This window comes from Homo sapiens, chromosome 1, assembly GCF_000001405.40.
Source record: "Homo sapiens chromosome 1, GRCh38.p14 Primary Assembly".
NCBI classification, from domain to species: Eukaryota; Metazoa; Chordata; class Mammalia; order Primates; family Hominidae; genus Homo; species Homo sapiens.
In genome coordinates this window covers 104,122,800-104,194,888 of record NC_000001.11, presented here as the reverse complement: position 1 = coordinate 104,194,888, position 72,089 = coordinate 104,122,800, and the positions used below count along the sequence as shown (strand labels likewise).

General features: G+C 35.8%; 1 long non-coding RNA gene and 1 pseudogene across 1 annotated transcript, besides 1 other annotated feature; one reads left to right on the top strand and one right to left on the bottom strand.

Moving 5' to 3' along the window:
* On the top strand, positions 40,852–41,560 carry FTLP17 (ferritin light chain pseudogene 17; annotated as a pseudogene).
* A 2,603-nt stretch (positions 41,561–44,163) lies between these two features.
* Positions 44,164–62,684, bottom strand: LOC105378879 (uncharacterized). Its single transcript, XR_947656.3, has 3 exons — positions 62,536–62,684; positions 45,104–45,264; positions 44,164–44,385 (listed from the first exon to the last, which is right to left on the bottom strand). It is a non-coding gene; the product is annotated as an uncharacterized LOC105378879 (long non-coding RNA).
* Positions 59,296–60,017: an enhancer, noted in NCBI's record as "OCT4-NANOG-H3K27ac hESC enhancer chr1:104677494-104678215 (GRCh37/hg19 assembly coordinates)". NCBI's record gives its function as "activates a minimal SCP1, AML or CMV promoter by ChIP-STARR-seq in naive H9 embryonic stem cells {active_cell/tissue: H9 hESC(naive)}" and the evidence as "EXISTENCE:reporter gene assay evidence [ECO:0000049][PMID:30033119]".
* Positions 62,685–72,089: the final 9,405 nt, after the last annotated feature.

The window sequence follows — 72,089 nt, the reverse complement described above, 5'->3', positions numbered from 1 at the left end:
CCTGAAAAAAAAAAAAAAAAAGAAAGAATAAAACTGGGAATAAGAGTGAGTGGGAACAAGATGGTTCTTCAGTTTCTCAGTCTTTCAAATTGTCTTACATCAATCGTATATTGATATCCCATTGCATAACAACAGATATTCTGCATACTCTACCATTTTTACGTATCAATCCTAATCAACTATACTTGCCAAGATCACAAACAAGCTCTTTACCACTAAATCAAACTGATCGATTTTGTCCTTATCTTGCATGATCTCCTGGTGTTTGCTTCACATCTATCCCTTACTAATTTTTTTTAATGATATGGTTTTCTGGCGTCTCACACTCAGATTTTTTTTTTCCTTTTCCTCTAACTGCTTCTTCTCAGGTGGGTTGCTTGTATGGTTGTCCAGATAGGCTTCATTGATAAGATAAAAATTGAGCAAAACCATTAACAAGGTGAGAATGATAGCTAAGCAGGACTGACAGGAAGATAATTCTAGGAGGAGGAAGTAATTTAAACACAGCAATGCCCCTAAGATGGGATTGTGTTCATATTTTCAAGGAACAGAAAATATGCAAGTATTACTGGGGCTGAGTTAGGGAAGGGAAGAATTTTTGATGAAGACAGGAAGGTGCTAGAGTTACCAAAATATGCAAAGCTTTACTTGCTATGTAAGGTCTTTCACTTTATTCTGAGTGAAATAAGGAGATATTGAAGAGTTTTGATCAGAGGAGTTATGACTGAATTTTGTTGTTAAGGTTTACTTTTGCTTTTGTGTAAGAACAAATTTTATAGGAGCAAAGTAAAAGCAGGAATTCCAGTTGGGATGTCATTACAACAATGCAGATGAAAAATGATGATCTTTCTACCAAATATGCAGCAGTAGAGGCAGTGAAAAAAATAAAATTCTAGAAATACCTTGAATGTAGAAAGGATTATCTGATGACTTGGATATGAGGTGTGAGAGCCAAAAGGATTCAAGAATGGCTTTATACCTTTGGTGTGGAAAACTGAAAAGTTTAATTAATTTCAACTGAAATGGGATGGCCTATAATTGAAGTAGATTGCAGTGGTAGTGGATGGTAGGGGAGAGAACAGATCAGAAGTTACATTTGGGATATATTGAATTCACAATGGTTATTAGAAATCCACGTGAAGATGTGGAAGAAGCGGTTGACTATATGTCTAAAATTCAGAAAAGAAGTTTGGATTGGAAATTTTAATTAGAAGTAAGTAGCATGTGAATTATACTTAAAACCATGAGCCTGGATGAAGTAATTAGGAATGTGAATATAAATTGAGAAGAGAAAAGGATCAAAAACAGAGCCTTTAGCAACACCAACATTAGAAGGTGGAAGAAAATAATAAAATAAATGAGAAAGAATAATCAATGTGATAAGAGAAAACAAGAGAAAATGGATTTCTGGAAGCCAAATGAAGAAATGGTAGTAATCAACTATGTCAAATGCTGCTGATTGGCCAAGTAAAATAAATAGTGGAATTTGATAATTCAATGTAGTAACATGGAAATTATTAGTGACATTGATGAGAGTAGTTTCAGTGGAGTTGTATCATGATAGTTTGATGGGAGAAAAGAAAATTGGAGACAAAGCATAGACCATTCTTTTCCGAAGTTTTGATGAAAAGGGGGGAAGAAAAAAGTGGTATCTGGTTGATGAACTGCTGGACACGTTGTTTGTTTGCAATGTGAGAGAGATTAACATCCATATAACAATGTTGTCATATCACAGACTGGCTCCACCCCCTGTTATATTGTCCTTGCCTACTTCCTCACCACTTTACAGATCCTACCAATTACTAAACCCTCATGCTTCTACTTCCTTCATATCAATCAAATCAACTAACTTCTCTCAAGCCCCCTAATCCACTATGGTTTGTTTGTTGCCATTTCTCTAACAGGCCATAAATATAATTCCTCCTTACATTTTCCACTATTGCCTTCCCCTGATTTAATCTCTAAACTACATTGGAGTAAATTATTTTGCAATAAATATGTGATTATGTTAACCTTTTATTCAAAATACTAAAATGACTGTTCATCACCTTCCAGCTAGTTATAAAATTATATATTTTTCAAAGGAAAATGTATATTACTTCTTGTGAAAAAGCCTGCAATGATTATTCATCATCTGCTACATAAAAACTAATCTTTTTAAGTAAGCACGATAGGTCTTTTTAAATCTGGCCCCTGTTCATCACTCAGATCACCTTCTACTTCATCTTTTTTTTGTAAGAAATTTGAGGGCAGGGATTTTTCCACTTTGTTCAGGACTGTACCTTGAGAACTTCAAATAGTGTCTGGTCTGAATTAATCAGTTAAAAATAAATAAAAGAATGTCTGGATGAATGAACACATGCCTTTTGCAATATCTAATGGATAGTGAGTGTGCAATTGTGAATAACTTTAATGAAATGGAAAGGACTTCTTATATGTCCAAGAGGTCTTCAGTGTTCTATGAACTAATTGCACTAGTTTTTGTCTCTATGTCTTATCTTATCCAACACCCACACACACAAATCTGAGAGATTGTCTTTATGTTCACTTTTATTGGATGTATCATCTATATTGGATAATAGAATGTTCTTTAAGCAAGAGATGGAAATTAGTTGTAGTGATTCTACCTTCTATACTGCTAGCTGTAAATATAAATATGCAATGCTTGTATACTTTTTGACATTGAAGATAAGGTCAAGTTTATTGGCTTTAAACTTTTGAAATCATATGAGTTAAAAAATCTGTACAATACAAATCAGGACTGAGACTAACCTCAGTTTCATAGCTGTATTAGTTTGTTCTCATGTTGCTAATACAGACTTATCAAAGACTGGGTAATTTATAAACACAAAGAGGTTTAATGGACTCATAGTTCCACGTGGCCGGGGAGGCCTCATAATCATGGCAGAAGGTGAAAGGCACATCTTACATGGTGGCAGGCAAGAGAGAATGAAAGCCAGTGACAGGGGAAACCCCTTATAGAACCATCAGTTCTCATGAGACTTATTCACTACCATGAAAACAGTATAGGGGAAACTGGCTCTATGATTCAATTATTTCCCACTGGGTCCCTCCCACAACATGTGAGAATTATGGGAGCTACTATTCAAAATGAGATTTGGGTTGAGACACAGCCAAACCATATCCATAGTCTATTAATTTGTAGTAGCACAAAACTTCATCATCACCATGTGTTTTATCAACTTTAGTTTTACTGAGTGAATTTTTTTTTAAGATGGAGTTTTGCTCTTATTGCCCAAGCTGTAGTGCAACAGCTGGATCTCGGCTAACTGCAACCTCTGCCTCCTAGGTTCAAGCGATTCCTCTGCCTCAACCACCTGAGTAGCTGGGATTATAGGTGTGTGCCACCATGCCCAGCTAATTTTTTGTATTTTTAGTAGAAACAGGGTTTCATCATGTTAGCCAGGCTGGTCTCAAACTCCTGACCTCAGGTGAACCGCCAGCCTCAGCCTCCCAAAGTGTTGGCATTACAGGCATGAGCCACCGTGCCCAGCTCCTGGGTGAAAATTTTATATGGTATGATATTGCAAATGAATTTTATTATTATTTTATTTTAAGAATAGGGAAATTATAAAGAAAGAAGCAAGTGTTATGATCACAATGCCTCAGGAGTTACAGGTCTGCAGATAAGGAAGAGGACTTGGGGCTTAAACACTGAAGATGTCTGACAATAGCTATCCATTTCCATAAAAGATTAAGTCAGCTGAAGTATGCACACTACTTTGATTAACATATGAGGTAAACTCTGGTGGATTTAAAAGCAAGTGGACATTTTCTACATAATAAATACATTCATTCTTTTTCCAAAGTACGTTTTCATAGTCATATGGCAATCTGAAAACCATTGGCTTTTTTCCTCTCAGATAATGCACCCTTTGTTAAGGGATAATTGCAAAGATTTCTCAACACATTTCAAATTTCAGGTCCCTGAGGAGAGAAATATAAATTTACCACTACATTATATTAAGAAAGGTTATCAATAGTATTTTATAATGATATTCTCAATAGCCCATTGTGAAATTCAATCACAAAAAAAAAATAAAACCTCTCTTGTATAACTTAAGAATTAATCACTTGTGGTTTATCTGACATAGAGTTATAACTTACAACTAGAGCAAATGGCTCTATTACACTTTCAGAGCAGTGGTGGTTCAGCTTGCTGCTAGGGCAGAATCACAGCAGGCAATTAAATGAGATTTCATGGAATTGAAAAGATTTGCTTTTACAGATTTAAAATCCAGTAAAATAAAGAAAGTTTTAGGACTACAAAGTATTTTATTGAATAAAACTTGTTTATAAAAAGGTAAGCCTGTAGGGGAATATATGTGCAACATTATGTTTTTTATTTTTAAAGGAAATGAGATTTCCGTGGCTAAAAACAGCAAAAGCAAAACAACTAGTTACAATTTTTTAGTGACCTAGATAGTCGATGTAGCTTTAATCATTTAAATTTCTTTGCTATTGCATTGGGTATATTTTCAGACTTTTTAAAATAAATAAATAAGATTGTATTTTGCAAATAATATTAAGTGAATGTAAACAAATAAAGTAGTATTCTTAGATTTCAAAGTTTTAAAATAATTCAGACTCGTGACAGAAAATGCTCGTTCATTGAGGCTGCAACTTTTGGTGTAAAGCCATCAAAAACAAAAATGTATGGTACATATTATGTTCTTGTAGAATTATTTTTATTTTTAAATGAGGTAGTGCTTTATCTTCTTAGTATCTCTGTCAAAACTTAATAATTATTAGGTGGATGGATAAATGAATGAATACATGTATAAAAGACAAACTGTCTTGTAGAATTTAGATATTTTGAGAACAATATTTTATTTGCATCTCAAATATTCAGGTCTCCCAATATTATCTTTTATAGTGGCCATTAGTTAGTACTTTTTACTGAAATGTTAATTTATCTTTTGAAATGACACTGAATCTCACTTTAGAAAGTTATTACAATAACTATTTCCCAGTCCTCCTTTAAAGTTATTCAATGTATCCTAACATCAGTTTCTATAAAATTGTTCCCTTTGTCTTTTCATACACATTTTATCAGCATATCTCCAGAGATTACAGGCATATTAAAATGTATTTAGGTTATTTTATTATATTACTGACAAACTACCCTTTTTAATGAGCAATATCCAGAAATGTCTAATATAAAGTATGCCTCTGGTATGTAATTTTTGAATAAATAAATAAATGAATAAAGGCAAAGAATTTTTATTCCAGTTAAAATATGGACACTGCAATAATTTTCTCAGGTAAAATCCTTTAATTGGAAGCAAGACCACAAATGGCACAACCCAAACCAACCTAAAATTATGACTTACTTATTTTGGAGCAGAAAGAGTTCTTAATTAGCATTTATATCAACCTCTTTATTTTATGATGAGGAAACTGAGCTGCACATGTACTAAGTTACCAGTTCAGAGTCACATGACTTGACACAGTAAGGATTATAATTGATTTCCTCTCACTCTCACTTTTGTGCTTCTTCCATCCAGTCATGTGAACTCTTACTCAGATTACAAAATCAAATCTGATTGTTGGCTGCCCTGTCTCCTTGTCCCTCTCGAGAAATTAAGGTTGCAATTAATATGTTTATGCATCTAGGAAAGAGACAGAAAGAATCCCACTGAATAAGCAGACATTAAGCAGATTTCTGGTAGAATTCATCAGCAGTTTTGGGAAAGAAGTTGTTTTCTGAGTGATAATAGATGAGGAGATATATTTTAGGAGAAATGGGAAATTTGGTAGGCCAGAGACATAACTGATCTAAGGCAAAACATAGAAAGCAAGCTAGACCGTATATCTATTGGAGACAGCAAAGAGAATAATATTTTAAACAGCTGGGAAATTGAAAAAAAATACAAGATAAGTGTCTTACTTTTGGTTTCAGACCTTTGTATAACGGCAAAGTTGAAAAGAGGGATCATGAGACAAAAACTCAAGTTCTTGTTCACTTGGTTGAAATCTGCTAATTGAGGATTTGACTTATGAGGCTTAGGGGAAAGGTAGTAAGTGAAAGAAAGACATTAGAATCCAAGTTATAAAGCAGAGACTTAAGCTAATTTAATTGATTGTTCATAACATGCTTAGTAATGGTACTAAATTGGGGCAACAAAGTACAGCATGAGCTAAATCTCACCCATCGCCCGTTTTTGTAATTAAAAAGTTTGATAAAAAAATAGACACACCAGTTCATTCACTGTATCTACAGCTGCTTCATATACTAGCAAAATTGAATCATTGCAATACAGACTATATGGATCTCAAAGCCTAAAATATTTACTAACTGAATGTTTACAGAAAAAGTTTTCCAATCTCTGAATGAAATAATGCTTCATATTCTTTTACTAATTTAATTTTTTCAAGTTCTCAAAATGATAAAATATTCACTATTATATTCCCCATTTATAGAGGAATATCTGGCACTTAATAAGTATTCAAAAATAGTAGACATATGAGGGAATGAATCAACTTACTGCTATTATGATCAACATTTTCAGGTAGACTATGGGGAGGAATGACCTCATGGCAGAAAATTTTGGCTTCATTTTTCTTTTCATTGATTCTCAGGTATTTATGCCTTTGATTACTCAATATGATATTCTTCACTTTTCTCTCTCTAATTATCCTTATATTTCCCCTATTTGTGCTTTTTTCTATTATCATTCTTCCCTAAAAGAGAATAATACATGTCGGATAAATAAGTCATTTTGGTTCAAACAATTTTTGTGTTTTTAATATTTATGTTAAAAATATAAATCAAGTCTATTTTTTGTTTTCCAAAACCTAAACATATATTTACTGATTTATAGCACTTATAATTTTTTCTCTTTTTATTAAGGAACATTGATCATAAAAGAAGAAAATATGCCTGATTTATAATATTCTATAGAAATTCTGATATTTTATTGTTTTAACTCTCTGCCATTGACGACAACCCTGGAGGCTGACATTCTCTAAAGTTATTTATCTCAAAATAGATCAAAATGCAGGTATTTATTGTATTGCTAGATGCTGTTTTGTATCTTGAGGTTTCACCTATGATGAGAAAAGTGAATGTTAAGTATATCTTAAAACAAATAATAATTGTCATATACTCAATAGTATTATGAAAAATTCCCTATAGATTATTACAAAACAACTTTTAAAAATTATGACATTAATTCTTTTTTCCAAAGACAGAGAACAAATTGAGTTACATTATGAGGTCTCAAGTAATACTCATAAGTAAGTTTATACATGTTTGTGTATACATAAATATAAAGAGAGCAACATCCATTTTATTTGCAAAAATAAATCCCAGAAATAATAATAACAATACCATAAACTGTCAAGGCTAAATTAATGTTGATTTTCAATGGATTTTCCCAGGTAAATGTTAAGAAACTTTATTGCTTTATTTGGCTATTTTAGTACAGCATATTGTTTTCTGTATTTGTGCTATATTATAGTGGCTCATAACAACATACAACACATACGTATCATTTACTAAAAAAAAATCGGAGAGCAGATTCTAGTAGTTTAGCAGAAAGCAAAATAGAACAGTTAATAATCATTAACTTAGACTGCTGAAGGCACCTGAACTTAGAGTAAAGCATGAAGTGCTTGTCTTTGCCAGCAGCTCTCTGATTTCATGTCCTCATGGCAACTTGTCTCTTCTAGCTTACATATGGTAGCCACTCCAAAATCCTAGAACTACTTACACATTTCCCAAGATGAAGCTTCAAGAATTACTTTTCTTTCTTATTTCCATTCTATTTAGCTAATGAATGAAGAGTAAATCATACATGAATTTTCTTAGTAAAGAATGAAAATGTGAGAACTAATTGGAAAAATAGCAAAACACACACAGAATCAGTTTTCTGTAAGTATACACTACACTTACTGAAATCATCAAAATATATTGGCATTTCTCTACTAAAGTATTTATTATTATACCATGCAGTATTTAATTTTATATTGAATTGTTCTCCATTTACAATCAGGTCCTTTCAATTTGAGCACAAGTTGATGAAAAATAGGATTTAAATTTTATACCTCCTTTGTGTTTTTTATTGGTGCCTAATACATTAATAGAGTAGTCAATTTATTATCTCTGACTGCCTCTTATGCACAAAGCCTTCTGAGTTTATTAACATATAAATTCTAAGGAAGTATAATCAAGTTGTAGAGTCAGCTAATCATACAAAAGACTATTAATGTATAAAAAAAAGCGCAAACTATAAGGTCTCATGAAAGGTACAGATAAAACATTCCTGAATGTATACAGTTGATATGAAAAAATACATTAAGACACGTAAAAATAAGAGTACATTATGGTAATAATCCAGAGGTGATCTGGTTCACAGTTTTCATTTCATAGGTGAGGAAACTAAATTAAATATGGTGTAATATTAGCACAATTTGCACAGCCAAAAATAGTAAGCTGGGGCTACAATTCAATTTGGCAAATTGTATTCACTGCACTCATTAGCAATATGTATTGGGCTTTACTGAAACATCACTGTAATAATGTTCCAGTTATCTATCAATGTGTAATAACCACCCACAACCCACATTGGTGTCATGAAACAACAATCATTGTCATGAAACAACAGTCATTGTATTATGATCTGGGATTCTGTGAGTCAGACTCCAAGAAGGTACAGTGGGTATGATTTATTTCCATTCTACATCTGAAAAACTTGAATGTCGGAGTGACTTAAAGAGCTAGATGGTGGAATCATCTAAAGGTTTCTTTACACACGTGAGACAGAGGGTAAAGATATGATTGTTGGTTTCCATTTGGCTTGTGCATCTTCACAGCATGGCAAACTTGAGGTAACTGGAATTCTTACAAGTAACTCAGGGCTCCAAGAGTGAACGTGCTATTGAATAAGACAGTATGATATTTGGTGACCTTGCCTTGGAAGTCACATAGCATCACTCCTACCATACTCTATGGTCGAAACAGTCACAAGCTACCCAGATTCAAGGGAAAGAATTCTCTACAGGGGAAGTGCCAAAATCCGTATTTTAAAGACAGCATACTTTATTTTTCCTTTCCTGGACTGACCTTTATAGAAAACATTTTTCCTCATTATTTTAATCTGAGTGTTCTGATAGTGGCAGTCAGTCTCTGTAGAACTGTTGTTACTTGCATGCTATAGTTAGAATAATTATTTAAAAAATTGTTTGTCACATAGAATGTTTTTCTACAGAATTCAACTTAAAAATGGCTCTATATCTGATAGAAGTATGAATACCGTAAGGTGGTTGTCCTAAAAAAGAACATTAAATGTCCCACCTTCCTTCATTTTCACTTATTCCAATACTTTAAGTAAATAAATAGAACTCGAGAGTATATCAGGAAGATTATACATTTAATTAGTGTGCAACGGGATGTTATCTACATTGAAGATGTATGATATGGCACTATATCATTTATCATTTCACTGGATAGAAAGGTGGCTTCATTAAGAAAGAACATATGTAAGTCAAGGATCATTGTATTAGACAAGAAAAAAACAACCTGTTTGGGTTCTTTCACACCACTCAACACAGAACACTTCTGACACCAGATAGTTTAGAGGGTTTTCCCCATAGACAAAACAATTCTTCAGTGGACACAAACTGAATGTCTTACAATTTAACTCAATTCTGACACTCTCTACCTGGAGATAGCATCAGATCCCACAGGTTAAGGTCTTAATCCAATAAGACCCAGCCCCAAATTCAGGTGTCAATTGCAAGCCCTAGGTTGTTCATCTTCCTAAACCTACCTAACAAGTTATAAAACGGCATTGCTACGACCCTTTCCTCGGGTTTGATGAACCTGCTACACAACTCACAGATCTCAGGAAAATACTTAGATTTACTAGTTTATTATATTAATAAAGGACATGACAAAGGATATAGATGAATATCCACATGAAGAAATACATAGGCTAACATAAACGGGAATACGTGTGGATTTTCCATGACCTCTTCAGGTGTGCCATTCTTCTAGCACCTCCATCTGGTTGGCAACCAAGAAACTCTCTGAAGCCTGTAGTTCAGGCATTTTCTTTTTATGGAGGCTTCATCATGTAGTCATGATTAATTACTAACTCAATCTCCAACCCCACTCCCCCTCCCACAGGCTGAGGAGTGAGGATGAAAGAAAGTTCTAAGCCTCTAATTATGGCTTGGTCTTTCTGGTGACCAGCCCCATCCTGAAACCCAACAAAAGTCATTAGAACAAAAGACATGCCTATCACCTAGGAAATTTCAAGAGATTTACAGCCTGTGTCAGAACCTGGAGTCAAAGACCAAATATTTGAACAAAAGATGCCTCTAGCACCATGATAACCAAGAAATTACAAGCATTTTACCAGGGATAGAGAAAAAATATGGACTTATTATATTACAATATAACAATCATGTTATTCAGTTGATGGTGAAATTGCTTAAAATACTAAAGAATCTTGAGATCAAGTCTTCAAAGACTGAAAGTAAAACTTACATGGATAGTCTCAGACTTTTATTGCCTAAAGCAGAAGAGCTTTCCATTTTCACCTTCGTTTTAAACTTTCCTCAGAAAAATCCATAGGAACTTTTCACATACTGTTTTCTCAATATGGAATATACCCCCACTTCTTTATAATTTATCTAACTTTTCATTCAGTAAAATCAACCAGAATGTTCCTGCTTCATTCTTCCAAACTTTCCATTTCAAAATAGGCCCCCAACAAAACAGGGCTGTTTTTGGTTTCTTTGTTTTTTCCTCACTACAGATACCCGATATCTAGCATAATGTTAGATATCTTGCTATTAATTAAATATTTATTATGTAAGGAATACATGGATGATTACTCCATTTGGTGATATATCAAAATCAGAACATGTAGTCATCTGACTCCCAATTCCAGACACTAATAATTGAAATTCACAATATGATCCTAATGCGTTAAATATAACTTTTGTTTGTTGTCTCATTCATGATTCATTTAGTAGAAAAAAATAATTCTTGTAGAGATTTTGTTTTGGTGCCAATAAATTAAAATTTTCAGCATTCTTTCTTTCTTTCTTTCTTTTTTCTGAGATGGAGTCTCCCGCTGTTGCCCAGACTGTAGTGCAGTGGTGCCATCTCGGTTCACTGCCACCACCACCTCCCAGGTTCAAGCGATTCTCCTTCCTCAGCCTCCTGAGTAGCTAGGATTACAGGTGCGTGCCACCATGCCTGGCTAATTTTTGTATTTTCAATAGAGATGGTTTTTCACCATGTTGCTCAGGCTGATCTCAAACTCCTGACCTCATGATCTGCCTGCCTCAGCCTCCCAAAGTGTTGGGATTACAGGCATGAATATTATTTCATAAAACTGAACTCAAAAACAAGTAAACCAAGCATAAAACATGAGAAATAGAATTTAGACCCTGTGTTTGCCTTAAATTATGAATAACTTTTAGTGGAATACAAGGGTACATTTGATTTAGAATTTTCATTTCAACAGGAAAAAAGAAGAAATACTTATGTTTTGACAAAGAAAGATTTTAAAATACCAGACATTAGACAAAGGAATTCTTGAATTCTTCAGGGAAATATTTTTATCTGGATAACATACTTTTTTATTATATCTTGAAATTGTAATATGAACAGGTGGCTCTGGAGACTATGTTCACATCAGAAAATAAGACTTTTCAAAGAATAATGTCCTCTTCATAGCTGCCACAAAGAGCCACAGATGAGATATCAATGAATAGAGAAGTCAAAAATGTCATAGACATCTCAATTGCCAGACTCTCCTATGCCCAGCATGCCTGACTCTGTTTGAAACATGGGGCATGTCCATCAAATTTAAGAGTTGAAAATAGCTATATCAGGTCAAAAAGAAAAAGACTTTTTTTAATGTAGGAAATTTACACCACAGTTAAAGAGTCACTTTTATTGTATTCTTCTTCTATTTTGATAACATTCAGCAATTTTTTTAAAAAGTAAAAATTTTTTACTTGTTTGAGGTTTTCTCCCAGTGTCAAGAAACTAGAATCGTTTTATTATAGGGGGAAAGAAAGATCAGTAAAAAAACATAAAACACTGCTTGATCATGTATAAGTGATCAACATGGTTCTCAACTGCTACTTTATTTTAGCTTTGCATTTCTTTTTCTCCAAATATAAATTTTGGGATATTTGGTGGTAATTAATCAAATGTAGTTTTACATTAATTATTAGTCCCTTCTCATACTGCTATAAAGAACTGCCCAAGACTGGATAATTTATAAAAAAACGAGGTTTAATTGACTCAAAGTTCTACAGGGCTGGAGAGGCCTCGGGAAACTTACAATCATGGCAGGAGAGAAAGCAAACATTTCCTTCTTCACGTGGTGGCAGGAAGGGGAAGTGCTGAGTGAAGCAGGGAGAAAGCCCCTTATAAAACCATCAGATCTCATGAGAACCCATTCACTGTCATGCAAACAGAATGAGGGCAACCACCCCCATGATTCAATTACCTCCCACAGGGCCCCTCCCAGGACATGTGGGGATTATGGAAATGACAATTCAAGATAAGATGTGGGTGGGGGAACAGCCAAACCATATCATCATCTAAGTTTGAAAAAAAAAAAGTTATATTTGTTAAATGTAAGTGCTGTAAGCTGCAGTCATTCTGAGCAATATTGTTAAGCACAGAAGCCAAGACATAGTAAAGTGAAATTAATGGAAATACTTTATAAGGGCTTTAAAGTTAGACACCTCAAACATTCATTAATGTTTTCCTTAAGTTATTTTATTTTTTTCTCTGTGGAATAAAAACAAGTAATTTATCTGTTCTACCTACAAAAAATTTCGATCATTTTAATTTTAGTATTCTATATCCCAGTATCTGATACCTCCTTATTTTACATTCCTTTGGTGCTCAGAGAAGTGGAAATGGTTATGAAGGTATCTATTTTATCCTTTGCATGGCCCTAAAAACTGTGACCACCAAAAAATCTGAGACAGATCTCAGTCAATTTAGGATGTTTATTTTGCCAAAATTAAGGTTGCATGCGAGTGACACAGCCTCAGGAGGTCCTGATGACATGTGCCCAAGGTAGTCGGAGCACATCTTGGTTTTATACATTTTAGGGAGACATGAGACATCAATTATACATGTAAGATGAACATTGGTTAGGTCCAGAGAGGCAGGAAAATTCAAAATGGGGAGAGAACTTCTAGGTCATAGGTAGAGAAGAGACAAATGGTTGTATTCTTTTGAGTTTCTGATTAGCCTTTCCAAAGGAGGCAATCAAATATGTGTTTATCTCAGTAAGCAGAGGGATGACTTTGAATAGATTATTAGGCAGGTTTGCCCAAGCAGTTCCCAGCTTGACTTTTCCCTTTAGCTGAGTGATTTTGGGGCCCCAAGATTTATTTTCCTTTCACAAAGCTTAAAATGAGATCAAAATTTAAAATGTAGATTTCCTGTAGTCTACCACTGTACACTACAGCTGGAGAAACTGGAATTTTTAGGGTACAACAGTGGAGGGCAGAAGAGTCCAAACAGCAGGTTGTCACTATTGCTGAGATTGTAGGCATTTACAAAGCACAGTGAAAGTGAGCATCCACCTTTCCTATTCTGGTTTCCTTAGTTTCCATAACAGTTAGTGAGGTCAGAAACAGGATCAGATAGGCAAATCTGGTGTAGGATGTATTTTTCTACACTTATGTGGCAGAATGAAAAAAAAAATCTGTGGTACTCAGAGCTCTGACACAGGCGTTATTATTTATCTCAATAATCTCTTCTTTGTCTTTCCATATGTCTTTATAGATTTTCCTTGAAAATAGAATATGGTAAAGTAACCCAAGTGAGGTCCCCACTTTATTTTGTTTCCCTGTGGTTTTCTCATGATAATATCATTAACTTCAAGAAGAAATGTATTTCCCATAGCACACACAGTTTGCTCTACCCTTCATACAGCTACATTCCATCCCTTGTTCTAAGTACCCTCCTTAGGGGCAATGAGAATGAAAATTTCTGCAGTATTTCCCTTTGTATGTTGGTTGCAGCTCCATAATGACTTTTTGACCTGTGGAGACACATCTCTGAATCACTGACTTTAGAAATTTATCTCTTCCAAGTAACCCAGATAAATTTTGACTTTGCAATAAAAATTATTATTTTTCTGATCAACATTGCTGAGTAAATGTATTTAATCATAAGGTTATATAAGTTCATATCTATCTTAATTTGCTGAATATGAGTCATATTTTACATAAAATAATGTTATGCAATACTGTACATATATTTATATTTATTATCTAATTATATAACACATATAATTTTATTCTGTGTAATTATATGTGTAGATTACATTTATTATCTAATTATATTACACATATATTGTATTCTAATTATTTCTAATGAAGTTAAACATTTGTGCAGATATTTATGGCTTAGAAAGCTTTCAGCATATATGAGAGTATTTTATTTTTACAACATTTTGAAGAATTGCGGCCAAGCCCCTAAAGAACTGAATTTAAGATGGGCTTTATAAGTTTCTGATTTCTCAAAATTATTTAAGCAGTATATTCACAGCTTTCACTACTGTTTCTTGTGATATATCTCATTCTTTTTTGTTGTTGTTGTAGAGATGGAGACTAGCTCTGTCACCCAGGCTGGAGTGCAGTGGCCAGATCTCGATTCACTGCAACCTCTGCCTCCTGGGTTCAAGCGATTCTCCTGCCTCAGTCTCCTGAGTAGCTGGGACTATGGGTGCACACCAAAACGCCCAGCTAATTTTTGTATTTTTAGTAGAGATAGGGTTTCACTGTGTTGGTCTGGCTGATCTCAAACACCTGACCTCGTGATCCACCCACCTTGGCCTCCCAAAGTGCTGGGATTACAAGCGTGAGCCACTGTGCCCAGCCGGTATACCTCATTGTTTTCTACTGTACCATATTACAGCATTTCTGATGACTGAAGAGCAATGGGAACTGAGGGTCATACATTATTATTAACTTTGCTTACCTCATGTGTGATGGCATGATACCTAGATTTTACATAAAATTATATTATAAAATGAAGAAGAATTAAGATATTTTTTCCTACAGTAATATTTTAATACTCTTAAATATATTAGGTCTAGTAGACTAATTAGAAATTCAGTCTTCTTTATAGTTAATTGCAATATTAAATTAAAAGCATGTCTTCCGTTCTCATTAAATATGTTAAATTGAACTATTATTACTGTCATGATTTCTTTTTATTAGTATTATTATGACAAATCATAAATTGTATACATTTATGGGGTACAAGGTAATATTTTGATCTATGTATGAAATGTGGACTAAGTCTAACTGATTAACATAGCCATCATTTTGCTTACATATGATTTTTATGTTGAGACATTTCAAATATGCTCTCTTAGTTATTTTGGAATGTACAATACATTATTATTGACTATAGTCACCCTGCTGTGCAACATATCTCAACACTTATGCCTCCTGTCTATCAGAAATTCTGTACTCTTTGATCAACAACCTCTCATTCCCTCCCTCCCCACTCCACTCCCAGCCTCTGGCATACATACAGTGACACTGATAAATGGAATATTTAGTATGTCAGAAGGTGATAATGTGACAAAATGGACAATATGTAAAGGTTTAAAAACAAAGCAAAACAAAACATGAACACATATTAGTGGTTGGAAACACTAAAACAAAGCAAAACAAAACATGAACACAGATTAGTGGTTGGAGAGGTAAAGATTAAATAGTGATTTAATGGAGAATATCACTTAGAAGGTAATATTTGAGACAAAAATTTGAAAAAAATTACTAAATTGTTATATTTCCTGAGATACTTAATTGTGGCATTAAAAAGATTTTGATATATCTGCAATTAATATTAACTGGCAAAAATAATGAATATAGACATCTCCATGTTTAAACGGAATCAAAAAAATACAAAATACAGATTCTCATTTTAATGTATTCCTTCTATTCTTAATCCTTTCTTAAAATGGTAGAATAACAATAATAAAAACTATAATTTCATGAATGGCTACTATATCAGGCATAGTTAAAGTCAGTCACAGAGACTGACTCAGTCTAATTTCAGCAACAAAACAAAAAACTTTGTAAAGGACACTAAGATTCACATAATTTGATTTATTTAATAAAGCATCCATCACTACACCATGCTTGGCTAATTTTTTTCTTTTTTTTTTTTTTTTTTTGTATTTTTAGTAGAGACGGGGTTTCACCATGTTAGCCAGGATGGTTTTGAACTCCTGACCTCGTGATCCGCCTGCCTCAGGCTCCCAAAGTGCTGGGATTACAGGCATGAGCCACCGCGCCTGGCCAAGGATTTTTATGTCTTCGTGCTTGACCCTGTGTTTCCACAACTGTGTCTAAGGCATAATAGGAACCCAATAAGTATTTATTGAACAAATAAATGAATGGACAAATCTAACTGATGGCTGGAGAATCATACCTGGCAAGGGATCATAATGAAGTGGCTTTGGAAGCTGGGTAGATGGAACAGTCAGATCATGACATCACCAGTAGGAAGAATGTTTTTTCAAATGTTAATATAGAGTCCTTGTCTTGCTGTTCAATATTCAAATTTAATGAAGAAAAAATTCAGCCTGGAATGGCAGTGTGAAGAGTTTGGTAAATCCACTCTTCAGGAAAACAATCATGAAACTATTGAAATTTGTAAAACAGAACAATTTGAATTCTCTGGAAATTGACCTAAGTGCACAAAGCAAACTAAGAACCACTTACTCAAGAATATATTCTGAATATTCACAAGAACAATGGGAGTCTAAGGCATTTGAATAAGAATCTGATATTACCACCCACCACCCTCCAGTTACATGTTTCAAAAACTTTACTCCAAAGGTGTGCATCCAAGACGATGGAGGCTATCTTTCCTTTCAGTTCACAGTTGTGTGATGATGCTGCCTAGGAGGGACACACTGCTGCATTTTCCCATTTTTACCCCCATCCTAGCTACATGTTCTGGAAGCTCTATTCTGGATTGGTGTGTTTAAGGAAACTAATTCTCTTCTCCCACCTTGCTTCCATTCACAGGGAAGAATCTTTACCCAGGCAGGGTGTTCTCAAGAACACTGGGATCTCAATTGCCCATACTCCCCAGCTCCTACTTGTCTGGCAGTGGTTCTGTTACAAGAAAGGGGTCCTGATCCAGACCCCAAGAGAGGGCTCTTGGATCTCGCACAAGAAAGAATTCAGGGCTAGTGTGCAGTGCAAAGTGAAAGCAAGTTTATTAAGAAAGTAAAGAAATAAAAGAATGGCTACTCCATAGACTCCCTCGGGGCTGCTAGTTGCCCATTTTTATGGTTATTTCTTTCTTTCTTTTTTTTTTTTTGAGACGGAGTCTCGCTCTGTCGCCCAGGCTGGAGTGCAGTGGCGCGATCTCGGCTCACTGCAAGCTCCGCCTCCCGGGTTCACGCCATTCTCCTGCCTCAGCCTCCCGAGTAGCTGGGACTACAGGCGCCCGCCACCACGCCCGGCTAATTTTTTGTATTTTTAGTAGAGACGGGGTTTCACCGTGTTAGCCAGGATGGTCTCGATCTCCTGACCTCGTGATCCGCCCGCCTCGGCCTCCCAAAGTGCTGGGATTACAGGCGTGAGCCACCGCGCCCGTCCTTTTATGGTTATTTCTTGATGATATGCTAAACAAGGGGTGGACTATCTATGCCTCTTCTTTTTAGACCATATAGGGTAACTTCCTGATGTTGCTATGCAATTGTAAACTGTCATGGTGCTGGTGGGAGTGTAGCAGTGAGGACAACCAGAGGTCACTCTTGTGGCCATTTTGGTTTTGGTGGGTTTTGGCCGGCTCCTTCACTGCAACCAGTTTTATCAGCAAGGTTTTTATGACCTGTATTTTGTGCTGACCTCCTATCTCATTGTGTGACTTAGAATGCCCTGTCTGGGAATGTAGCCCAGTAGGTTTCAACCTCATTTTACCCAGCTCCTAGTCAAGATAGAGTTGTTCTGGTTCACATGCCTCTGACTGTTCTATGATGAGAGAGGTGAAAATTCAGGGCTTTTCCTCCTCATTTCTCCTCAGCTTCTGGTTATAGGACAGAGATGTAATTCCAGAGAAACAGGCTGCCACCCCTTCCTCCAGTGGGATACAACAGAGGTTCTGCCTAGGTGAGAGGCAAAACAAAGACAGGTAGGTGTGTTAATCTGTTGAAGGGGGTGACTTCATTTGGAAAAGAGGATGGAAATCACATGCCTTAAGGTTTTCTCAAAAAGTATAGTTCTAGTAGTGAGCAATTAATAATAGAAGAATAGAGAATTAAGAGTAGAAGGCTAATAGTTCCATGAATATAGCTGTAACAAGAAGTAACACATAAGGATAACTTTTGACTAGCCACTAGATGAACAGTAAAATATGTTAACCCAGAGGAGACTGCTAGACAAGCAAGCTTAAAATTTAAAAGTGAGGGGGGGAAAATGTGTCATCTGAGACTTCACATTACAAGGGAAATAGATTTCATTAATTAATTTAGCCAAGTCATTAAGCAAATAACACTAAACACCAACATCAACCCCTGGTGGGTAGTGGTGGAATGGTTGCTAACTTATACTCTCTAAAATGTCCAATTTTTGACCAAAAAAATTATGAAAGTCAAAGAAATAAGGTAATGTGTACCTTACTCAAAGAGGATTTTAAAAAGCAAGGAATATAAACTGTTTTTGAGGGTACCCAGATGTTAGAATTAGCAAAGACTTCAACAGGACTATTATAAATATGTTCAACAAACTAAAGAAAATTGATGAGAATGACATCAAATAGATTATAAATAAAGAGGTAGATATTTAAAAAAATACATATTTTGGAGTGGAAAAGTACCATAATGAAAAATAAAAAATACCTAAAGGGATTTAGCAGTAGCTTTGAGCTGGCAGAAGAATGAATCAGCAAACTTGAAGATAGATTATTAGAGAGTATGGAATCTGAAGAACAGGGAAAAAAAATTCAGGAAAATGAACAAAGCCTCAGAGATCTGTAGGATACTATTAAGTGCACAAACATATGCCCAGTGGAATGTAAAGGAAAAAAGAGAAAAGGGCATACAATACACAAAGATATAATGCCTGAAAACTTCCCAGATATAATGAAAACCATTAATCTACATGTACATGAAGCTCAACAAATTCCTAGTAAACTTTTAAAATATATATCTAGATATAGTCAAAATGTTGAAAGCTAATGACAAAGAAAAAATTTTTAAAGCGGCAAGAGAAAAATAACTTACCGTATACCAGCAAACACAAATAAGATAAACAGCTGATTTCTCCTAAGAAACAGTAGAGTCCAGAAAGCAGTGAGGTGACTTACTCAAGGTGCTTAAAGAAAAGAGCTGTCAACCAAGAGTCCTATATGCAGCACAGCTATTTAAAATGAAGGCATAATAAAACATTGAAAACCAAGACTGAAAGGATTTGTTGCTGGCAGATGTACCTTATAAGAAATACTAAAGAAATTTATCCATGCTAAAATAAAGTAATATCAGACAGTAATTCTAATTGACATAAAAAAGTGCTAGTAAAGATAACAACCTAGTAATTATAAAAGACACTTACATATTTCTTTTCTTTTCTTGATTGATTTAAAATAATACTATAAATAATATCTATAAAATTGAAATACTGGTACTATAGCATATAAACATATAACATATTTGACAAAAACAGCCCAAAGTAGTGAGGGAAAGAAGATTACAGTGGAGTAAGAAAGTGACATTGAGTTATTAACTCTACTCCACCGGAAGACTATCAAGAGTGATAAGTTTGATCAAAAACACTATAAACGTATTTTTGTCCTTTCTTTAGTGACCTAACTTTATATATAGCAATGATTATAACACTGCATTGTGGTGTTTGTAAGATATACAGATATAATACATTTGACAATAATAGCACAAAGAGGGGTAGTGAAGAAAACTAAAATAGTACCCCCTTTTCTGCATGGGATATATTCCAAGATTCCCCAATGAATGCCTGAAACCAGCACATAGTAACGATACCTATATACACAATGTTTTTCCTATGCATAATAATAAAGTTTGAGGTATGACAGCAAAACTAGTATAAATTTCCTTTTCCTTCTTCACAATTTGAAGGATAAAAGTTTTGCTCTTACCCTAGATCTTAGCAGCCAAAGTATATGATTTTTTTTCTTTTCTTATTAAGTTTTGATCCTTTATCTTTTAATGTAAAGAAAGTATTTTATGGCTTCATTTTGGCATATTCAGATTGTCATCACCAATACTATTGTGTTTGGGGCCATTATTAAGTAAAATAAGGGTTACTTTTGCACAAGCACTGTAATATCATGAAAGCCAATCTGATAAATGAGATGGCTACTAAGTGACAAAAGGGCAGGTAGCATATACAGCATGGATATGCTGAACCAACAGATGACTCATGTCTTGGGCAGGATGCAGTAGAATGGCATGAGGTTTCATCGCACTACTCAGAATGACACATTTTAAAATTTATAAATTTTTTGTTTCTGGTATTTTTCATTTAATGCTTTCAGTCTGTGGTTGACCACAGCTAATTGAAACCATGAAAAGTAAAACAGTGTGATATAGTTTGGCTGTGTCCCCACCCAAATCTCATCTTGGATTGTAACTTCCCATAATTCCCTCATGTTGTGGGAGGAACCCAGTGGAAGATAATTGAATTAATGGGAGCCTTTTCTCCCATACTGCTCTCATGGTAGTCCATATGTCTCACAAGATCTGATAGTTTTATAAGAGGAAACCCCTTTCTCTTGGCTCTCACTCTCTTTTCTTGTCTGCCACCATGTGAGACATGTCTTTCACCTTCTGCCATGATCGTGAGGCCTCCCCAGCCACATGGAACTGTGAGGCCATTAAACCTTTCTTTTGTAAATTCCCCAGTCTTGTATGTCTTTATCAGCAGCATGAATACAGAATAACACACAGTGAATAAAAATGACCGTATAGTGAAACAAATTGTATATGTATCACTACATTTAAGTTGGTAGAAATCTGAGATAGATGTGGCTAATTTGAGATGCAAGCTGTAATCCCAAGATTAACCACTAAGAAAATAACTCCAATAAACATAAAATTAAAAATAAATTAGTATCCACTTCATCAACACTGGGTCAAGTGCTGATATCTGACCCAGTAGATGCTCAATGTCTTTAGCTAGCATAACTAATTATTACATTTGTCTTCCATTTCCATAGTACATAAAACTTTAGGTGAGAAACTAGCTGAGACGTCTATTTTTCAGATTCTCTTTGGTATCACGTGTACAGAATTGGTGGGTTCTTGGTCTTACTGACTTCAAGAATGAAGCCACAGACCCTCATGGTGACTGTTACAGTTCTTAAAGACTATGTGTCTGGAGTTTGTTCCTTCAGATGTTCAGATGTGTCCAGAATTTCTCCCTTCTGGTGGGTTCGTGGTCTCTCTCACTTCAGGAGTGAAGCTGCAGACATTCACAGTGAGTATTACAGTTCTCAAAGGCGGCACATCTGGAGTTGTTCAACCCTTCTGATGGGTTTGGTTTGTGGTCTCGCTGGCCTCAGGAGTGAAGCTACAAACCTTCACAGTGAGTGTTACAGCTCATAAAGGCAGTGCAAACCCAAAGAGTGAGCAGCAACAAGATTTATTACGAAGAGTGAAAGAACAAACTTTCCACAGTGTGAAAGGGGACGGGAGCAGGTTGCCGCTGCTGGCTCAGGCAGCCTGCTTTTATTCCCTTATTTGACCCTGCCCACATTCTGCTGATTGGCTCATTTTACAGAGAGCTGATTGGTCCATTTTACAGAGAGCTGATTGGTCCATTTTACAGAGAGCTGATTGGTCTGTTTTGACAGGGTGCCGATTGGTGCGTTTATAATCCCTGAGCTAGACAGAGTGCTGATTGGTGTATTTACAATCCTCTAGCTAGACCTAAAGGTTCTCCAAGTCCCCACCAGATTAGCTAGATACAGAGTGCTGATTGGTGCATATACAATCCTTGAGCTAGACACAGTGCTGACTGGTGCATATACAATCCTCCAGCTAGACATAAAAGTTCTTCAAGTCCCCACCCAACTCAGAAGCCCAGCTGGCTTCCCCTAGTGGATCCCACACCAGGGTGGCAGGGCAGAGCTGCCCGCCAGTCCCCACGCCACACACACCTGCACTCCTCAGGCAGTGGATGGGACCTGGTGCTACAGAGCAGGGGGGGTGTTGCTCATCCAGGAGGCTCGGGCTGCGCGGGAGCCCACCACGGGGTGGGAGGGCTCTGGCATGGCGGGCTGCAGGTCCCGAGCCCTGCCCCACGGGGAGGTGGGTGAGGCCCGGCCGAGAATTCGAGTGCTGCATGGGTGGGCCGGCAGTGCTGGGGGACCCGGTGCCCCCTCCGCAGCTGCTGGCCCAGGTGCTAAGCCACTCACTGCCTGGGGCTGGCGGCACTGGCTGGCTGCTCCAAGTGCAGGGCCTGCCAAGCCTGTGCCCACCCTGAACGTGCGCTGGCCGGCCAGTTCCGCGTGCGGAGCCCAGGTTCCCGCCCTGGTCTCTCCCTCCACACCTCCCTGCAAGCAGAGGGAGCCGGCTCCGGCCTCGGCCAGCCCAGACAGGGGATCCCACGATGCAGGGGTGGGCTGAAGCGCTCCTCAAGCACAGCCAGAGTGGACACGGAGGTGCTGAGAGCGAGCAAAAGCTGCTAGCACGTTGTCACCTCTCCGTCAGGTGTGACAATATGACAAGTATTGAACTATACTCAGAAAGCTCATCTGTTTGGAAGTAGACATAATTCCTCCATGTTCTATTAATCCTTCAGTTTGCTAAATATAGATATTCAACAAGCCCTAGAGGTTGATACAGTCAGAAAATGAGAAAAAAGTGTGGATCTCCAAATCACTATGGAGGCAAAATTCCCACCATCTTGCAATGTTTACCCTTGATTTATATGTAATTAATAGATGCACTTTTACTGAATGGGAGCTAATGATATTTTCATGTTTTTTATAGCATTTTAGCCAGTCTTAACTGATATAATTCCTAACTGTAGTCAACTATAATCTCAACAGATCGTATGAAGTAAAATGATTCATCCTCCAAAAGAAAATTTGGATTTAATTTCATAAGAAAACTGAATGTTGGCTGTGTTCACATTCTGGATCTTAAGTACTGTGGTAAGTTTTTAATATATATGTGTGTGTGTGTATATATATGAATATATATGTGTATATTTTACACATAATTATAAGCAATATTATTGAAATTATTTTCATAGTCATCATATACCAAATCCTATAAGGTGATTATTATTATCCCATTCGTTGAGAAGAGAAGAAAGAAACTAAGATTAGCTAAGTATATTAAATATTTGAATTTTAACCAAAGTCTTTCTAGCTCCAAAAAAATAAAAGTTTTTAACCAGTACTTTACCCACTATGGCCAAAAATTTCTTTGATAATCTGAAAGACTCTGGTTTAAGTATTAATTGACTTTAAAAGTTACTAATTATTTTTTGATATTCTGTTTCACTCATTTGATACAATACCTTCCAAAACACACTTTTTATTATATTAAAATAACCTCCTTAAAATTTTATTTTTGTGGCAAGCAATTCACCTTTTCCAATACATTTAATGCCTCCCTTAAAACCTATCCATTTAATGAAAAGCTAAATATCAAGATTAATATTGAAAAAATGATCCTTTTCTCTTAAATTCATGTGGCAGAATTTCATTCAATATGAGCTATCTATACTTTGTTCTAAGTATGTCTAAAGATGTTGGTCTCCCTAAGCTTTTCATTGTTGGTTTATTAATAGTCTGTTGATACCAGAAATGCAATGCTGCAACATAGGCCAAAATGAATTATGAAAACTGTGGTGACTTCCTACCTAAATTAGTACAAATACATCTGTCTTTTATGTTATGCTTTTATTCAATAAGGAAAAGGGTATTTGACTTGGGTAGATTGTTTTATCAAAACTGAGTTTCTCATTCCACCCACTCTCTTCAAAGAAAGAAAGAAACTGTTCCTCCTATGGCTTTTCCCATGTTTATAGCAGATCATTCTTTCTGTCACTCATAGGAAAAAAAAAAATCATGGGTCATCTGTGACACCTCACTTTCTCTCATAACAGACATAAAACCCACAAGGAAATCTTACTGGTTCTACTTTCAGAATGAAATCTGAGCCTGACCCCTTGCCCACCACCCAACCTGCTGGCACTCTCTTGGGAGCCACGGCCTTCTCTCCCTCTCATCACTGCAACAGCCTTCTCGCTCCTCTCCCCACTTCCATCCTTGTCTTGTTTATTCTCAACACAGTAGCCAGAGTGTTCCTTTTAAAATACAAACCAAAACAATTTGGTTTACTTCACAAATTCCACCCATGGCTCTTGCTAATCCATTTAGAATGTAATTAAAAGTTTTAAAAAATAGGCTTATTTGCCTTCCACAATCACCCTCCTTCCCCCATGTCCTTCCATTCTCTCCTTGCTTACTTTGCTTGCAGGAAACTGTGCTCCTTAACCGCTTGATGGACACTCCTGTTCTCGGGCTTCCACACTGCCACTGCCTTGGCTTCAAACGTTTTCCCTGCTCATGCACAGCACTCACTCTCGCACCTTCAAGTCTTGGTTCATGTGTTACACGTTCACCGAGGCCTTCCCTCACAATTTATCTGAAATTAAACCCACATGCAAGGGATGCCTTCCACTGCTGATTCACCTAACCCTGCTCTGCATTTTCTTTTTTTCTGTATTACTTCCCACTATTATATAATTTACTTATTCATTCTTTTTTTTAATTGCCTCTCTCTAAACTCTGAACATGAACTTCATGAGCACAGGAGTGTTTCATTTATTCTTGATGGAAATAGTGCCTAGTACATAGTTGACTCTCAGTACCAATTTGATAAAGAATGGATGTGGTAATTTAATTAAATTCATGCCTATATATGGCATTGTAAGAATTTATGTATTTTTTGTAATACTTTTCGAACTGTTTGGAGAAGACTCTACAATAACATTCTAATATAATGGCATCTAATTCCCATGCAACCCACAATTTCCTTGTGGTTTGTATGTGGGATATGAGAGGAAGTGAGGAGTTATACATGTTATTCCCCATATGTTCCTTACTCTGGAATAATTAATAAAAATATCTTAATTTAAAAAGTCATCATTCTGATAATTTTCAGTGTTTCATGGAGATTAGAAGGAAGAAAATTCAATCAGATGCTTTAAATTAACTCTAAATGAATACTAAGCACTTAGACATACATCATGTTATTTCCTTCTTGTAAAAACTTGGGATGTTCATTTGTTAATTCCTTTTTGGAATACATTTACCCCACGACTCATAGCTGACACCTTCATGAAGCTTCTGCGGTTCACAATTCTATATTCTTTTCAAAACTCCTTTTTATAAGAAAATAAAATAAAATTTCCATGTAAGGTAAGTTCATCAGACTTCTATTGCATAAAATATGTATGAACCAAAATTTTGAAATATTATAGTAATAATAAAGCACTAAATATTGTAAATATATCAAAAAGATGAACAGTCACGAAATAAGAAGGCTTACATATTATTTTACAAACCAGGTTAGTTAAAATGTTCAGGTAGTATTATTTCTTTTTGCAATATCTAGCCTCACCAGGATATCCTCTAGAAGAGAGCAAGCTTTGAAGTTCACAAAATTTGATTCAACATCGGCATATCAACCTGACTTCAAAGGGATTTACACTGCTGAAGAATTTCACTGAGTTCAAGAAAGAAAGGAGAATCTAAACTTTCTGTGAAATCTAACTTCAGAGTGCCTGGTAACTTCAACGAAATCAGATACATTTGGGTATCAAAAACAGCTCAATTCACACAGAATATTTCTTTTTAATTGTCTGTTTGTTTAATATTTATTGCAATGTAACAATAGAAAAACAAAAAGTTAGGAGTTTAGTGTTTGGGGGGATAAAGCTTTCCTAAACATATATTTAATTTTAAGTAAGAAATAATATTGATATAAATGTTTTCTTTCCTGCCCATTCATATGTGCACTGGTTTATCAATCTCATTTTTACTTTCCCTACAAAACTTTCCCTAAAATTCCACTTATTTTTTATGAGCATGCTTGATTTCATTTAGCATTTATTGCATTTAATGTTTATTTCATTTCTTTCACTTAAGTTTAACACTTACATTTCCAGAGTCAAAATTACTTTCAGGTTTCCATCAGTGTGTCCTGCACTTTAATTCTACTCTTTTTTGTGGTCATGGCATTCTCTTCCCATTCCTACCTTCCTCCAACCCAACCCATTATAGTATTTTCAAAATTTATAGCTATGGAAGTGCTACTTATTCTATAAGGCCCATTTGAATATTCCGTCTATTTTCAGTGTCTCTTGCTATGTCCAAGACTACATGTTTTATTACCTTCACATTTATCTGTGTGAATGAATGACTATAATTCATTTCTACCTCCCATTACTTCTTCTCTCTGGTTTAATTGAAGAAAAAATTATTTAATTATTTTGAGTAAAACTATTAAATTGAATAATTGCAACCCCCCCCCCATTATATGTAACATATACACAGGATGAGTAGAAATTGATGAGACTAAATTTATAATTCCTAAGTCAGACCTCTTAAACGGTTAACAATATACAATTAATAACAATGCGTATACTTTATAAACTCTCATAGCAATTCTATTGATTTTCAGATTTGAATAAATGAGGTATTTCAAAAGGTATTACTCTGTGGGAAGTTTAAGAAATTGATAGCCAGTAACAGATATTTTAATGATAACTACATTTTATTCAGCTATTTTTGCAGGTGAAGATGTGTGCTAACCTGTAAGGAATGGTATTATTATCTGCATTTTGTTAATGAGTACATTAAGCTTTGGAGAGATTAAATCACTCACCCATGATCACGCAGAGTCAAATCTAGGTCTTCTCTCTCCAGAGCAAAAGCCAACCTAATAAAATTACTAGAAGTTAGAACTGAAAGGTAACTTAGAAATCATTTCTTCCTTACCTCTCATCTTACAAATGAAGAAATTGAGACAAAAATAGTTTCCTGCCCAAAGTTGCCAAGCTCTTGGACAAAACTCACTCTACCCTTGCCACCTCAACCTGTAATAACTGCAGTGAGCAAGTGGAGCTAAGAATTTCTGTTAAGTATAAAAACCGGAATGCACAGATAGATTTATTTCACTTCCCTAGTAGAGAACAATACTAAGCTGGAAAAAGATATGCAAAATATCACCCCTGGTGCCCTCTTTTACAGTCAGGAGAGATCCAGAGTGTATACCTCCTTTTAACACTTTAAAGGTCACAGCCTCCTGGCTGCTTATTTCTGGAAGCTGATAAATCCACCTTCACTGAGAGTGGAACTCCAGATCTCTTTTTGGCCCTAACTTAATCCAGGAAAAGGCAAGATCTTAGAAACTGTGGGCTGGATTATTCTTGATTTGGGGCGGAACAGACATGCTGCCTATGTTGATTCTTCACCTTTGTTGATGAAGTTTAAAAGTTTTAGTGAAGCCATTTGTGACTCCTGAGGGTCAAAGCTTCCTCACATAAAGGGTAGTGTATAAGACCTAGAGGAAATATTATATTAATTCTGGTCCTGGGTGTGACTTTGTCTGGAAAAGAACAAATTGCTTACAAGTGCACTCACACCTCTTTCTGTCTTCCATGGCTGTTTCTGAGACTTCCTAACATCGTGCTGTTCATTAAAAATATATATATACCTTTACATCGTAAACAATTTTGAACCTGCTTAATAAAATGTAGAACTGAGAAAATTAAAACATTTACTTCATTCTAGATGGTCATTTTTTAATAGGTTAGGTGGTTTTATTGGTGCTTTTGATGATATGGAAGCAAAAGATAAAAAAGATACAGTCCCTGCCCATGATGGCTTAAATTTCAGTGGGAGAGACAAATAAATGCACAAGTAGAGTATTTCTATATAATGTGGTAACTTGCACAAAAATCACTTTACTTTGGAACACAAATAAAACAAAAATTAATGTATAGTACTACTTTTAAAATAAAATATAGACATCTAAATAAAATTGTTAAAGTAAAATGGATAACAATCAATTCAATAAATAAGATCATAATTTGGATATGCTTTTGGAAAAACATGCACACACAATAGGGCTAATTAAGCTGTTTATCTCAGAAATTTTACACTCTAAAATGTTTACATAAAACTAGCAGTAGCAGAGATGGTTAACTGATTACCAAACATGTTTCTTTTCTATTGGGAGCATAGCTCTGCTAAATTTTTCTTCCTTTGTTTCTGTTAGGCTTGACAGTGATTGAGTTTTATCCAGTAGAATGTGAGTAGAAATTATAAATACCTCTTTCGCATATAACCATCAAAACCTCCAGTGTATACATTCTACATGTGCTTTCCCCTCTCAGCTTGGTGCAGATGAGCATAATGACTGGGGGAATAGGGGAGCCATTGCTGGGAAGACTTGTGTCCCTCAGTCAGTAAGTAGAGGTGAATCCCTCAATGACCAGGGACATATTTTCATGGCTGTTAAGTGAGCAAAAAATGACCTTAAATATTGGTTGGGTCATTATAATTTGGGGGTTCAGGTGACATTCTACTAATATGCCAGCCCTTCAGAAGAAGTGAAATATAAACACTACTCTCACCTTTTTTTAAAATCACACAGGGGTTAATTGAGCTTGATTTATGAAGTCACAGGATTTTAGAGCACAGATTGTAGAGAATAATAGCCATAGAATATTAGGCATAATTTAGTCAAACAGCCTCATTTTAACGAGGAAATTGATTTAAATTACCAAGAGTAATTTGAATCCCTTCTCTTTGTTCCCACATCTCTAAGATTGATAACTGTTCCTACGGTAGCTACTTTTCTTTTCTCTTCTTATATTTCAGTTGTCTCATTATGAATTTTGTACCTAGTTAATAATTGTTCATATTAAAATTTCATTGTTCAAATAACTGGTATGGGTTCTTTCTTCTTACTGAACCCTGGTGTGGACATAGGAGGTTTATATCCTTTGTTGGTGAATGAAATAAACAAAAATATGAAGCAAATTATTACTTACCCCAATAGTCTCCCCTGAAATTAGCTGACCAGGAGGGGACACACGTTGCAGCGATCTTAAGTGCTTCCTTCAACACCAGATCATGGATCAGACATAAATGCATAAGGGTCATTCCAGGATGGCTTTGACTTTCTCAATTAGCTTTGTTTTATGTTGGGACATACATGGGTGCTTTAGTGAAACTGAGAATGACCAACTCATGCTATTGTCATTTTATGGTTAACTTCATTAAACACAAAAATCTCACAAAAACTACAGATTAAAACCAAAATTCTTGTGCTCTATCTTCAATTTCTTTCTCCTATGAATTTTTGAAAAATTTTAGCTAGATAAACTTGAAGAATATCTCTACCTACTAAATCTTAATTTTTTATTTTATATTGTTAAGATATTCTAGATCTCTTTTTTCAGCTTAATAATTTTTAAATACTTCTAGCTAGATGAACTTGAAGAATATATTTATTAAATCTTAATCTTTTATTTTATATTGTCAAGATATTTTGACTGTCTTTTTTTCAGCTTAATAATATTCCATACTAGGAAAGTGGAAAGAAATATATCAGTAATTCTGGTTTCTATATTTAACTGAAAATTCTTAGTTCCACTTAACTGCTTGCTCAAAATAGAGTCAGACTGTTTGTTACTTGCATTTTCAGAGATACTCACTCACTCTATATCCACTATAACATGTACTGCCCATTTCTTTTTATCCAGACTTGGCTTTTCTCCATATGTGATTGATTCTACAGACTCATTGTCTATGTCCCTCATGCAGAGCCTCTTATTTTTCTTCCCACAGTGGTAATAACAAAGATCTTACTCTGCTTACTTTTTGATTAGAAGAGTGCCACAAACTGGTTCAGAGATTCAAACTCTTCCCTCATTGCAGAAAACACAGATAATATTACACTTCTTAAATTAAAAAAAAAAAAAACATTTCCTTGCTCAGTAGTTTTACTCCCTAATTGTTCCATTTTCAGTAGCTGCCTTCACTACCCTGTAGACTTCCCCATTTTGCCCACACACTCTGAACGATCTCATGTGAGGGTGAGGGCCAACATAGCTGCCTCTCACAGTTCTCCCTCTTATCCAGCCCTGTTTAGCTGTCCCAGAACTATGAGACAATTTTCTGATGCTCTGCCTATTTACATCTGGCATACAGCCTGGCAAATTCCCAAGGAGGTATAAAGACCACCCTTCCTTTCACATTGGATGTAAATGTCCAGAAGCTAAGATGTAACTTTACAGGTCCAGAAGAGTGAGTCGCTCTTTGCAGCCCAGGAGATGTTCTCAGGGGCCCACGCTATCAAAAGCAGACATTTGTTAATAGCCTCAGCCAATGTGAGGCACCTGTTAATAAAAATTTACAGTTAGTGGCACTAAATGGAAGTGAAACTTGAATCCCCTTAATAGAAGAGTTTCTCAATCTGGTACCAGAAGAAGAAGTCAGAGAGAATCAAAGCATGAGAAGGACTCAATGAGCCACTGCTACTTTGAAGATTGAAGAGGCCATGTGAGATGAAAGGGAGGTGCCTTTCAGAGGTATGGTGTAGCCTGGCTGACAGCTAACCACAGAATGAGTCCTCAGTTCTATACCACAAGAAAATGACTTCTGCCAATGACACGTATAACCTTAGAAGTATATAAGCTTCGAACTCAGGCCTCCAGATAACGGCCCACCCTAGTGGACACTTTGATTTCAGTCTTATAGCACATAGAAAAGAGAACCCAGGTAAGCCCACTTGCACTTCTGACCAACAAAAAAGTGTGATAATAACTGGGTATTCTTTTAAACTGCTAAGTTTTAGTAATTTGTTATATAACATTACAAAAATAGTATTATTTTAAGTTCTATTGTTATGAAAAAACAATAAATGAGAGCCTATCTTTGTGTTTACATTTGACTCATGCTAATTTTTGGGAAGATTCATTAATTTTTGGAAACACTAATTATAAATTATAGTTCCATCTTATAATTGCATTACTTTTAGTTTGAAAATTAATCTTTTATAATTGACATTTCTTTCCATTTTATATTTTTGGTGATTTTCTTCCTCAATACAACTTGCCATAATGACAATAAACTCAGCAAAGCTGACGTAACCCAAACCTTCTGATTGTGTTTTATGTTATTTATTTAACCAGAGAATTTTATTTTTTAGAATTTTCATGGGTACATAGTATGTATATATATATGTGTGTGTGTGTGTGTATATATATATGGGTATATATATATGTGTATATGTGTGTGTGTGTGTGTGTGCGCGTAGGGTATATGAGATGTTTGATACAGTCATGCAATGTGAAATAATTACATCATGGAGAATGGGGTATTCAACACCTCAAGCATTTATCCTCTATGTTCAAAATAATCCAATTAAGCTATTTTAGTTATTTAAAAATGTATAATTGTTATTATTGACTATAGTCACCCTGTTATGTAATCAAATACTAGATATTATTCATTTTTTCTAATTTTTAGCACCCATTAGCTATTCCCTCCTCCCCCCACAGCCTCCCACTATCATTCCCAGCCTCTTGTAATCATCCTTTGACACTCTATGTCCATGATTTCAATTGTTTTGATTTTTAGATCTCACAAATAAGTGAGAACATGTGATGTTTGTCTTGCTGTGCCTGACTTATTTCACTTAACATAATGACCTCTGGTTCCATCCATGTTATTGCAAATGACTGGATCTCATTCTTTTATAAGGTTGAATAGTACTCCATGCCACATTTTGTTTATCCGTTCATCTGTTGATAGACACTTAGGCTGCTTCCAAATCTTGACTAATATGAATAGTGCTGCAACAAACATGGGAGTGCAGAAATCTCTTCAATTTTCTGATTTCCTTTTTTTGGGGGTATATACCCAGCAGTAGGATTGCTGAATTATATGATAGCTCTATTTCTAGTTTTTTGAGGAACCTCCAAACTGTTCTTCATAGCGATTGTACTAATTTGCATTCCCACCAACAGCATGTGAGAGTTCCCTTTTCTGCATATCCTTGTCAGCATTTGTTACTGCCTGTCTTTTGGATAAAGCCATTTTAAATGGGATGAGATGATATCTCATTGAATTTTTGATTTGTACTTCTCTGATAATCAATGATATTGAGCACATTTTCATATGCCTGTTTGCCATTTGTATGTCTTCTTTATAGAAATGTCTATTCAAATCTTTTGCCCATTTTTTGGATTGGATTATTAGATTTTTTCCTATCAAGTAGAGTTCCTTATATATTCTGGTTATTAAGCCCTTGTCAGATGGGTAGTCTGAAAATATTTTCTCCCATTCTGCTGGTTGTCTCTTCACTTTGTTAATTGTTTCCTTTGCTGCATAGAAGCTTTTAATTTGATGTGATCCTATTTGTCCATTTTTGCCTTGGTTGCCTGTGCTTGTGGGATATTACTCAATACATTTTTGTCCAGACCAATATCTTGGAGATTTTCCCCAATGATTTCTTGTAATAGTTTTCATAATTTGAGGTGTGAAGACTTTAGGCTTTTCCAAATATAAGATCATATCATCTGCAAACAAGGGAAATTTGACTTCTTCCATTACAATTTGGATGTCCTTTATTTATTTATCTTGTCTGATTACTCTAGCTGGGACTTCCAGTAATATGATGAATAACAGTGGTACGAGTGAGCATCCTTGTTGTGTTTCAGAACTCAGAGGGAAGGTTTTCAGTTTGTCCCCATTCAGTCTGATACTAGCTGAGGGTCTGTCATATATAGCTTTTATTATGTTGAAGTACGTCCTTCTATCCCAAGTTTTTTGATGATTTTTATCATAAAGTGATGTTGAATTTTCTCAAATGCTTGTTCAGCATCAATTGAAATAATCATATGGTTTTTATCCTTCATTCTATTGATATGATGTATCACTTTGAATGATTTGCATTTGGTGAATCATCCTTGCATCACAGGGATAAATCCATTTGGCCATGATGAATGATCTTTTTTTTTTTTTTTTTTTTGAGACGGAGTCTCGCTCTGTCGCCCAGGCTGGAGTGCAGTGGCGCGATCTCGGCTCACTGCAAGCTCCGCCTCCCGGGTTCACGCCATTCTCCTGCCTCAGCCTCCCGAGTAGCTGGGACTACAGGCGAATGATCTTTTTAACATACTGTTGAATTCAGTTTGTTGAGGATTTTTGCATCAGTAGTCATCAGAGATATTGGCCTGTAGTTTTCTTTTTCTGATGTCTTTCTCTGGCTTTGGTTTCAGGGTAATACTAGCTACATAGAAGGAATTTGGAAGTATTCTCTCCGTCTCTCTCTCTTTTTTTTTTTTTTGGAATAGTTTAAATAGAATTGTTATTCTTTTTTAAATGTTTGGTAGAATTCAGCAGTGAAGCCATCAGGTCCAGAAATATTTTTTCCTGTGAGACATTTTATTATGGCTTCAATCTCATTACTTGTTATTGGTCTGTTCAGGTTTTGGATTTCTTCCTGCTTTAATATTAGTAGATTGTATGTGTCTAGGAACTTGCCCATTTCTTCTAGGTTTTCCAATTTATTGGCATATAGTTGTTCAGAGTAGCCACTAATAATCCTTTGAATTTCTGCAGCCATTGGATGACATGTTCTATTAATATCTACTAGATCCATTTGGTCTATAGTGTAGATTAAGACAAACATTTCTTTGTTGATTTTCTGTCTGGAAGAAACAGCCTCCAACTATTATTGTATTGGGGCCTCTCTCTCTCTTTAGCTCTAATAATATTTCCTTTATATGTCTGGGTGCTCCAGCATTGCTGTATCTTGTTGTTGAATTAACCCCTTTTTCACTGGGATAGATAGAAGGACATACTTCACATAATAAAAGCTATATATGGCAGACACTCAACTAGTATCAGACTAAATGGGGACAAACTGAAAGCCTTTCTTCTGAGGTCTGAAACACAAAAAGGATTCCCGTTTGTACCACTGTTATTTAACATATTACTGGAAGTCCTAGCTAGAGTAATCAGACAAGATACATAAATAAAGGGCATCCAAACTGGAATTTAAAAAGTCACATTTCCCTTGTTTGCAGATGATATGATCTTATATTTGGAAAAAACCAAACCTATAGTGACCTTTTTGCTTTCTTCTTATAGTTTTTTCTTGTAATCTATTTGTCTGATATAAGTGTAGACAGGCCTATTTTTTTGGTTTCTGTTGGCATGGAATATCTCTTTCCATCTCTTTATTTTCAGTCTATGTTTGTATCTTTGTAGGTGAGTTGTCTTTCTTATAGGCAGCATATCAATGGGTCTCTTTTTTAAATTAATCCATTTAGCTACTCTGTCTTTTGATTGGAGAGTTTCATCCATTGATAATCAGTGTTATTATTAACGAGTAAGGATGTACTCTTTCTATTTTGTTATTTGTTTTCTGCTAGTTTTGTGGTTCTTTCTTTCTCTCTCTTTCTTTTTCTTTCTTTCTTTCTTTCTTTCTTTCTTTCTTTCTTTCTTTCTTTCTTTCTTTCGTTCGTCTTCTTTTAGTTCAGGTAATTTTCTCTGGTAATATGATTTAGTTTCCTGCTTTTCAAATTTTTTGTGTATCTGTGGTGTGTTTTTTGGTTTGAACTTATCATGAGGTTTGCAAATACTATCTTACAACCCATTATTTTAACCTGATAGCAACTTAACACTGTGTAAACAATAAAAAAATAAAAAAAGAAACTAATAAAATTATATGCCTTAACTTTGTACCCCTTCTTTTTAACTTATTTATATCTTATTGTACTTATCTTATTGTTCTATGTCTTGAAAAGTTGTTGTAGTTATTATTTTGAATAATAATCACTTAGTCTTTCTACTTAGGATAAAAGTAGTTTACACACCACAGTCACAGTTTTAGAACATTCTGTGTTTCTCTACTTACTGTTACCAGTGAGTTTTGCACTTTGAAGTGACTACTTATCTCTCATCAATATCCTTTTCTTTCTGATTGAAGTGTTTACTTCAGCATTTCTTGTATGACAAGTCTGGTGTTGATGAAATCCCTCAGCTTTTGTTTGTCTGGGAAAGTTTTTATTTCTTCTTCACATTTGAAGGATATTTTTGCTGGATATACTATTCTAGGTTATTTTTTTTCTTTCTTTCAACACTTGAAATATGTCATGCAACTCTCTCCAGGCCTGTAAGGTTTCCACTGAAAAGTCAGCTGTCAGGCATATTAAGGCTCCATTGTATGTTATTTCTTTCTTTCCTCTTGCTGCTTTTAGGATCTTTTCTTTATCTTTGACCATTAGGAGTTGGATTATTAAAGGCCTTGAGATAATCTTCTTAGAGTTAAATCCTTTTGGTGTTCTATAGTCTTCTTATTTTATTGATATCTTTTTCTAGGTTTGGGAAGTTCTCTGTTACATCCCTTTGAATAAACTTTTTTCTCCTATCTCTTTATCTATATCTTCTTTAAGGCCAATAACTCTTAGATTTGCCCTTTTGAGGTAATCTTCTAGATCCCATAGGTGTGCTTCGTTATTTGTCATTTTTTAAAAATTTTGTCTACTCTGACTGTATTTTCAAATAGCCTGTCTTCAAGCTTACTAATTCTTATTTTTGCTTGATCAATTCTGCTATCAAAGGACTCTGGTACATTCTTCAGTATGCCAGTTGCATTGTTCAGTTGCAGAATTTATTAATTCTTATTAATTATTTCTATCTCTTTGATAAATTTATCTGAGAGAATTCTGAATTCCTCTGTGTTATCTTGAATTTCTTTGAATTTCCTGAAGACTGCTATTTTGAATTCTCTGTCTGAATGGTCATATATGTCTATTTCTCCAGGATTGGTCCCTGGAGCCTTATTTATCTCATTTGGTGAGGTCATGTTTTCATGTATAGCATTGATAGTAACACATGTTCTTCAGTTTCTGGGCATTGAAGAGTTATCTACTTATTGTAGCCTTCACTGTCTGGGCTTATTTGTAGCCTTCCTTCTTAGGAAGGCTTTCCAGATATTTGAAAGGACTTGGGTGTTGTGACCTAAACTGTATCTACTTTATAGGGCACACCAAGCCCAGTAACGCTGTGATCCTTGCAGACTTGTAGGTAGCACCTTAAAGGTCTTGGGGAAGACTCAGGATAATTATCTGGATTACAGTATTGAGACTCTTTTGATCACCCGCCATTCAAGACTGTCTTTTCTACCTCTTCAGTGCATCTTTTGGTGATATGTAGTTAAAACGAAGTACTATCAGTGAGTGTTCATCTGATTTTAGTTCTTAGAAAGGTGTTTTTTTTTTTCCTATATAGATAGTTGTTAAATTAGTGCCTTTGTTGTGGGAACAATTGGTGAATCCTTATATTCTGCCATTTTGCTCCACCTCTGTCTCTGTTTATGTTTTAAACACAAAGCATATATCTATACTATAGAAGAAAGCAATATGAAAGTCCTTAAATAGAGCAATACATTAATTTAATATACTGAGTCTCACAAAATCTTAAAAATACATTAAAATATTGAAAGAAAAACTACTGCAAAGATACTTCTGAGAATATGAAGGACCAATTTATGACATCCTGAGCTAATAAAAAATCATGTATTGACGAGTACAAGCATAAATCCACTAATAATATTCCCATTGTTTAGTAAGTAATCAATAGAGACACATGTATAATTCAGAAGGTAGAGAAAATGGGAAGCCAGAATAACTTTTACATATGATGTTTAGATAAATGAGCTAATGATGAAACCATTCACAAAATAGGGATTATTGGAAAACAAGCAGGATGATAAATGGGAAGATTATTTGGGCCATGTTGACTTTGAGGATTCTATAAGTGGAGGAATATTGTAGGCAGTAGATATATATGGGATTACAGCTCAGAAAAGTGTAAGCTAGTGGTGACACTTGAATTATGAGCACTGGAAACTCAGAGTGTGAAAAAATTTCTCAGGTGAGTGCAGAGTAAGATCTAAAAATAATAAAAAGGACAAGAATACAATCTTAGGAAATAAGAATAGTTTCAGAATATGAAGAGGAAGAGAAGAATGCTGAGAGGAAATCACCAAAGATATTGAAGGGAACCTATTAAATGTAATGTAATGAAAATCAGGAAGGGAGTGATAGAAATTGTCAAACACAAGAAAGATCAAGCAAGACTCATGGAATTGAAAATGGTCTTTGTAATAATTAATTGAGAATTATTGACTAATTATAGCTTAAGATTGGGGTTTGAGATGGGAATAGGGCTGGTAGGAAAGCAGCTGATTTTTGTCAGTTGATAATGGAGTAAACATATAGAAGTGGTAACAGTTAATGGAAACTGTGAGAATATTTCCTGTGAACAGAAGGAGAGGCATGCAGGATCTAAGAAGGTAAATTTTACATATGGAAATGACTGAAACACTTACACACAGATTGGGGGGACATAGCTATTAAAGAAAAAGAAGGGACAAATATAAGAGGGACAGACAGGCAAAATTACCAGTAGAGTATGTCTGTGTCCCTAAATACATAAAAGTGAATATAATCACATTCATATTTTTACTGTGCTTACATTTCTGGATATGAAGTTATAAAGATATGCTGCTGACTTTAATTTACTTTTCCAATGTCCTATTATTCATATAAGACTTCAGAAGTGAAATATAGTTCAAATAAAGCAATTCAAAATAATTACACAATTGATGGGATTAATGGACTATTGACTATAGTGAAGCATAATGTATTTAGCTCAACGCTTTTAAACCTTGTCATCAATGTGACAGCATATACTTGTTCTTTTCAAATAATATTTGATTAAGGCATTTTACAAGCCCAATCATCATCACTGTGTGACATTCCATGGCCACGAGTGTGTTATACTGTATTAATTCACACATGGATGCACTGATAGTACTTAGCTCCCAATGTGAATGAATATTGCACATTTCATGCTCTGTCATGTCTCATTGCATTAATAGTCATGTGTGTGATGAGGTCTGTAATCTACGGCTATTTTACAACATTTTCAAATGCACTTGTCATGAATGGAGTAGCCAAGTACTTCATTAAGTAATCTCGTTTTCAGGAAGCATGTGTCTCCAGGAGCAGGTTGGCATTTAAAGTAATGTAAGTTGCTTTCATCTATGTAAGACAAAAAAGAGGGCACTTGTAACTCTTTATTTACATCAGATCTATCTCATAATTCAAATAATGTGCTGATAAGACCTCTTATTTACCATTGCCACATCGTCTTCTTTTGGGTAGATATATTTAACTTTATACCAACTACTAAGGAGTTCTTCTGAAACCTTTTATTACAATACTTATTAGAACATGTTATGAGGGAGAGTGCAACTTGCAGTAACAGCCCTGACCATGGGTACTTTGCACCCATCTTATTTTTTTTCTTATTATTAATTAAAAAATTGACTGACAAAGATTATATATATTCAAGGTCTACAACACGATATATGTTTACATTGCATAATGATTACCACCATTGTATTAATGAACATATCCATAGTTACATTTTTTTGTGTATTTATGCCTATGATGAGAATTTTTTTTTCTTTTTCTTTTTTTTTTTTTTTTTTTTTTTTTTACCGGAATCTCACTCTGTTGCCCAGGCTGGAGTTCAGTGGTGCCATCTTGGGTCACTGCAAACTCTGCCTCCCAGGTTCAAGTGATTCTCCTGCCTCAGCCTCCTGAGTAGCTGGGACTAAAGGTGTGCATCACCAGGCCTGGCTAATTTTTTGTATTTTTAGTAGAAATGGGGTTTCACCATGTTGGCCAGGCTGGTCTTGAACTCCTGACCTCAAGTGATCTGCCTGTCTCAGCCTCCCAAAGTGCTGGGATTACAGGTGTGAGCCACCATGCCCACCCAGTGAGAACTCTTAAAATATGCTCTATTATCAAATTACAATTAAACAATACAGTAGAACTTACTCATCTTATAACTGAGAGCTTGTACCTTCTGACCAATATTGCCCCATTCCACCATGACCCACCATTCTCTCTGCTTTGATGAGTTTGAATTTTTAGATTCTACATACAAGAAGTTCAATGCAACATTTGTCATTCTGTGTCTGTCTTATTTCACTTTGTATAATGTTCTCCAGGTTCATTAACGTTGTTGCTTGCAAATGGCAGAAAGATTTCCCTTTTTTTTTTTTTTTTTTTTTTTTTTTTGACAGGGTTTCTGTCTCTCTGTTTCCCAGTCTGGAGTGCAATGACATGATCTCAGCTCACTGCAGCCTCAACCTCCTGTGCTTAAGCAAACTTCCACTTGAGCCCCAACCCCCAATCCCCAGTAGCTAGGACTACAGGTCCATACCTTCATGCCTGGCTAGTTTTTGTACTGTTTTGTAGAGACAGGGTTTCACCACCTTACCCAGGTTGATCTTGAAGTCATGGGCTCAAGAGATCTGTCTGCCTCAGCCTCCCAAAGTGGTGAGATTTCAGGTGTGAGCCACTGTGTCTGGCCAAGATTTCCCTTTTTTAAAAGGCTGAACAAGATTCTATTGTGTATATATACCATATTTTCTTTATCCATTCACCCATTAACAGACCCTTTTTTCCATATCCATTCATCTTTTATTAGTGGCTTTAAAATTTCTTTTCTAAGGATATGAAACTATATGATCATTAAAACCACATGTGGAAAATCACTTTATCAGTAGAATCCAGTTAATAAAAATTATTCTGATTATACGTGCATCGAGGCAAAAATACTAAAGCTTTAAACTGTTAGTTTTGAAGACACACGGGACCAACTTCTGGATCTTTTAGGTAGACATTTTTCAAACGAGGCCAGGAACTCTGTTGGGGTTTCAACATACAGTGAAAGGGAGAAGTGGCACTGAACTTTCTTCCCCAGAGACTGGCCAAGTATTGAGAACACAGAGAGCAGTGTCAATACCAAGGAGTAAGGGATAGGGCATATTGGAATTGTGGAAAATCTTGGCAGAGATTAGGGGATTCACCAAGAAAAGGGTGATATCAGCTTCCTCATAAGTGGGCTTGCTGTCATTGTCCCCCAAAATGTCAAGAGGAAGCAGAATAAGTGGCCAGACCTTTCCTGCTCTGGAGGCTTGGTAAGTTCAGGAGGTTGAAGAATTTGAAGGTTTTCCCCAAGTGCTTTATCATATGACTGACAAACTATTTATATTATACAACATAAATCCATTTATGGGATTGTTTTGTTTGCTTGTTTTAACCTCTAACAACTAGACTTCAGACAAACAAGTGAAAACAATAACAAAAGTAATAGCTCTTCAAAGGGACTCAGCAGCCAAATCAAAAAAGAGTTGGCAGGACAATAATAAAACACATTCAGAGAAGCAGAAGTGCTAAAGAATGTGGCTACCAGAAGAGTTTAAAGATATTGAAGTACATCACACATACACACCCACATATGAGATATTTGGTGATTGAGAAACCTATGATTTTTTTTTTCACATAAAGTCTTAAGAGATAAACTTAAGGAGAGGATAGTCACTGGTGAAACAGACTAGTGACCCAGAAGATCCAGGGTAAGAAATATCGACCGGGCGCAGTGACTCAAGCCTTTGTAATCCCAGCACTTCGGGAGGCTGAGGCGGGTGGATTACCTGAGGTCAGGAGTTTGAGACCAGCCTGGCAAACATGGTGAAACCCCGTCTCTATTAAAAATACAAAATTAGCTGGGCCTGGTGGCGTGCACCAGTAATCCCAGCTACTCGGGAGGCTGAGAAAGAATTGCTTGAACCCGGGATGCGGAAGTCACTGCACTCCAGCCTGGGTGACAGAGCGAGACTCTGTCTCAAAAAAGAAAGAAATACATTGGCAGCCCATTCAGAGGGCCCAGAGATCTGTGTCTTGCTTCAACAGTGTTTGGACGGAACTGATCCAGGGACTCTCTTTCTTCCAGCCTCTGACCACCTTGGGATCTCCTCTCCACTTGCAATCTCCGGGACCATCTTCTTGGCCATCTTCTGCTTCTGGGACCAGCCAACACCGTTTTTGTGGTTAGCTCCTTCTTGCCAACCAACCATGAGCTCCCAGATTCATCAAAATTATTCCACGGAGGGTGAGGCTACCATCAACCGCCTGGTCAATTTGCACCTGCGGGCCTCCTACATCTGCCTCTGTCTGGGCTTCTATTCCCACCGTGATAATGTGTCTCTGGAAGGCATGGGTCACTTTGGCGAATTGGCTGAGGAGAAGCGCCAGGGCACAGAGCGTTTCCTGAAAATGCAAAGCCAACACGGCAGCTGCGCTCTCTTCCATGACATCCAGATGCCGGCTCAAGATGAGTACGGATAAAACCCTGGACGCGACGGAAGCCACCATAGCCTGGAGAAAAAACTAAATCAGGCCCTTTCGGATCTTCATACCCTCAGTTCTACTCACACATAATCCCATCTCTCTTGCTCCCTGGAGAGTCACTTCCTAGATGAGGAAGAGAAACTCCTCAAGAAGATGAGTGACCACCTGACCAATCTTCATAGGCTGGCTAGCCCAGAGGCTAGGCCGGGTGAATATGTCTTCAAAAGGCTCACTCTCAAGCACGACTAGGAGCCTACTGCCCCCAGCGACTTCTGAAGGGCCCCTCGTAGAGCAACAGGGCTTCCGCCTAAGCCCCCCTGCAGCCACTAGGCAGCTTTTTGAACTACCCTGGAGCATTCTCCCAATCCTCGGAACAAGTGGAAATAAAGTTTTTTGAAGCAGAAAAGAAAAGAAAAACACAGTGCAAAAATACAGAAATCGTAATACAAAAATCAAGAGACTGGACTGGAGTATAGATTCAGGAGCGCTAAAACATGAACTATAAAAGTTTCAGAAGTAGCAGAAATGAAAAAAAAATGTGCTAGTAAAAATGGCGTATATGTGCCACATTTTCTGGATTAAGAAAATGTGGCACATATACACCATGGAATACTATGCAGCCATAAAAAATGGTGAGTTCATGTCCTTTGTAGGGACATGGATGAAGCTGGAAACCATCATTCTCAGCAAACTATCACAAGGACAAAAAACCAAACACCACATGTTCTCACTCATAGGTGGGAATTGAACAATGAGAACACATGGACACAGGAAGGGGAACATCACACAGTGGGGCCTGTTGTGGGGTTGGGGGAGGCGGGAGGGATAGCATTAGGAGATATACCTAATGCTAAATGACGAGTTAATGGGTGCAGCACACCAACATGGCACATGTATACATACGTAACAAACCTGCACATTGTACACATGTACCCTAAAACTTAAAGTATAATAATAATAATAATAATAATAATAAATGGTGAGGCAATAGTTAAACAAATAATAGAAATAAAAATTGATCAAAGATACGTCAGTTTGTAGATCAAAAATCTTCCTAAGTTCTAGGCTAGATACACAATAATGAAAATCATAATAACATGTGTTAGGTTGAAAGGAAATATCATGAGCTTCTAGAGAGAAAACAAAATTTTTACCTAGGAAATATATATATATGTATATATATATACATACATATATATTCAGACTGGCAAAGTGCATCTCCTTTTGCAGCACTGGAAGCTAGAAAACAGTTGAACAGTATTGATATATTACTGGCAGGGAAAGATTTCAACCCAAATATGTTATTTATCTGCCAGAGAAAAAGAAAAATATTTGAAGCCAGGAAAGAATTCCTAGAGTATATATTGTCATCATACTCCAAACTTGAAACAAACATCTGAAAAAAGATTCTAAGCAAACATCAAATGAAAAATAATGTGGATTTTAAGATGAGGAAATAACTAGAGGAAAGAAGTGAGCAATAAACCTTGTGAGATATGCTTATGGACAAATAAAGACTGCATAGAAATGAGAAGTAGAAAAGCTAAAGAAATGCATAGAAATGAGAAGTAGAAAAGCTAAAGAAGAACTTTTAAAATAGAAGGGATCTATCGTTAAGAGGAATTAGTGCTAGACTATCTTCACAAAAGCAAAACAATGAGAGTGAGAAAGCGAAGAAAGGAAGGGAAGAAATAAATTACTATGGTATCTTCGAAATGAAGAAAGAGAATGGGGAATGAGAGTACTGGAAATTAGAATACTGGAAAGCTCCATCTTATTTGTATTTGGGGGAATTTGAGCATCTGTCATGGGAAAACATTTGGGGCATAGTGCTTGATTATGACATCAGGAAAAGTGAGTATAAGTGTTAATAAATGGAAATGTACAGTATTTCCATCTACCAAGGAAAAGAAAGAGTAATGAAGAAGACTTTGAACACAGAAGCAAACATGAATGAAGTGATAAAAAGAAAACGATAAAATAAGTAATAAATATGAAGTAAAATAAAAATTTAGTATATCATTAATTACATATAATGTTAGTGGATTAAATTCTTCAACTAAAACACAGAAATCAGTTTAAGGTTAAAAAAAATTCTAAAGGATCTTTACAATAAAGACACCCTAAACATGGTAAGAATTAAAGGTTAAAATTAAAAGATGAACAAAGAGATAACAGGTGTATGCAAACAAACGACAAGCAAGTATAGTGGTATTAATATAAGACAAGGTGGAATTTAAGATTAAAAGCAATTAACAGGATAAAGGACATTGGGAAATAAGCAGGCATGCTTATTATGGAAATATGAGTTATAAATTTATATAATAAAATTAAAAATTAGATAAAAAACCAAGATCATAACTGGAAATCAAAGAACTTGATAAAATACAGTTATACTGGGAAACATCACTGTAAGTCTTTCAAACTGGGTATGTGCAATAAAACTCAAGGGGAGGACAGTCACTTGTTATAATCATTCATGGTTATAAATCAATTCTAGAACTTGAATGTTCCCTATTTTCAAGAGAGGGTAAAATATAAGAGGATACAGCACAATTAGCTAAAGTAAACATGTGATTTGCTTTTGTTTATATCCTTCCATTATATTATTCCAGAAAGGCTGATATTTGTCTACTTTGAAACATGCAATAATTAAACTTAGAAAATATTTGTTTCAAAAACAAGATTATTTCTTGCTTATATTTAAGCAAGCCATAAACCAAGAAGAAGCAAGCAAATATAAGAATGTGCCTATTGTAATTACATACTTAACAACATTCTTGTCATTGATTTAGTGTGAATAATGAAGCATACTATAAGGAGAGCATAGTGTAGTTATATTTTTTAATGAAGGAAGCCAAGAGAAGAAAGTTAGAAAGTTGTTTACTGCTCTTTTGACTTTGCCTTTAGTTTGCAGGGGATATATTTCCCCTGTTGAGAGAAAACTTGCAAAAGCTCCAGTGTTTTGATGTATGGTATCTGAACTCCAAAGAGAATGTAATCTTTGTGGTAAGCTATCCAAAAGAAGTCCTCATGGAATTTGAGCAACCTCTGAAAAAGATAACCACAGCAGCAGAAATGAAACACTTCTAAGAACAAACAGTAAAGCATGCAGTTCTAGTTTATTCAGTTTTTATGTCTGGTATCTACTTATAATTTCTATATTTCTAACAATCTCAGGATGATCAGAGTGATTTTCTCCAAAAATATGTAAAAACACAATTAGACAAATGTTTAACTCCAACTCCTGGAATCAAATTGTAATCTTTACATATTTAAATGTATGAGATCTGATATCCAAGGGATTCTTTATCATTTCTATAAGAAAAGGAAAGATATTCATAATAGAAAAACATATGCTTAGTTTAAACACATGGACATATTTTAATAACTGGCAATAAAATTATAATAATAATGCTAACATCACTGTTAAATATATTCAAATATAATGTTCTACAGCAAATTTTTTCTAATGATATTTATCAAAGGGAATGAGTATTAATAGACTAGGTATTTATTATAACAGATATTTAGATTAATGTGAAATATTCAGTATACTGAAAACTATACCTAATTATTTACATATTTGGTTACTAGAAATTAAATGCTTCAATAATTGAAAGAATAATTAGTTTTATATGGCTGCATATGGTCCAATTAAAAGAAAATGAAATCAAAAACAAGGAAATATTGTCATTTTTCTTCTCACAAATCAATTCTTAATTCAATACAAATATAAAATATTAAATATCAAAGATAATTAAATTACCTTAATAATCCTTCATATATCATCCAGGAATTGATATAAATTGTATAAATTTTGAAACAATTTATATTTTCACAATGGATCCCTTTGTTTTAAGTTGCATTCCCTCAGAAGCTGATGTTGAGACATGGACGTGAATACACATAGTTTTTTTGGGAGAGGATCTGATCCCAGGAAGCACCGATGGAGCAGAGGAAAAGTGCAACAAAGAAGGATAAAATGCCAATAAAATGGAATGTTAATTAGTGTTTATGAATAATTTATTACTGTGTTTATCTAGGGCTCAAGCACCCAGGGATCTCGAGAGATTTTAAAGAGCACCCTTCACTGTTTTCACACTGAAGCACAAGAACTTCAGTAGTTGAAGGATGCTCCCAAAGAAGTTAATTCCTTGGAATTTTAAATTGTGTAAGAACCTTTGAGACAGAGAAAGTTCTCAGGCAATGAATGAGTCAGTGGAGCTTGCAGTAGAAAGGCTTTGGGATGGCATCCATGAAATAGCATATGGCAAGGACATGTAGATAGCTCTACACATTTTTAGGGCATAATGGAGCTCACAATATCTATTTTCTCCCAGAGACAATTTAAGAAATAGTAAATTAAAACCCCAAGATTATGTGAGCTGATTAAAGTTTTAACAACATTTATCATAATCACTGTGCATGTAGTATAGTAAAAAGAACATACTTTTTATTTATAACAAATTTGTTATAATTCAGTTCCACACATAAATTCTCATAGCCGTGTGAGTTTCAGAAAATTTCTTAATCTTTCTTTTTTATTCAATTTTTATTTTAGATTCAGGTAGTACATGTCCTGTATTGTTACCTAGGTATATATTTCCTGATGCAGAGGTTTTGGGTCTAAATGACCCCATCACCCAAGTACTAAGCATAGTGCTCAGGAGTTTTTTCACCCCTTTACCCCCTTCCCACCTCTCTCCTCTAGTAGTCCCTAGTGTCTATTGCTGCCACCTTTATGTCCATTAGTACCCAGTGTTTAGCTCCCAATTATAAGTGAGAACATGTGGTATTTGGTTTTCTGTTCCTCCATTAATCTACTAAGGATAATGGCCTCCAGCTATGTCTATGTTGCTGCAAAGGACATTATTTGATTCTTTTGGTTGACTGTGCACTATCCTTTTGTGTATATGTACCACATTTTCTTTATTTACTCTACTATAGATGGGCATCTTGGTTGATTTTACGTCTTTGCTATTGTGAATAGCACTAAGATGAACATGCAAGTAAATGTGTCTTTTTGATAGAACAATTTGTTTTCTTTTGTATATATACCCAGTAATGGGATTTCTGGGTCGAATGGTAGTTCTAAGTTCTTTGATAAATCTCCAAACTGCTTTCCACAGTAGCTGAATTAATTTACATTCCCAAAAGTATATAAGCATTCCATTTTCTCAGCAGCCTTTCCAGCTTCAGCTTCTGTTGTTTTATGACTTTTTAATAATGGCCATTTGGACTGGTATGAGATAATATCTCACTGTGGTTTTAACTGGTATTTGTCTGATGGTTAGTGATGATGAGCATTTTCTCATGTTTGTTTCTCACTTGTATATCTTCTATTGAGAAGTGTCTGTTCATGCCTCTTGCCCATTTTTTAAATGGGTTATTTGTGGGGATATTTAATGGGGTTATTTGTTTTTTGCTTGTGTGATTAATTTCCTTATAGATTCTGAATATTAGACCTGTGTCAGATGCATAGCTTGTTAATATTTTATCTTATTCCATAGGTTGTCTATTACTATGTTGATAGATTTTTTTTTTTTTTTTTTTTTTTTTTGCTATGCAGAAGCTCTTGTTTAATTTTGCTCCGCTTGTCAATTTTTTGCTGTCATTGTGGGACTCTCTCTGCTCTAGGTCCAGGCAAATCTCCAGGCTTTGGGAGCACCTACTTGCCTGGTGCAACAGCCTGAGTCACCCAACCTGTCCTGTGTGGAGATCTTTGAGCAAGGGAACCCTCTCTGCTCCACATCCCAGCAGATCTCGAGGCATCTGGAGCACCCACTCTCCTAGATTAGGAGCTTAGGCTCCCCTCCATCCCTAAGCAGATAATTTAGAACCGAGGAAGCTCTAGGTGTTTGGTGACCACCCACTGGATTCTCCCTTGGCACTGGTGTTTGTGCCTGCCACAGAGGACCTTCGGTCAGACCTGCCCTTCCTGACTCCCTTGTCCTCCAACACCACAACTAAGCAGCGAGCCCAGAGCACAGTGCATTCCATGAATCAGCCCATTATCTGAGGTAACAGAGAGCTTCTGCTAGTAAACAAGGATCAAGTATATACCCAGCCATTGGCCACAGTCAGCTCTTACTTATATATGCTGTCTAAGGGCTTGTACAATGAACTACACAGCCCGATATAAAAACTGCCAAAAGAAGTGCATAGTGTTACAGAAGCAAAGCCAAAAAAACCAGAATTCTTTACAATCTTAATCTTTCTGAACTTCACTTTTTTTTTTTTTTTTTTTTTTTTTTTTGAGACGGAGTCTCACTCTGTCACCCAGGCTGGAGTCCAGTGGCATGATCTCCGCTCACTGCAAGCTCTGCCTCCCGGGTTCATGCCATTCTCCTGCCTCAGCCTCCCGAGTAGCTGGGACTACAGGAGCCTGCCACCAAGCCCGGCTAATTTTTTTGTACTTTTAGTAGAGATGTGGTTTCACTGTGTTAGCCAGGATGGTCTCAATCTCCTGACCTCGTGATCCGCCCACCTCGGCCTCCCAAAGTGCTGGGATTACAGGTGTGAGCCACCACGCCTGGCCCTGAACCTCACTTCTGTTGGTAAGAGAGAAAGAACTGCATTCAGGTAAATCATGTTACTATTAAATCAGATTAAATAACTTAAAACATTTATGAAGCCTAATGTAGCCCAGATATACTTCAGGTATTCAAATAATTAATTTCCTTTTTAGTAAGATCTAAAATTCTGGGTGATGTTAAATCATTCTTTTACTATTCGTTATTTTAAGCTCAGGATGACTCCCTCAACATTTAGTTAGATTATATTTCTTTGTGTATTTCTTGGGTACTAGGTTTTATTCTACTTATCTATCCATCTACTAGGAAACTGATTTGTCATTATTCTTGACTATGAACCAATTTGGTACTTTTTTTTAAATTTTATGTACAAGAAAACTTAGGTATTGAGTAGCTGAGTAAGTGATGGGCTAGGGTGTTAAATCAGAAAGCATAAATAATTTTAAAAAGATTAAAACCTGAGACAATATTTACTTTCAAAGATGAATAAGATGGAAAATAAAAGAAACTGAGAGCCATAAAGAGAGGGCAGGATGAACTGAAAGTAGAATTATTAAAAGGATCTGGATCAAATAAAATTAAAATATGTAAAATAAAGCAAAATTATTAGGAAAACAAAATTGACTTGTTAATAAATTAGTGAGATATTTAAGACAGTAAGGGACAAGATTTTTGGTATAAAAAGTAGAAACATTTATAGAAAAGACAACATAGAAAATTTCCTAGAAGACAGAGTAAGAGTACAATAATGAAAATTATGAGTAAGAAAAATATAAACAATCAAAAACAAGTTTTTACATTTTAACTTATAATTAATCTCAAGGGAGAGCTTTAAAAGTGGATAAAGAAAGAGTAATTCAATTTCATATATTGCATTTTATCTTCACAATAATCATATAAATAGAAAAAACATACTTGATTTTGATTTCAAATGATATTAAACTGATGACAACAATATGATGTCAAAAAATGTTAAATCTTACATAACCACACAAAGACTTGCATGTGAATGTTCTTAGCAGCATTTTTCTTAAACCAAAAATTGAAAACAACTTAAATGCCCATCAACTGGTGAATTGATATACATATCAATGGAATACCATTATAATGTATTACTATTCAGTGATAAAAAGAATGAACTACTGATACATGCTAAGTACAAGAAGCCAGATAAAAAACACCACATATTTCATGATTCTAATTTATAGAAAATATTCTGAAAAGGCAAATCTATAGACACAGAGTAGATTAATGGTTTTCTATGGTGACGAGATGGGGGACAGATGGCAAGGTGAAGATTAACAGTTAGTGGACATTAATGATCTTAATGGGGTGCTGAAAATGTTCTGAAACTGACTTCCAGTATTTTGCACAACTTGGTAAATTCACTAAAAAATCATTGAGTATTCACATAATATGACATGTAAAATCTACTCCAATCAAGTTATAAAAGTGTTACGTTTTGTACAAACAGAAAAATATTAAAGCTCCAAAAGATAAAAGTGAGCAAAAGACACACAATTCAATAAATATATGAATTTGAAAGAATGCATATCTTTTAACTATATTAATTACGACAAATGCAAATAAAAATTGCTTGCAGAAGATTGTCTCTCAATCCTCCAGAGAACTTGTTAGGAAAGGGAAAGATGGCTAGTCAAGGAAGAGAAAAAAGACTTTGGTTTTCATACTCCAGACAAATACATATTTAAGAAGGAGCTGGGCTGTCCTCTCTTCACCAGCAGAGGAATAGCAGTTCCTCCTGTGTATTGCAAAGTCTACTTGTCAAAATACCAGAGATATCCTTGGGCTTCCCCTTCTCAGACTGCCAACTGAGTAAGAATGTGATTTACTGGGAGCAGTCAAACAAACACAGGCCATGTAACCTGCCATATCAATACTGAGCAGTGCTTTCATAATTGATCTGCTGCAACATTTAAAAGATGAAAAGACATTTTAAAACAAATAACTCTAACTAAATCCCTATTGTGTATTTACATTTGACGCATACTACATATACGTACTTTCAGAATCAAGTTTATAAGCAAGTTGTAGGAGCAGCTTTATATACAAGGCATAGAGCTTAAATCATTCTACAGGAGTTTCTGATGACAAAAGAAAAACATCATCACACAAAGTGATTTGTGTATTAAAGTATCTTAGCCTCAGGACTGGCATTGTCTCAGGGACTTCTTAATCAGCAGAAAAACATCTTGAACATATCTTTATCATAGCACTTAAAATCTTATAATGAAATGTGCTGCTTGTGTATCAGTTTTCAACACTAAAGTCACTAAACTATAAGATCAATTCTTTAGGGAAACTGTGCCTTGTATTCAATTTTGTTGTTCTAGCAACTAGCCCAGTGACATAGTAGGTGCTCAATAAATATTTGTTCAAATAAATTAATCCTTAACTTACCAGTGTAGTTATAAAGTACACAATTTCCCTATGAATGTGCATCTTGGGATTGGGATAAACAGCCTGAACTCCTTTTTGTGTTTCCTTTTCTCACAGAGTTATCTATCCTTTGCCAGCTACCCAATTACCAGTTATAATGAAGCATGGTTACACGGCTTGCTCCCAGGCAAATATTTGTATGCTAAATCAGGTAACCAGACCATATTTAGCCTTTGCCAGCATGTGATCATTCTTTTAAACAAGGGAAACATAAATGTGATTAGGCATTCTCACCAAATATTTATAAATTCAAGTGCTTTAAAGCCCATCCAAATAATGTCATTTCCATCAATTTATAAAGGTAAGATGATTTGTTCTGGTACTCAAATTTATGTAAGTTTAAATATATATTGCATCTTTTTAAATATTTTTCTCGAACCATTCCATGATTGACTTTTTTCTCAAAGCTTTTCAAAGCACACAAGAGGTTTACCTTATTATAAACAGAAGTTACCTATTTATTCATCTATATTTTAGTATAAAAATGAATTTTATTGCTGTCAAAACTTAAAGCCTGGTGCTATGGCTTACACCTGTAATCCCAACACTTTAGGAGGCCAAGGTAAGAGAATCATTTGACACTAGGAGTTCAAGACCAGCCTGGGCAACACAACAAGATCCCATCTCTATAAAAAATTTTAAAAATTAGCTGGGCATGATTGCACACCCCTGCAGTCCCTGCCACTCAGAAGGTGAGGCAGGAGGATCACCTGAGCCCAGGAGGTCAGGTTGCAGTGAGCCATCTTTGCACTACTGCATGCACTCCAGCCTGGGCAACAGAGCAAGGCTCTGTCTCTAAATACATACATATATATATACACACACACACACACACACACACACATACACATAGACAGACACACACACACCCACATATACATATACACATATATATACATATATATTTACATATATGTGTGTGTGTACAAGTTAAAGTTAAAAATCTATTGTAACATAATATCTTAAATGTTGGGTAGTTTGGAAATAAGTACTACTGGGATCTTATTAACATTATACAATATATGATATAGGGTAATTTTAATTTCATTCCATTTATAATGTCATTTAAATTTTGAAAAATATTATTAAGCACAGAGATAAATTAATTTATTTGAAAGTTCTGATATTTTCATTTTGTTATACTATTAAGAATATTTTTTCTTTAATTTTGTTGAGTTGTTCTATCAGTAGGCCTGAATTTCTTAGAATTTTAGGAGCAGTAGTAATTCTTTCAGTGAATCTTTTTGCATTTTAGACATTGTTCAAAAATAATGTGAGAATACTAAGTATTGCAACTTAAAAACTGAAACAGGAGGCTGTTTTAACTTGTGAAGTCACTGTTACAATTAAAGAGATCATTTTTACTAGAATAATGAGACTCAAAGCAAGATGATAGTGATTGGCTGAGAATGGGAAGAGAAAGAACATAGACTTCTTAAAATGTCTAAAAGTGAAAGGAAGGAAAATGATGAAGTTGTGGCATGAGGAAAAGTAGGCAGTGTGCAGGCAGATAGTTTAGGTTAGAAAGCAGAAGCCAGTGTAAAGAAAGAAAACAAATATAGATAAACAATGAATAATTCATCACACAATATCCTACAGGAGGTTGAAAAGAAAAAGGAAAGGAAGGAAGGAGCAATATATAACCAAAATGAAGACTAACATTTGAAAGTGCGGAAGAGCATCTGGCACTGAGAGTCATGCTGGAGCAGAGTGAGAAGGCATCGTCACAGGTTGTGGGCCTGGCATGGGTGAGGCGTCCAGCACAAGTGCTGCAAAGAGGCTGTTCATGTAAATGGGCAGCCTGATGTGGGCTATCAGAATCTGAGTGGAGTAAGTATGGCACCAACATGAGGGCAAAGCCTGGGGTGGGCTATACACATACATATACATGTATAAACACACACATATATACACAGATATGTATATATGTGTGTGTTTGTGTGTGTGTATATATATCTATATATTATATATATAGATATATATAGATATATATGGTATATGTCTATTCACTGAGAGAATCTGGGCACAATAAAACCCCAATAGTAATGAGTGCACCTAGTATCCACATGCTGAATTATAAATATCATTATCCACTAAAAGGAACCAAGGGTCCTTGGAGAAATGGCTAAATCTGCAGGTGGAGCAGGGAAATTAGAAGATGAGCCTGGAACATTTATTGTGCCAGATAGCAAGGAAGTGCTTAAAGAAGAATAGGAACATGTCCAGAGGACATAGAAGCCAGCTTGAAGGAACTCTCTCTCACTGGCCAACTCTAAGAAAATATCAGTATCAAAATAAAAATTAACAATAAGTTGTTATCCATTAAATAAAATGATAATGCATGCATCCACACTGAAATAATATATAAATATATTAATATATTGAAAGTTGAATATTATATTGAGTTATTCCAAAGTACTGCACCTCTACACAAATTATTCAATAATTAAAAAGGGCAAAAGAGTCTCTTCACAGGAGAGAAAGCTGTTAAGACATGACTTTTAATGAAAGAATCAAAGTAAACAACACAGTAATAAGAAAGGTAACCTGAACCTGTACACAACTGGGAGAAAGCAATGAGAAGAACACATATTATTTGTCTAATACTCTTGCCAATGAAACATAATCTAAATCTAGTTATGAAAAAATATCAGTCAAAAAACAATTGAGGGCATTCTGCAAAATAATGGATCTGTTATCTTTAAATTTCAGTCACAGAAGTGAAAGTAAAACTGCAGAAATGTTCTGGCTGGAAGAGACTTATAAAAACCTGTCAACTAAATATAATACATTATTTTGAACAATATTATTTTGCCATAAGGTACATTACTGAAAAATATAGAAAAATTTGAATGAGGTCTGAAGATTATATGTAGTAATGTATGACTGTCAATTTCTTTATTTTGATAGTCGTAATTGCGGTTATATAAGAAGACAAGTTTGTTTTTAAGAATTATCCAAATTATATTCAGGGCAATGGAGCATTGGGTTGACAACTTATTTTCAAATGGTTTAGGAAAAAAGTCATTTGTGGTACAATTTTTCTATAAGTTTAAAATTGTTTCTAAAATTATATAAAAAATAAGAAAATGAACATAAAGCAACTTGATGTGGTAATGGAGCTATTATATACCTTTATTATATACCTTGATTGTGCATACATTGGTCAACACTCAATGAAGCGTGTCTTTAAAATGAGTACATTTCATTGTATACAAACTACAGTTGTACACAAGTGCACTTCAGTACTGTTGGTTAAAAATATGTAGCTATATTTGAAAATAAGAAAGAAATATCTTGATTAAAAATACAAATTAAACTCATGATGGTGAGAAGGTACTGAATTTTGTGATTTGATGTGAGAAAAACAGCATGAGTTCGAAGGCCACCTGAGAAGACAAGCGTCTTGCATTTGGCAGAAAATTACAATCAGGATCCACTCATTAAGTCTAAAGCTGGAACTGTGTTATCCATTTATTTAAAAAAATAAAAAGCTCATTTATTAAAAAAAAGAGCTTCAATGGGCTTCCCAATTTGCAGCTGTGAACACATGGGATCAGAACCTAAAGATTCAGCACCTATAGCCACAAGGAAGACTTTGAACTAAAGACCTATCCATTCTGAGGGACCAGGATTTAAGCAAACAGTAAGTTACCATAAAGGGAGGAACTTGGTCAGGAGTTTAGCTCCTCAACATAAAATACCAAATTTAAAAGAACATATACTTCCAAGAAAGACAATCAACACACTGAACAAAATGCCAAAAGAAAAGGAAAAAATATTAGAGTAATCCAAAATAACTATAAAGCAACTGTATTTATAGATATTGTATAAAGTGATGAAATCATGTATGTAAAAATAAGAATTTCTTAAACAAGAAAGGACAGTTATGAAGCTAAACACCAAGCAAATTTCTATAGGAACTCTGGGGAATAAAAATCAGTAAAAATGTCAACATAAATAGTTACAACTAAAAGCGAATTTAACAATTGGATATAGCTGAAGAAAAATTAATTGATTACAAGATATAATGGAGAAAATCTTTAAGAATGTAGCACAGAAAGTTTAAATAATCAATGATACTAAAGAAAAACTAAGAAACACAGAAAATGGAGCAAGAAGTTTCAAAATATCTAATAAAGAAGCAGCAACAAGTGATATTTGGAGAGATAAAGGCACTATGTGGGTGTGTGTGTAAAGAGAGAGATATTCCCAGAATCTACCAGAAAAAATTTCTGTTACCAGCCACGAATCCATATGGATCTGCAGCAACCTCAATTATTGCCTCCTCGGAAGAAAGAATTTGACTGAGGGGCATAAGCCAGAAGGAGAGACTGAGGCAAGTAACCTCACAGGTGCTCAGAGAAAGGAAAATTCAAGAAGAGAAGTCAGAAGTTGATCATGGAGGGGCAGAGAATCCATAAATGCTAAAGGTCTCACATAAATGTGAAAGGACTCATTCTCTACACCAGGAATTGAGCCCTGGCCACCATTATAAAATGGTGAAGACTTACCTGCTGAGCTACAGAATTGGGCAGTTTTCATTGTTCTTTCCAGAAGGTTCCTGGAGGCAGCCAATTTTGAGCTGTCAGTGGCTTTTAACTCACTCAAAATAATTTTTAGTGTGGCCCGGCAAGGTGACTCATGCCTGTAATTCCAACACTTTGGGAGGCCGAGGCAGGCAGATCACCTGAAGTTGAAAGTACAAGACCAGCCTGGCCAACAGGATGAAATCCAATCTCTACAAAAAAAAAAAAAAAAAAAGAAATACAAAAATTAGCCAGGCCTAATGGCCTGTGCCTGTGATCCCAGCTACTCAGGGGGATGAGGCAGGAGGATGGCTTGAACCTGGGAGGTGAAGGTTGTGATGGGCTGAGAGTGAGGCACTGCACTCTAGCCTGGGAGACAAGAGTGAAACTCCATCTCAAAAAAAAAAAAAAAAAAAAAAAAAGCTATAACATAAAGTCAAAAATTCCTATCTTCCAGACAGCAGAGAATAAAAGAAAGTATTGCCACATGGTTACAAGGTCAAGCTCCCAAGGACTTAAAACAAGACAACAGGGAAACTTCATCTAGCTTTTTGGTTGGTTTGTTTGTTTCAAGGACCTGCAGTAAAGTTTGTAACGTAAGTTTCCCAAGCTGCCTTGACCAGTGGGCTTATGAGATCCTAAGCCCATGTTTTGTCCTGAGGTACCACTCTCCAATATACCACAACACAGAAAGACAAATGTATAGCACAAAATACACCAGATTCCTTATAAACTGAAACCAGCTTCACAAATCCTTTTTCTTACTAATTAAAATGTTGCAGAGGAGACAGTGATTTTTACCATTGCTACAGTAGATTTGCACAGAGAGAGAGGCCAGAATTCCGACTGGTAAGAATTTACCCTGTTGTCAGCATGCCAGGTTTCTGGGTTCCCTTTCCCTGAGCAGCCCTAGCAACCTTTCTCTCTGTATTGTCGCCCTGGGGGCCAAGGGGCAAAACAAAGAAAAATTATTATTATCTTTTTATTTCATGAAACCACAGGCCAAAAAGCCTCTTAATATTGTAAGATGCTGCCCAAGTGGTTTCCTGGAGTAACCAAATTAATATTTTCCATTTTGGCCAGAGCAAAATATGCCTGACAAAACACAGATATTAGCCACTTCTCTTAGCAACCAAAACCGAACTGGAAAGGTTCAAACTTGCCCCCAGTTGGCCATTTTAGAACACACACAGAGAAAACAGGAGAATATGAATGCAGGTTCTAACACAAAATATAGGAAAGGGAAAGGAGAGAAAGAGGGAGAGAAAAGCATTGACTGCAGTGGGTTGGGGAAGGCAAGGAGCTCAGTGAAGCCAGAGAAAGACCCACCCGTTGCAGCAACAGTGAATCAAAAGTTCAGGCAGCCACTTTTTAGTAGCAAAGGGATCTTTTCCAGCTGTCTCATCTGATCTTAAGTTTTCCTCTGTGGGGAGAAAAAAGCTCCCCATGTTCTATGATCCTGCACATGCCACCCATAACTGTAATTAGACAAAAGTCATTTTCCTTCTGTTAGGAAGTTATGGATTGTAGTGTATGTTACTATGCACATCTTGTGAGTGGGGAGCAGATACAGAAGTTATCTGCATACTGTAGAAGTTATCCCCGCTCAAGAGACTGCTCAGTTAGATTTTTGCTAGGGCTTGCCTGAATAAGTGTGGGTTATTTCTAAACCCCAGAGGTAGGACTGTCCAGGTTGAAGTTATTGGTTAACAATTTAGTTAGCTTGTCTGAGAGAAATAGGGATATTAGAGAGAAAAATGAATTCAGAGGTGGAGTAAATATTAAGTGAGCACAAATCATGGAAAGTGTATTTTTGCCCTAGAGAGGTGTGGGGTATTTCAACTTTACCAGGGACTGGTGGGAGAATGGTAATTGGTCCCTTAAGTAATATAAAGGGGTATGAATCTTTCCTTTTGAAGGAAGGGGATATTATTTGCCCTGATTACCCAACATTATTTGGAGGAGAGTTGCTTAGAGAAGGAGATTAGCACAGAGTAGGCAGCTTTTGAATGCAAAAGGAGCATTTATAATTTTACTTGCCACCTCCAGAGTTGCCCTTGGCTTTGTTCTGTTGATGATGATATCTGAGCTGGTAGCTGCTGGAGCAGAGATCCCTTCCACTCAAGGCCATTAAGGGTTGGGATTCTGTCCTGGGGGCCCTTGTGGTAGAGAAGACAAGCCACGCAGGGCTTTTCCCTATTTTTATGCCATTGGGGCAGTTTGCCTTCCAGTGGCCTGGCTTCCTGCACCAATGGCAGTTACCTGGAAGCCTATCCTTAGGGCAACCTGGAGGGTTATGCACTTGAGAACAGAGGAGATACTGGAGTGAACAGTGGACCCTCTACTCATCCTTGGGATTCTGGAATAACCAGTCTTACTTTGTACCCCTAACCTTTCATCTGTGTTCTAATGGCAACCTGTTAGCCTGGGACCAACCTTCATCTCTGCCCTATGGGGCTCTTGTGCCTGTGACTTTGGGCCAGCCTATATCCTTGACTCCATGATCTTACAGTGACTTTTGCTTGGAGCATTCCAGGAAAAAAAAAAAAAAAAAAAAAAAAGATTATCTTTTTTTCAGACTCCCATTTCCTACATTATTTAAGTAGACAAAAAGCCTGTTTTTTAGGGGCTGCACTTCCCTGCTTCCTCCCTTAGAATATAGCCTTGGAGGTCTTGATGCATATTGAGAAAGACGTGGATGTAATTAGAGAAATGGAGGCTACGGGAGGAAGTGAGAGGATGCATGAGGAATACTCACGTAAGGGCCTTTATATGCTCACAAAAACAGCAGCCTTTGGATTTGCAAGAGCAACATTTATTTGCCCTCTTGACATAAAGTGGTAACCTCCAGAGGACTTGGAGCTTGGGATAAGAACTCACAGATGGCAAAGGAGGAATTTCCCCTTTTTTCAAAGGGGTGCTAGCTCACAAAAGCCAATAGGTGGGATTCTTAAAGGGCCACAGAGTGAGGCCCTATGGAGGCAGACAACCTGCTTCAAAAGCCACCAGAAAACTTGGCCCTGGAGCATAACAGGAACAAAAACCATGTGGTAAGTCATAAGGAGCTGGCAGAGCCAGAGTTCCAATTAGTGCCATTCCCAGAAATGTGCCAGCACACAGGGGAAGGGCTGAAGGTCATCCGAGCTGGTAGGGTAAGAACAAGTATAAATCTCAGGGGATATCCTCAAGGGAGCCCTTGTCTTTGCTGACATGCAAATGCAGTAAAAGTCATGAGCACATGAATAGCAGGGAGTGTGTGTTTAAGAAATCCCATGGAATGCAAAGTGAAAGCAAAGAGGCAGACTTGCCCCTGAGGTGGATGGTCCAGCAAGTGTACAAGGCCATTGTAAAACACACACAGAGAAAACGAGAGAATAGGCAGTGCAGGTTTTTGGGAAACAGACGGTTTTAATTGAAAAGGCAGAGGAAACCCAAGACATTGCACGGTTTTAGGCTTTAGACCTACCACTCTCACAAGCCTCCTGTCCAAGAGGGCCATTAGTGCTTCAGTTCTACTCAATGCAGACCCCAAGATCCTTTCCACCCCCAAAAGCCACCCATCCATGTGAGCTGAGAGATCAGCTGGGTGGAGAAGAGTTACTTATGACTGAGAAGAATTGTTCTGGGTGTTGGTTAGTAAGCAGGAGAGTAAAAGGAGAGAAGAAAACCTTGTACAGGGTTGAATGCCTCCAGCCAAAGAAGGTGAGACATAAAGGTATATTAACACTACGGAATGTATCCAAGCCATGTAGCACCAAAGTACGTTGGTGATGGAAGTTATCCAAGTCACACGGCAGCAAAATGTATTAGCGGTGGAAGCTATCCAAGTCATGGCACCAAAATATGTTACTGACATCAAATCCCTGGAGGTCTGCAGCAACCTCAAGTCATGGCTCCTCAGAAGAAAGAATCGACTGAGAGACATAGGTAAAAGAAGATGCCAAGTCAAGTCTTAGAGCAGGAGTGAAAGCTTATTAAAAAGCTTTAGAGCAGGAATGAAATGATGGAAAGGAATGAAACTTTGAAGAGGGTCAAGTGGGTGACTTGAAGGACAAGTGTGTGGTTTTACGTTTTGACTTGGGGATTTCTATGTTGGCATGCTTCTGGGGTCTTGCATCTCTTCTGCCCTGATTCTTCCTGTAGGGTGGGCTATCCGCATGTACAGTGGCCTAATGTGCTTGGGAGGGGAGCATGCACAGTGTGTTTACTGGAGTTGAATGCATCCTCACTTGAGGCATTCTTCCCTTCCGCCAAATGCCCCTGGAAGATCACATAACAGTTATGCTCCGCCATTTTGCCTCTTAATGTGCACGCATGTGTGGGGAAAAGAAAGAGAGATCAGACTGTTACTGTGTCTATGTAGAAAGAAGTAGACATAAGAGACTCCATTTTGTTCTGTACTAAGAAAAATTCTTCTGCCTTGAGATGCTGTTAATCTGTAACCCTACCCCCAACCCCGTGCTCGCAGAGACATATGCTGTCTTGACTCAAGGTCAAATGGATTTAGGGCTATGCAGGATGTGCTTTGTTAAACAAATGCTTGAAGGCAGCTTGCTTGTTAAAAGTCATCACCACTCCCTACTCTCAAGTACCCAGGGACACAAAACACTGCAGAAGGCCTCAGGGACCTCTGTCTAGGAATGCCATGTATTTTCCAAGGTTTCTCCCCATGTGATAGTCTGAAATATGGCCTTGTGGGAAGGGAAACACCTGACCGTCCCCCAGCCCGACACCGGTAGAGGGTCTGTGCTGAGGAGGATTAGTAAAAGAGGAAGGCCTCTTTGCAGTTGAGATAAGAGGAAGGCATCTGTCTCCAGCTCGTCCCTGGGCAATGGAATGTGTCTTGGTGTAAAACCCGATTGTATATTCCATCTACTGAGATAGGAGAAAAACCGCCTTAGGGCTGGAGGTGAGACATGCTGGAGGCAATACTGCTCTTTAAGGCATTGAGATGTTTATGTATATGCACATGAAAAGCACAGCACTTTTTTCTTTACCTTGTTTATGATGCAGAGACATTTGTTCACATGTTTTCCTGTTGACCCTCTCTCCACTATTACCCTATTGTCCTGCCACATCCCCCTCTCTGAGATGGTAGAGATAATGATCAATAAACACTGAGGGAACTCAGAGACTGGTGCCAGCATGGGTCCTCCGTATGCTGAGCACCGGTCCCCTGGGCCCACTTTTCTTTCTCTATACTTTGTCTCTGTGTCTCTTTCTTTTCTCAAGTCTCTCGTTTCACCTGATGAGAAACACCCACAGGTATGGAGGGGCAGGCCACCCCTTCACGCATAAGCTTAGTCACCCAACTCCTGAGATCTTATTAGGAAGTTGCTGATCACCAGTTTTTTTGTTTTGATTTTTTTCCTATCTATAGGGAGACTGCCTTTCCCTGGCACTGGCTGTGAAAAATTATTATTTTAGAGAGACAATTAACAACTCCCTGACCATCACCTAATGGTTGCCTGACATTCCTGGTTGCAGGGGGAGCCCTCTCCTGCCCTGCTCATGTCTTCCTGATGACCTACTGTAAAAATTGCACAGGTTGAAAAATTTCATAGTTTGTAGAATAATCATAGATTGTAGAATCATGGAGTGTAGAATAAACTTTTTTTTGAATGAATATCTCATCACCTCATAGAGATACTGCTCAACATGAAGAATGAAGAAAAGAAAATACCCCCAAATCACCAATAAACAAAGGTAGATGCTAAGAGAAAAGTGTTGAGAGGATAGAATTGTAAATATAAAAAGTTTATGTACTGCAAAATTTTCAGTGAGTACAATCAAAACTTTTAAGACATTAAGAATCACAAATCATCCTTTCTACAAAAGGAAAAATGAAGCCAAAGGAAGTGGGATTCAAGAGCAACAGTGAAAAGCATGTATTATAACATGATGAGGAACAAAATGATAACGTAAAATCATACATTAAGGGGAGAAGAAAAGCATAGTTTTTGAAAAGACAAAATTGGCAAACTACCTACCAGACTAAAATTTAAGACAGAGAGAATGCTTAATGAAAGAATATTAGTAATGAAAAAAATGTAACTATAGATATAAATTTAAAATATGAGTTGTATAAATTTAAATATTTAAAGATATAGATTAAAGAAAGATATTTTTTTCAAAAAATAATATTGCAATACCCACAAGAAGAAATAGTAAATCTGGATAGGTTAAAATCCATTAAAGAAACTGTAACACTCTTGAAACATACTACCAAATAAGGCATAGGAATAAAACAATGGTATTTAATTTCTCACTTATTATTAACTATATTGTCTTTTCTTTTCCCCTTTGGTGAATGTGAGAAAAGAGATCAGGGAAATGTGTTTTTGGTTTATAAAATGAAAAAAACAAACCTAAATATTGTTTACCTTTTGAATCTTTAAATATAATCCAATTATTAGAAATTTGAAATGCCATTAAGCCAAAGCTGAAGTAAAAATATCTTTGAAATGACACTTACAATTTAATTCATAAGGGAAAATTATTAGTCCCTACCTGAAATTGCTTCAAAATTAAGCTGTATTCTAGCATATTATAAATAAATTGTCTTTTATAATTCATGAATAAATAACTATTCTCCTTGGGGAATTATTCATTTCATCAATTAATATCTAGATTTCATCTAATTTTTCTAGAAAAAAATAGAAAATTTGTCACTGTTATTTACTTGCACTTAAAAATAAAACAAAATATCACTCAAAAGCAATGACTTATGTTTTTTTAAAACTATATATATTTAATTTTACAGAGACAGGGTTTCACTATGATGCCTAGGCTGGTTTCAAATTCCTGTGTTCAGGCAATCCTCCTCCCTTGGACTCCCAATGTGCTGGGATTACAGGCATGAGCCACTGTTAGCCTAAAAATATATATTTATAATTTAAAAGCTTTTTAAATTTGAAAGAATGTTTTCTATAAAAACCATGCCCCTTAAGATTAAATGTTTAGTAGGGTTAATCTGACCTATAATTTTTAAAGCATTGATATTCTAAGATTTCAATTATTAGGCACATTTTATAAAATGGTATTCTGAACACCTGGGGAAAAAATGAACAGATCAGACATGATGTTTTGTTTTGTTCTGTTTTTATGTTTCTCACATTTCTACTTAAACATGTTTCTACCAGAGCTACAATGCTAGCTGATTTATTTTTGACAGTGGATGTGAGCATAAATCTCTTTTTGTCTAAGAGAGGGCATCTAATCCAATTGGTCATTTGAAGGAATTGACTGTATGTTTATCCCAAGTTTTTCTCTAATCCAGTGCTTTAAGGAATTGAGTACCTTCTAACTTAACATTTTTCTTTTCTCTTAAAATAAGCAGCCTTTTTCAGACCACAGGTTCCAACTATCTTCTGAGGACTGTGGTTGCATTGTCACTTCAGCATTCAAAGTCTTTGCTGGGCTGTTTGATTACCTCCCACATGAACTCTACTCATTGACCAGCAGATGGCCTGTTAGTCCACTTCTCAGTCTTTGGCATTCCAGTGAGAATCAGATCTATGCATATGCAGCTCAGCAGAGATGCCAAGACCACATAAACTAATTCATAGGTTATGCTTTTCTCTAGCAACCCTCTCTGGACAATCTCTCCCACACTTTCTGGTTTTCTAATGTCCTCCCTTTTATTCTTCTAATTAGAAAGGTGTGGCTTTACTTACCGCACTTTGCCCTGCATTTCTATGATTGCATTGGGAGCCACGTAGTAGAGAAGAAAAACACCAGCAGAGAAGAAAAACTCCAGCCCTATCCTTTAAGGAATTGCAGTTCAACTGATCAGAGAGGAAGTTTCCCCATCTCAGAATTTTGGCTTAAGATTCCTGTTGAAAAGGCAGGAGCCTGCACACAGCATGCTTTGGAACTGCGATAGAAGAAATTTGAAAAAAGGAGAGTAGAAAATTGGAATTTCTCATGCTCCTTGAGCTAGTGCTAGAGTGCTTCTTTGGCTCTCTTCCTCTCTATGTCTCAGGGGCCCCTTCTGTGCTTCAAATTACAACGATTTGAGGTGAGGGGATACAAGCATAAAAATAAAACAAAGGTAAACTCCCCTTAGGTTCTAAATTCTGGTCTTCTTCCCCAAACTACCTGCTACTATTCACTTTACAGAATCTCAGGTAGTTGCTTTATACATTCTATCCAGCCTTCATAGCTGCATTCAATAGTATAGACTGGTAAAATGGGCTTATTTCAACTAGTCTAGAACATGAACCACTGGGGGAAACCAAGAAAATAAGTTGGAAAAACAACAGCCCCCACGATGGCAGCCTACTCTTAAGACCACAAATAACATTCCTTCTCTTCCTCTCATAATATCCATTCTAGATTTCCATCACCCTCAGCTAGCACCAGTTCTAGTCTCAGTTGTTTTCCTGCAGTAGAGAATCTGAGCACAAAATCTCTATGCTTTTTTCAGAGTGTAATTCCTACACTTGTCTATTTCTCATTAAATTGGGCAAGGGGAAACCAAGAAATGCTCACGTGGATCATGTGGGTATCAAACAAATTCCTCTCAAAGCGTGACAGTATTCCTACCTCTTCCCCATATGAAGATCAGTTACACCTGTCTTAAGATGTTATTACTAATTTTGTTTGAGGATGGTATTTTAAGAGATTCTTTATCAACATTTCAGAATGAAAGGGCAATAATTGCAATAGTGAGGTGAATGACTTGAAAATCAGAAAGGCCAAGTAAGAATTGAACTTAACTGTATGGGGTGGTATCTGGATTATGTGAAATGACCTATGGAAAAGACTTTCACAGTGCCTGATAGATATATGCCCTTGTGAATTTTTTTTTTATTATTATTCTCCATGACACATCACTGTGGTTGCCATAGTTCCCAGTTTTCCTCAGGACGCCCACTTCATGTGTGCTTACGCAGTGCAATGAAAATAGTGGCCCTTTTCACTTCAAAAGTTATCCATTTGCACATTAATATTTTATGCTTACCATGCCCTTTGCTATCCTATTGGACACTTGAGTTGATTTCCTTATATTTCTAAAATCCATCAGCTTCTCTACTCCCCTTTCTTTGCTTCTGTGAAATGCTCAGAATGTTCTGCTTGGATTACTTCTACAGCCTTTTAGCTAGTCTCATTGCCTTCAGTATTGCTCCTTTGATCCTTTTTCAATACTGACAGCAGAATGACCTTTCTAAGTTCAAATAAATTCACATCACTGAGATCACTCAAAGACTTTCCAGAGATGTCTTTATACAAATTATTTATCCTAGTAGCTATGATTCACCATGATCTAGAGCCTGCTTCCATCTTATCTCAACAGGTCACTCACTGCCTTGGAATCTGTCTTCTGGGTGTGATGAAGCAAAGGCATTGCCTTTTCCAGGTAACATCAGTAATCCATTCCCCAAGATTAGACACTGCATAAGAACATCAACTAGGACCTCATTTCCCAGTAAACAAACTTACCAAGGGTTACTTATCAAGCTGAAGCCTTCCACTAATTTCTGAACAATGGAGCTACAACATTTGAAAAAAACTTAGATTCATTACAATTGATAGGGTCAGAGTGCATGATATGTAAACATATCTTCATCTCATTACTAAACAATCAATATGTTTGTTAATAAGCCATTGATTTTTATTCAATAATGTGTAGTGTTTGCATCCCAGGCCATAAATGTTGGCATTTACAATATAACAAGGCAAAAAATCCACAAATGAATACATTTTTGTTAGAACAAAGAAAATAAAAAATGTTTAATTAAAAAAAAGCAAGGTGATTTCATGAAAAAAGTTTTATTCTCAAGTGAGAAGGGGAATAAAAGCTTTAAAAGCTTAAAGACGGAGAAGAGAGTAGGTTTGAAGCAGGCACAGTATGTCACTGGTTATGAAACATTATGGTGCTGAATAGATGGGTGTTGAAGAGTAAATTTCAGCTAATTACCAGACTCAGAGGAACTGACAGTTTCCACTATTTTGGTGCATCAAAGGACTCTAAGACAAGAAGGCTCAGTAACTCTGCAGGGCAGCTGGTCAATGCTCCAATATGCACAAATTGCAAAATGCATCTTTGCTTGTAATCTTGCTAGTCATTTTCTTTGTATATACTTGTAGTGCTTCAAATGTAATCACTTTCATCAAACCTCTTATTACCTTTTGTGTGAGCATTCTTTCTATTTTTTTGTTTTAATTTTTGTTCCTCATTACATGACTGTAGGCAAGAACAAAAGCTAAAAATGAAAAGAAAAAAAAAATTCAGGATGGTGACAAAGTATCCAGAGAGAGGAATGAATAGGGTATGGGAATGTGAATCTTCTAACAGCACCAGTAGCAATGGAGATGCATGTCCCTATTGCTGATAGTCAACGTGAGTTTTCAAACATCTACACATGAATCAGACATTTTACCAATTGTTTTGGAAAGTAATGAGATTTCCAATATATTGTTTTGCATTTGAGGGCATAAATATAAATTTTGACCAAAATTCTTTCAGTAACAGATAAATTTGTTCTATGAAGTAAAGGCATAAAAGTATTTCACTAGGAAATCATTAATAGGAAGAAGCTCTGAAGGAGAAGCCTCTATGGGTGCTGCCCCAATTCCATCCTAGTTTTCCTTGTGTCTATTCCTGAGATTTATCTTCTCTCTCTCCATGCCATATCTTTTATACCTGGAAATTTATTTCTATTTTTAAGATATGTTTTGCCTTTCATACATATCCAGGATTAAATTCGTGAAAATTATAAACATCTGCCCTAATCTGGTTTATATTCATGTCCTATATCCTCCTCTTCTTACCCCTTTCTAGACTATGACACCGTAACATTTAGTTGTCTGTTGTCTTTATTCCATATACTGTGCTTCTCAAAGTCCCTGAGAGCTGGAACTATGTGTAGCTCATGTCTGAATCCTCATGTCTAGCACAGTGTCTAGCACATGGTAGCACTTAAAAAACATTCAATGATTGAAAGAAGAAAAGAAAGAATCCAAACTGGCAAGTATGTATAACAGGCAAGGGCTTAGGAGACAAGCTAGAGCTGCTGATACATATTTATAAATCTTCTGTGTAAAGTAGGTAGTTGAAGTTTTATGAGTGGATGAGATCACTCTACGAAAATGTAAATAGTAGTGGTTCTCAAATCTGTCTACAGTTTAAAGCTACCTAGGAAGCTTTTTTTAAAAAAATAAAATACCCAGGATTCACCCCATAAACAACATTTCTGTGGTTGGGGCCAGGTGTTGCTGTGTTAGAAAAACTTACCTGGTGATTGCTATGTGAAGTTAAAATTAAGAAACACTAATAAATAAAGTTTTAAAAAAACAGCAAATGCAAAAGCTTTAGAATAAAAGCATAAAAGGATCAGGATAAGCAAGAGTAGCCAAAAATGAATGAATGAATGAATGAATGAATGAATGAGTGAATGAATAAATAAATAAATAAATAAGAAAGACAGATAGGAAGGAAAGGAGGGAGGGAGAAATGAAAGTAGGGATGGAAAATGGCTCAGAAAAGTAGGCAAACCTGAAGCCGCAGTGTCCCAAAAGCCAGGTAATGAGAGAGTCTTGAGAAGGATGAGTTGTGTAGTAAAGTGTAAAATGCCAGACAGATTTTCTGAACAGTAAAAACTAAAATAAAATCAGAGAAAAAAAGAGACTCGAGATAATAAGCAACTTTATTAAAAGCTATTTAGGTAGTGGGATGCTAGGAAATAAATTGAAATTATAATGAGTTAAACAATAAATTAAGTGCAGAAACTACTAATTTTCCTGTAAGCCATAAGAAATACTTGTTATAAAGTATTGCCAAGAAATTAAGTCAATGTTTACATTATTTCTTTATGACATAGTCATTACTTTATTATTCCATAAGACTACAGCATACGTTTTTACAATAAAATGCAATAATACATAATCCTAAAAATATAATACCCCAAATAACATGAATAACCCTTCAGTGTAATCAGAAAGTAATCTGCTTTTCATCATGCATAGGTAAACAAATATAAGGCTACAGAAAATGGAGAAGGGAACTAATCTATTTCTTATTATTCTACTGGTTAAGACAAAAGCTGGTTTGCATATATTTTTATCAGATAAGGAATGTTTGTCATTTTATTTCACCACTACCTCAGTAGTAAATACCAGGATTTTTCTGATCAAAATATCTTGTTGCTATTATTCACCGTAAAAGTAAGATAATACAGGTCAGAAGGTATGGTAAATTGTACACCTCTCCAAACTGTTGAAAAAGTAATTCCTCTATAAGTCAAGATAAGGTATGAACTAATTTGTCCCCTGCAGAAAGTAGATACAATTGGATCCCAATAAAACTCCACTCAAATATCAATGACAGGATATTTAAGACATAAAATGTACATCCTAATTGTTGGTTGATACATATGTATTTGTGTGCATTGCCTTGTACAAAATTGAAACCCAAAGAGTATGGTTGAATCCATTTACAAATTAATCAGTCACCTGGAATTGGAAAAATGTGCATTTTTGATGGCTCTAATTTGTGTTCCCAATCTTCCCATTTTGGAGGATATTTTTGTATTTGTACATATGACATACATTAAAATACTATGCAGTCATTAACTGGTCTGCAGACAATGGAATGTTATATTTGATTTTGTGGACCTCTTACCAAAACACTCAGGTCTGGTAGCTCACAGATTGGGAAATTGTACCAGAGGTCCATATAATTTGTTTCTTCCTCTAACTATTGGTCTCTGAAAGAACAGTTTTATTTGATGGCTCTAATTTGTGTTCCCAATCTTCCCATTTTGGAGGATATTTTTGTATTTGTACATATGACATACATTAAAATACTATGCAGTCATTAACTGGTCTGCAGACAATGGAATGTTATATTTGATTTTGTGGACCTCTTACCAAAACACTCAGGTCTGGTAGCTCACAGATTGGGAAATTGTACCAGAGGTCCATATAATTTGTTTCTTCCTCTAACTATTGGTCTCTGAAAGAACAGTTTTATTTGATGGCTCTAATTTGTGTTCCCAATCTTCCCATTTTGGAGGATATTTTTGTATTTGTACATATGACATACATTAAAATACTATGCAGTCATTAACTGGTCTGCAGACAATGGAATGTTATATTTGATTTTGTGGACCTCTTACCAAAACACTCAGGTCTGGTAGCTCACAGATTGGGAAATTGTACCAGAGGTCCATATAATTTGTTTCTTCCTCTAACTATTGGTCTCTGAAAGAACAGTTTTATTTGACAAAAACAGAAATAAAACTTTGAAACCTTAAGAACTGTATTTTAATTTAAAAAAAAGTTGCCATGAAGTTCTGAGTTTTCTGAGTATAGCTGCAGATTTTTCTATCAATAATGCTTAGCCTGCTATCCAGATAACTGAACAGCATCAACTTCTCATGCTCACTCTTACCATGTATTTGCTTGATACTACTTTGGGAATATGAAGGTATAGAATTACCAACAATGCTGATATTACTCACTTTTAAGATATGAAAACAAACTAGCCTCTTCCCAAAGTGGACTGAAACCCCAGGAATTCATAGGGATATTAATTAAACAAACTCAGAGTAATATTTGGTACTACTTGGATTAATAAAATAAACCCCTATTGTAGACTCTATGATTAAAATTAAGTAGCCAAAATTGAAATGTAAGTGATGAAATAAACTCTACTCTTCTTCTTTATATCATTGTTGCTTTATGTGATCAATAAATATGACAGAAGTGATGACATGTAGTTTATGAGGCTAAGTTATAACAAAAATCGTGGCTTCTGCCTGTCTTCCTCCCCCTTACGTTACTCACGCTGGAGAAGCCAGCTGCTACATCATGATAACACAAATGTAGTCCTACGAAGAGGCCCATGTGGCAGGAAATTGGTGCCTCCTTCCAATGGCCATGTGAGTGGGTCACCGTGTAAGCAAATTCCCCAGCTCCTGTCAAGACAGCAGATGCCTGCAGCCCCTACCAGGTCCTTCATGAAAGACCTTGAGCTAGAACCACTCAGTTAAGCTGCCAATACATTCCTGACCAGAGAAACTGCAAGATACTAAACATTTTTTGTTTTAGTCATTCATATTTGTGATTAACTTATTGTACTGTAATAAGTAACTAATACACATACCAGTTTATTGTACATTTGAATGACCTTGTAGGATGACTCTCCAGCATAGGTCTAGGTGATTGCCTTCCAGTATAAAAGACAAAAAAGACAGACACTCATTTTCTAGCACCTTCCAACACTCAATATTGCAGAGACTACAGCAACTTCGAAGTATCCCGGTATGCTAGTGTCAGTAAAAACAGAAGCAGTTCCAGCATCCAATGCCAGTGGCAATCAAATTTGCAATTTCCAGTGTTCAGCTGTGAAAACAGACGTGTCTTCACTCCACTTATTTACTGGTGTGATTTGGCTGTCATTTTGTCTTTGACTTTTCCATGGTTACTGCCACTTTTCCAGTTTGGTCAGGATTCCAACAAATCTGTGAATTTACCAGTTAAGGTAACTATGGCAGTTGTTGTAATAAATCAACACAATTTCAGTAGCCTAAAGCATGGAAGTTCCTTTCTTATCAATTTAACAACCTTAGAGGGTGTTTTGGTAGTGGATGACTCAGGCTGTTTTCATTCTAAACCTCTAGGACTTCTTCAACATTTGTGGTTAGAGCAAAAGAAAAGACGGCATGGAAAAGTTACTCTACTTAAAAAAAAAAAAAAAATCCTGTCTCCTGTGCATTCTCCTTGGTGAGACCCAGATACCAAACACACATGAACTCACAGGTGAAGGGAAATATACTTACAGTCCATAGGTTGCAACAATTCCTCAGCAACAATCTTATTTGATATAAGAAAAGTACATCTTTTCAAAAGTTATTCGCCTCTGTCACACGAGCCATAAATACATCAAAATAAGTTTGTTTGTTTTACTTAAATCAGCCTGAATTAGTTTGCTTGCAATTGGGAATCCCAATATAGTAGTATTCTCACTTACTTGATCAAAATTAACATAATTTGACTAGTTAGTACAAATTAAGTTGAATTACTTCTTTTTTTACATTATCAAGTACCATATTTTTGATAAATACAGGCTGCTTATCAATACGTAGTTTATGATACCTAAGCTTATGCATAATGCTTACTGTGAAAAACTTGGAAGCCTCTGTATCCTTTGTATATATTTAACAACATGGAAGAGGTCATTGCTGTAAAACATTTGCTATTTATAGACACATTATATCTAATAAAACCTGAAAGCATTTCATTTCTTTCAACTCCATTAATTAACAGCACAGATAGCCAACACTGCCACTAAACACATATTTTTCAGAAATTTCAAATAATAGATGATAATTTTCCCAGGAATATTTGAGATTTATTTAATATTATATCATTTATTAAATTTTCTTAGTCATCTAAAATAATCATGATCACATAATATTTTGCTGCTATGGAAAATCTCTACTAATTATGAATACAGCTTAACATTGTTGTATTGTATATCTTCAACTTCATTATCTTGAAAAATAAATATTTGTGAAAGGACTAAAAAGACAAGCCACAGACCGGGAGAAAATATTTGCAAAACACATATCTGATAAAGTGCTGGTATTCAAAATATACTAAAAACTTTTAAAACTCAACCATAAAGAAAAACAACCCAGTTAAAAAATGGGTAGAGTATCTGAAAAGACATCTTACCCAAGAAAATGCACAGATGGAAAATAAGCATATGAAGAGATATTCAACATCGTATTACAGCAGGGAAATATAAATTAAAACAATGATGTATCATTATACACCTGTTATAATGGCTAAAATCCAAAACACTGACAACATCAATGCTGACAAGGATTTGGAACAACAGGAACCCTTATTTATTGCTGGTGGTACTTCGAAATGGTACAATCACTTTGGAAGACAGTTTGGCAGTTTCTTACAAAAGCTAGGCATACTCTTACCATATGATCCAGTGATCACATTCCTTGATGTTTACTGAAATGAGTTGAATATGTATGTCCACACACAAAACCTGTGCCCAAATATTTATAGCAACTTCATTTATCATTGTCAAAATTTGAAGGCAACCAAGATATCCTTTCAATGAGTAAATGGATGAGCAAACTTCAATACATTCATTCAATGTAATGTTACTCAGTCCTAAAGAGAAATGAGCTATCAAGCTATGAAAAGACATGGAGGTAACTTAAATGAACACTGCTAAGTGAAAGAAGACAATCTGAGAAAGCTAATACTGTATGATTCCAACTATATGACATTCTGGAAAAGGCAAAACTATGTAGAGACAAAAAAGATTCATGATTGCCAGGGGCTTAGAGAGGGAACAAGAGATGAAGAGGCAGAGCCTGGGGGATTTTCAGGGTAGAGAAACTATTATGTCTGATATGATAATGGTGGGTATCTGTCATTACATATGTCAAAACCTATAGAATGTACAACACAAAGAGTGAGCCTCAGTGTAAAAAAGATGTCAGTTAATAATAATGTATTGATATTGGTTCATATATTATAATAAATGTACCACACTAATGCAAAATGTTAATAATAGGAGAAACTGTGGACTTGGGAAATGAAGGGATATATAGGAACTGTGTAATTTCTGCTTCCTTTATTTGTAAACTAAAATTTCTTAGAAAAAAAGTTTAGTAATTTAGAAAAATAAATCATTGTATTTAAGTGACAGAGGACCACAGATTCTAGGAATGATGTTCATTATGATTTATTTTTATGAGATTCTTTTATCTAAGAGGAGAAACAAAAGCTGTTACATTCACTCTAAATGCAACTAGATGGTTCTCAATATTCCTTAAAGATCAGAGGTAGTAGGATAAAAAGCCCCATCCAGCAGTTCCAATGTGAGCTATTTCTGTCTACCAACAATTCATGTAAATTGCTTCCTAACCTCCAATTGGCCTATACTTTCTGTATTTTTACACAACTTCTTGCTTCTTGGTTCACCTGTTAGGCTCAACTTCTAGCCTCCCCATATCGTCTCATAGTTTGGCTTTACTAGCATTAACTAACAACCAGAACAACATTGAAGTTGTTCTACAGTTCCACCGTCAGGTCTTCCTTAGGCTCTTAGTTGCTGCTGCCCAGAAAAAATAAATAAATAAAAAAATTCTTAGCTCAATGTGAACTTTGTATTGCCATCTCCCAAAATTACCATGGCTTATTCATCTGCCTCCCTTGCTTAACTTCAAAGTTTTTTCTTTACTTTAATTTT